General features: G+C 32.0%; 4 protein-coding genes across 6 annotated transcripts in view; all 4 read right to left on the minus strand.

The window, feature by feature from the left end:
• Window positions 1-1,099: 1,099 nt before the first annotated feature.
• Window positions 1,100-8,535, minus strand: LOC131844462 (inosine-uridine preferring nucleoside hydrolase-like). Its single transcript, XM_059193362.1, has 8 exons — window positions 8,340-8,535; window positions 6,478-6,585; window positions 5,431-5,530; window positions 4,417-4,585; window positions 4,053-4,169; window positions 2,586-2,722; window positions 1,442-1,628; window positions 1,100-1,307 (listed from the first exon to the last, which is right to left on the minus strand). The coding sequence occupies exons 1-8, from the start codon at window positions 8,438-8,440 to the stop codon at window positions 1,168-1,170; spliced, it is 1,059 nt and encodes a 352-aa protein (XP_059049345.1). The 5' UTR covers window positions 8,441-8,535; the 3' UTR covers window positions 1,100-1,167.
• A 5,710-nt stretch (window positions 8,536-14,245) lies between these two features.
• LOC131844562 (uncharacterized) lies at window positions 14,246-24,052 on the minus strand. The gene is made up of 8 exons (XM_059193475.1): window positions 24,017-24,052; window positions 23,490-23,543; window positions 22,480-22,521; window positions 22,103-22,308; window positions 20,837-20,912; window positions 15,526-15,729; window positions 14,763-14,867; window positions 14,246-14,275 (listed from the first exon to the last, which is right to left on the minus strand). The coding sequence occupies exons 1-8, from the start codon at window positions 24,050-24,052 to the stop codon at window positions 14,246-14,248; spliced, it is 753 nt and encodes a 250-aa protein (XP_059049458.1).
• Window positions 24,053-28,983: 4,931 nt separating this feature from the next.
• LOC131844593 (uncharacterized) lies at window positions 28,984-32,584 on the minus strand. The gene is made up of 5 exons (XM_059193518.1): window positions 32,548-32,584; window positions 31,948-31,972; window positions 30,745-30,951; window positions 29,504-29,611; window positions 28,984-29,039 (listed from the first exon to the last, which is right to left on the minus strand). Exons 2-5 carry the CDS (start codon window positions 31,948-31,950, stop codon window positions 29,016-29,018), a joined length of 342 nt encoding a protein of 113 aa, XP_059049501.1. The 5' UTR covers window positions 31,951-31,972; window positions 32,548-32,584; the 3' UTR covers window positions 28,984-29,015.
• A 28,064-nt stretch (window positions 32,585-60,648) lies between these two features.
• LOC131844322 (uncharacterized) overlaps window positions 60,649-72,089 on the minus strand; it is a 23,057-nt gene continuing 11,616 nt past the window's right edge. For 2 of the 3 annotated variants that reach the window (XM_059193176.1, XM_059193177.1), the window contains exon 2: window positions 60,649-61,798. In XM_059193176.1, the coding sequence (XP_059049159.1) occupies window positions 60,728-61,798 (1,071 nt within the window). In that variant the 3' untranslated portion in view covers window positions 60,649-60,727. Of the gene's footprint in view, window positions 61,799-71,826; window positions 71,919-72,089 lie in introns of those variants that run through there. The other variant, XM_059193178.1, reaches the window with a different exon arrangement.

Below are 72,089 nucleotides of genomic sequence, written 5' to 3' on the forward strand. Positions count from 1 at the left end.
ATTCAATTAATTTTATTTTTATTAATTTTCAAATATAAATCGAATATTAATTTCTATGGAAATTCATTTTGATACTCATAGAAGTTAAAATTAATAGACGAAAACAAATAACAAATAAATTGCACAAAAATTCAAATTTCGAAAGTCGTGTCGTGGACGACGATGAATATTATCAATCTTCATTTGAATGTAAAACATGATAGTTTAGTTATTGATGATAAAAACTATTGCTTATTATATACATCTGAATTACACTATTTATGTGTGTATTTAGTATAATGTATAATATATTGGAAAATTCGGGTCTTAAATCAGTCCCGTTTTCTTATACGCATCAAAAATATATTTTATAAGACCAATCTTTGAGATTTTTTTCTCTCCTACAAAAAGTTAATGAATCATGTAACGATAATTGTAAACATGATGTCAAAGATCTGAAAAATTAAATACCTAAATATCAGCCCCGAAGGATTTGTAATTGCTGAGAAAAATTAAGGTTTCTGAGGTCAATATTTCCGATGCGTCGCCTTAAAAGTTAGTTATTCTTTTCAGTATATATTATGAAATGTACTCACAAATTAGCACCACACACCGTCATTATATTGACTGACTTGATGCAAGGAATTTGGGTATACTCATGTACCCAAATTCTGTGACTTCAACTTCGACATTGATCTACTCGTACATTAACCTTCCCAGAGTCACGACACGCTTCTTACTTTGAAATGGGAATCTAGACAATACTACGTCCCGCTACCTAGTGCAATGTAGCGAGTGGCATTACTTCAAAATCTATCAGACGACCTGAATGGCTAATTCACAATGTTCATATCCGCTTCCTAAAGGAACTGCTGCCTTTACACTGAAACCCGGAAATATCCTTTACGACGCGTTCCTATCCGCTTCCTAAAGGCTGCCTTTAGATGACACTTAAGTTTGAGTTTAATGGCAATAAAATCTTTCTTTATCACTAAAAATATGTGATTTTCCCACCATACTTGATTAAAAATTAAAAAGTAACGTATTTTCTTTTTTTTATAATTAAATGGCAAAAGGATTGTCATATACAGCTTAAACATTTGTTATCATTATGAAATAAAAATAAAATTTAACTTTATCACTCTGTTTACTTTTATTTTCTAGGTATGAGTAAAATATAAATTTATATTATCTTGTATTAAGTTCAGCTGAGAAAACGTCGACTAGAAATGCTTGGTATACTTCTTTATTGGATGAATACACTAACTGGATAGTCCCGTTAACCGAAGTTGTATGATATTCATTAGTATTAATTCCTCTGTCTTTACCTGAAAGCAACAAAAATAGTTATATTTTTTAATTGTTTGGCTTAAATAGGAGCAAGTGAGGCAAAAAATATTAAGAATGTATGTATAAAGTGTTTGCTTATTATAAAATCACATAAGAAATATATGATACTTACCACATAATACAATACTGTTGTTCGAGTATTTAATTTCTTCTACTAAGCTGCTGTTCAATGCAATCGCCATGACGGCAGGATCCAACATGGCCCAGTAAGTACTCTGCTCTAAAGCTATTGTCTCGTACCGATTAAGTATTTGAATGGTCTTGGTTGGAATTGCACCTAATACTTTTTCACGCCATTCCTAAACAAAGCCTATAATTCAGTCTCAATTATATTTTTATAATTTTGTATTAATTATTATAAGAGTGTCACGGCAAAAAACTCAGATCACAAAGATCACGTGTTGAAATCTAACCAAATATAATTATATAATAAATTTAAATTTCTGACTAATTCTCCTGTTGCAGAAAATATAATCAACATATTATTATCAATTTTTTTTATATGGTCATGTTTTCCATAAAATTTTTCATTCCTAATTTGCCGAAAAGATACTGTTGTGCATTTTTATACATATGTATAACAATTGACATATATATTTATATGTAATTAATATTATGATATTATATATCTCTTTTTTAAGTTTTGTACGATGTAGTTCGCGTGGGTCTCTGTCTACCCTATTTCACACGCCAAGGGAAGGAAAATGAAATTATACAGCATGGAGGCATGGTGTATAAATCCTCACGAAAGGCAACTCAACTCATGAGTGGTATAATGAACATCACATGATAACGTAACTTTCATGATACTTTTCCTGTATATTACCACATAGGATCAGGTGTTGGTCCATCTGATACTAAGTGGTAATAGTTAATGATTTAGTTATTACATATAACATTGAAGATACAGGTAGAAAATTTATATAAATATAATATATTATAGTGGCGAATGTACGTACAGATATTTTAAAATATATTTATCATAGTTACTTTTAAACTTTCGTGTTTAATATACATTATTTAAATTATTAACCGGGTTTTAACACGAATAATTTTATGGCAAATAAAGGTATTTACCTCTCTCGACGTTTCGACTTCGACTAGGTTGCACTAGCTACATTGACATCGCTGTCACTCCAGTCAGCTCGTGACCACGGCTGTTGTCGCAGTCGAAACGTCGAGAGGGGTAAATACCTTTATTTGCCATAAAATTATTCGTGTTAAAACCCGGTTAATAATTTAAATAATATATTTACCATACTCGTTGCAAGCGATGTTAGTATTTCTGAGAATGGTACTACAGTGACCTTCTCTGGATCAGGATTATCTGTTATAATATAATAAGATTCCGGATCCATTGCTGCGTTAAACTCTGCTTCGGTTTCATTTTCACCTGTTAAATCATCAATGTATTTTAATTAGTTTATACCATTACTTTAACAAAGTGGTTTATATATCTCTGTCACGCCTGTTTTTGCCGCTATGCAATTTGCATTGAAAGAGGAAAACCTGTTGGAAGGTCGAAATGTGGCAAAGATATTATAACTTGTGGAGGCATGATATATTATTAGTCCTGAATAATAATAACACATGATGGATACAACAAACATGATAAAGTGGTATGTCAGGTACATGTGTCAGTGACAGTGGCCTAATCGTCAGAACTGGCCCGTGCCAGTTCTGACGATTAGGCCTCCGTATCGTATCGTATCGTGAATAACGTATCGGTATCATGAATAACGTATGTCACGTAACGATGAGAAGTCTATGGTACTGTTCAAGGTAGTTCACATTCAAGCTTTACATCAGGTGGGTCGCCATCTTGTTTGCAATTCTATTTGCTAAATTTTACTTACTATAAATTTAATACTAAATTTTATATACGTAATTGATCTCGGTGTAAATAGCTAACTGAGATAAATAATCTTACTATACCCTAATGTGTTTCCTGGAATGTTTTATGTGTTTTGAATAAAAAAACATACTTGTCAGTATGTGTTTTGCAGAATTTGTGTTATCGCACATCGATATCTGCTAATATACAATTATCATATGATACCCATGATACCACTCAAGTACCTAGGTCCGTTCTAGAACACTACAATGCTATACTTCTTATCCTAATTTCACTGTCTAATCGGACTCTACATACAAAATACAGCTTACAAAGTCTGCTGCTTGGCGGCTGAAATAGGTGAGATTGGGGTACCTAAGCAGCGATTTTTACAGTCCACATCTGGTAATTATGAACATTACTCACTTTCATTATTATATTTTAAGACCCATAAACATATATAATGTATACGTACATGATATTATAAATTAATAAGTGATTACAGCAACTTATAAGCGCTTGCTGCATCATAGGCATTATAGGTATATTAATAATAATAATCTCAGGACAATTCACACAGCGCCATCTAGACCCAAGTTAGGCTAGCTAAAGCTTGTGTTATGGGTACTAGATAACTGATAAAAATACATAGATATTTTTTTTTGGAAATACATACATAATATACATAAAAACACCCAGACCGACACAAACAATCATATTCATGAATACAAATGTTTGAGCCGTGCGAGGAATCGAACCCGCGACCATCGGACGTAAAGCGGTGTGCTAAACCGCTAGACCACCGAGGTCGTCAAATATATTGTCACACATTTCTTAAGTTATATGATCTTTTCTTTTTTAATTTCTTTCATTTATATGGTTTACTTACTATAAACATTTCCAGCACCGACATAGAGATGAGACAGTCTGCCAATGAAACCAGGGTCTACTTTGATTGCTAGAGCTATATTTGTCATAGAACCGATAGCTACAACTGTGAGATCACCTTAAACAGAATAAGAATATAAAAGAATAAAATATGGTGGTGTAGCGGTTTAACATACATGTCTTTCATTACTTCATCTTCATCATCATCGCAGCTCACAAGACGTCCACTGTTTTTGTTTCTTTTTTTTTCTTTCATTAATTAATAGACTTATTTTATTTTGTTTAATTCTGCTACCATTATCATGTGAGAGACCACATACATTTCGTGCGAAAATCTGATTAGATATAATTATTATTATTATTACCTTCATATAATTTCGACAGTTCAATAAGTGCTGATACAGCGTGTTCTCTTTGAGAGTTTATTTCTGTAAAATATTCATGTTCAATATCCCCTAAGCCGTCGTTACCAAAGTAATAATCACTCTGTATACCAGAAATCAATGGATGGATCGATCCTCTATATATTGGCACCTGAAATCTTATTAATATCATAAACGCGAAACTATGTGAGTACGGATGGATGTTTGTTACTCTTTCACGCAAAAATTACTGAACTGATTTTAGGGAAACGTTATAGTAATATAGCTTATACGCAAGAATAACGTATAGGCTATGAATTTCACGCGAATGAAACTGCGGGCACAGCTAGTATATAATATAACATACACTCCGTGAAAACGAAATTACTATCAGACCCATACAGGTGTACAAAAAAATATCAACATATTTTGATTATTTTTATTTCACGAAGCAAAATCTGGCTATTATTACTAACTATATTATTATTATAACGGGTGCAAGTGACATACCACTTTAAATAAAAAAATATCAAAATATTTTGATTATTTTTAGTTCACGAAGCAATTTCTAACTCGATGATTAATTAATTTATAAACAATATGACTAATTAATTTATAAACAATATGACTTCCATAGATAACTTTTATATAATACACAATAATACAGTGTATGCGCTGTATAATAAATGTACTATTGTTCATCATGATTTATCACTGGCAACTTAAAACCATTTTTTTACTTTAAAAAGATGTATATAATTTCAATTGCTATTTTGTGACATAAGAAAAATATACCATTTATTTACCTTTTTGCATCTGTTTAATTTATATAGTTACTGAGTAGATGCAATAGCTTTCTGCACATAAAGAACCGACATATAAACATATATGTCCATACTAATATATAAACTACAAATATAAATATTTTATGTACAAATAATATAATAATATATAGACATAAATTTTGCCTGTGTGGAAACGGGCATAGTTAGTAAATAATTGAATTATTGTACTTACATCTATTCTATTAATAATATTTAATATCCTTTGACTATTAATAAAAGATTGAGTTTCGTTGACGTTGCCGAAAGTGGTGGTCAACGCGACCACAGCAGGCCTGTAATGTGAATATATTTTTTTTTTATAAATTTCATATTTTTTTTCTCTACAGAAACATACATAATATAAAGGGATGCAGAGCCTTTGAGGCATGTATAATTCCATTATAATAGTACAGCATTCGTATGTATTATGTATATGTGTTCTCTATCTTATCTACTTCTACAGCTTGCCTTGAAATCTGTGAAATTACAGGATATATAGGCATTGATATATTGCATTTTTATATATTACCAGCTACCCACCCCGCTTTCGCATGGGTGTACATGTATTATACATACATATATAAACCTTTTTCTTGAATCACTCTATCTATTAAAAAAGCGACAGCGACTTCGTCTAATACTATGTAATGATTTTGAGCTGTTACTCTTACCATTCTAAAGTACTCTTTCTAAAGATTGTCTGAAATAGATTGCTTAGCTATGATACTACCTTTTGTACTATATCTTTTTTTTATTTAATGCTATTCTTTATCTGGTGCATTAATAACAAAAATATTTTAGGATATTTACACAGTGAGTCATTTATTCCCAAGCCAAGCAGAGCATATGTTATAGGGAATAGACAATTAATAAAATACTTAAATACATTCTTTTGGAAATGTATACTCATGTATACATGTATACTCGTAATATACATAGAAAATATTCAAATCGATATAAATAATCATATAACATCAATGAATACAAATGTTTGTACCATGCGAGGAATCGAGTGCGACTATCGGTAGTGAATCGGTATCGGTGTGCTCAACCACCAGATCACCGAGGCCTTTAAATAAAAATATTCCTTAATCTCGTGCAAAAAAAACCTTAAAACCTCATATAAATTCGTACAAAGATGAAACTATCCTACCAAAGGCTAATAATGTCGTATTTGTACGAAGATCCTCGTACGATTTGGGTTGGAATTCTACATAAAAATCTTAAAACTCATACATACCCATCAAAGTATTGTTCGTATAATAGTGCAATAAATATGGCCATGGCATCATCAGCTCCACCGTCGTGATCTATTAATATTTTAGGTCCTCCTTTAATTTTATTATCGCTGAAAATAAAATGTAATTCATTACAATGTCTCCCTCTAATAGTATTAAACAAAGGTGTAGTTTACATGCTTTCCATGCAACAGAATTTGATTCAGTTCTTATTTAGTCAATTGAAAAGAATACGAGCTGAGTTTCTTGTCAGTTATTGTCATCTCGAAATCTTCTCTATATTGAATCTATTTTGAATTTGAATTGGAGAGAAACTTATTTAAGTTTTTTATTTACAATACATGCACAACATTTATAATATATTTTTCACCCATGCGAGGCAAGGATTGGTCTCTATAAGATAAGAAGGGTACTAAGGAGAATTATATATGGACCACAAATATTGGACTTAGCGTGTCCAACGTGCTTACTAGTTGTTTTTACACGTATGTTCTATCACAGGGAAATCGGCTTTCACGCAAGAAAGATTGTGTATGTAAATGTAGACATAGAACGAGAAAGACTGCGCACTCGATTTTCAATCGTGAGTACTTTAGCATTATTTAAATAATTAATTATTATTGCAAAATTGAGGATCTGACTAGAGTACAAACATAATTATGGAGTTACTGATAATTTAGAAAACGTGTCTCTGGAAAATAAAATCTGTGGAATAAAAAATACATTTTACAAGAAAGTGAATTGAATTGAAACATTCGGGCTGTCAAGAGCGAAAGAGTGATCACAATAAATAATAAAATGCACACAAGACATAATAAAATGTATTCACACACGATTGCGCGCGCTGGCTTTCCCGCGCTAAATCAGCGCTTCTGATTGCGTGTGAAACAATATCTTGAGTAAAGGCAGATACTATTGTTTTTGTTTTTCATTTTCCCTTTGAAACTATATTGGTATTTATTTATATTTCCATTTTAAATATGCAATCGCGTGGACAGTTACAGCTGGTATGCAAAGATGAACATCCCGATTATCTTTTCTCAAAAATCAATTCTTCATCACATGACAAATATAGAAATGGAAATTGCAAATGGACCGAACTATAGCATTCACAGGCAGTTTCAGCCAAACAACAAAATGTTAGAACAAAATCCGCTGTTATCTAGACACTTAACACACACTTAGTACACGGTTTTAAAAAATAACTAAACCTATTACAAAAACAAATAATAGGCATTCCTTATATTACATATTTTTGTTCTATTCACTCGATAATTCTTTGCTACTTAATTTAAATTACACTAAATTAAACTCCGATTTTAAGTTTCTATTCAATTATTAAACACTTCCCATGAAACACCACACATGCAGTGGTTATTTTTATTGCTCTTTTTTATTATTATCACGTACCCTCTATTGGGTTGAAGCTAAAAATCAGTTTTTGTTCTCTTATAACAATCTTCCACGCTGAGCTTATGATTTTTTTATATTGCTGCGGATCGCTACTACTATGTATTGTTCATATTTATAAAAGAGTCTATAATAAAATTAAAGTAACAGATTATATTTATTATAACATAAAATTAATGTATCCCTATAATATTAAAGTGTAAAATAATTTGTCTCAATTACTATGTGAATAGGTACGTAATTTCATAATATTTGATTTAGTCGTTTTAGCGCCATGAGATAACAATCAAACTAGCTTTAACATTTATCAATATGTATATATTTGCAAAGTAAAATATACTTTACTGTATCAACATTATTTTAATATTATATTAAGTAAAAATTTCACTAATCTAATTTACAATAAAACAGGAAAATATCACAAAATAAGTAAAACAACTATAAAACCATATACCTGTTTAAATGCACAGTCAAAAAAACTGCCACAAAAATTACAGTTGCTATCAATAATACCGTCAAAATCCCAACACAAATATTATTATACTTATTCTTCATTTTATAATAATTACTGGGGTTTGTATCGTTATATTATATATGATATATATTGTTAATTCTAACTCAATTAACTAAAGAAACGTTCGAAGATATCAGACATTTTGTACAAACTGATGGCACCAAAGGATACCCTATGTAGACTGTAGATACAAACAGATTATTTATTTATTAAACGATGTATCACGCAATACAAAATCCTCCTTATCTACCGCTTTAATTGCCTACTCTGTCAATGTCGAGTAGCGTGCGAAAATGTATTCAAATGTTTAGGCATAGAGAATGTTTTCCGTCATAACTTTACATGATTCCTGAGCATATAAATATATAGACTGAAAATTTATTATATTTTTCTATATCGTATTCTTATGTCAATTATATTTCAATGATAACATAAACAAAATATGACTTAGACGTAAAACTGTGCTAGTTGCCAAGTTTCTTAACAGTTGTTGCTTGTGTTTAGTGAAAAATTCAGAGGTAAGAGATGAGATAAAAAAGAACAATACTAGACTATAAGGTACACCTTTATACAACATGTTTTTTCACGCAGTGCGCGCATTTAGCGCGGGAAAAACAACGCGTAATCGTGAATGATTGCATTTAACTACATTTTTTCACTCTTTACCGTGTGTTTGCATATATGAATAATGTCATTTCCCTTTTAAATTGTATGTTTTATTCTACTGCTTTTATTTTCTAAAGACAAAGACCTCATAGTTAGATCTCTGCAATTTTGCAACGTTAATTAACTCAAATAACTTTAGCAGCTGCGAATTCTCGGTGATGATTATTATTTTAATTTTAATGATCCTAATGATTTTAAAAAGTGAACTTTTACAGTTTTGGTGAGATTTCAAACTAATGTAATCACTTAGTGTAACACTGCTTTCACATTACGCTTATAATCAGAAATAAAGTTTATAATCTGTTTTATTTATCTACTCTATGGCCCGAGTTTCTCTGTATCCTTATTTACTCATGTGTCTGCCAGGCATAATCTGTTGAGGAGTGACTATAATTGTATTAATATCGACACTTGAAATGGTTGGTTGTGTTATTATTTCGCAAGTAGTATTAATGGTTATTTGAATCTAAAAGATTACATCGTATTGGTCTATAATGTGTTACGTATCTGTAATAATCATAAAAACGATGAAATGTAATATTTTATCAGACTTTATAATGGTATCTTTAATATCATTAACTTAAGATAATATTAATAATACAAACATTTTAATATTTTTTCCATTTGAAAGACGGAATATCATGTACCTATTACTTGAGTAGCTGTGATATATATAAATACGTATATCTATATATAGTGAGTAAACATTGAATATCATAGTAATATGTTTTATCGAACTCTTATAATCCTATTTGCTGTACCTGACCTCTTTCCTCCATTGAACAGCTTCACTGGGGTAATGGGGACAAAAATGGGGGAGAGTGCCCTTTAAATCCTTAAGAGGGCTTATATTACGAAGTCAGGGCAGCACTAAGGTTCTAACCTCAATTTATGCCATTCATAATTTTGATCACCGTTAGAATGAGTCTTAGGACAGATTAATATCATAAACAGGGAGGTTAGTAGTGGGGATTTTGATCCCGTTGTTAGCAATTACCATGAAAGGTTAATCTTCTCGCGGTCCTTCCAGGAAGTCATCGTGGTTATTTCTTGGTGGTTAATCATTGATGGGATAATAGACCTAAATGTATCGACGCTTATCCGGTCATACTCTACTGGTTAACCGCTACCGTTCTATTATTTTCAATTATAATTCAATATACATTAAAAATAAGAAATAAAACCGTAAGTAACGTGTAAGTCAATCGATATTTTATTTATTTATTTATAATGTAAATACCTTATTATTATTATATTATATATATTATTATTGTGCCCTATTTGTAAATACCTTAGAGACTAACATATATATGTAACTAGCTGTCCCGGCAAACGTTGTTTTGCCTTAAAATAAAATAAAATAATTTATGGGTGGAATACCCCTAACATTTAGGTGGATGAAAAACAGATGTTGGCCGATTCTCAGACCTACTCAATACGCTCACAAAATTTCATGAGAATCGGTCAAGCCGTTTCGGAGGAGTCTGGGAACGAAAACTGTGACACGAGAATTTTATATATAAGATAATATTATAAATAAATATATATATATAATAAATCGTGAACATGGCACTGATGACGGCAATTTTTGCCAATGTAGCACCTTTACACCACTCCTTTCAGCAAGTACCTAGTTGTTCACGATGGTGGACAACATGTTAGTGGGGACTAGGGTTCATTCCCGGGAATTCTCGGGTCGAGAATTCCCGGGAAATCCTTGGGTTCTGTTCCCGGGAAATCAAGCTCGAGAAAAGTCGAGAACTCGAGAAATCAATATAGAAATTAAATTGACGTTTGTTGTATTGCGTGGCGGCACAATAATACAAGATATTAAGGTTTTCTTTCATGTATTTTTTTTTTGTTTTACAGAAACTATTTTTGTTTACAAGTTTAAGGTAGATTTTTTCTAAATAACCAGCCAAAAATGGTGCTGTCATTATAAATATAAGTCTGAATAATATTAGGTCCTAAAATATGAATGTGGTGTTTTGTAAGGGAAGTATTTGTTTTCAAAATATAACATGTTTATTTAATCAAACTATGTACCATTGCTATTTATGCACTTTTGCCATCTCATAGGTACTTCATTGATCCCTTTACTGAAAAAAACATTTGAACGGGAACATTTGGACATATCAATAAAATCTTTGTACTTTGGACTGCCTCATCGGATTTGAATTTTTTCCCAATCAGTTATCCAAATTTTGAAAAAAATGGTAATCTGTTGGAGCAAGATCCGGGGAGCAATTGTAAAGTCTTAGACATTACAATTGAATCTCTTCTAATTTGGTAAATGTCAGTTGTGCAGTGTGTGGTCTAGCGTTGTACTGAAGCTGCAGTAGCCTACGGCGATTGACCAGCCTCGGTTGTTTAGCAGCTAGCTTTTCCATTATGGTTTCTCAATTGCTGACAACACACATCTGCCGTAATCATCTGGCCAGATTTAAGAAAGCTGAAGTGAACAACACCGGAACTAGTCCACTAAACGCTCGCAAGTAACTTTTTTTGGGTCAATTTTCGCTTGGGGCAGGATTTGGTTGGTTTGCCAGGGTTCAGCCATTGCGATGAGCATTTCCAATTATAATACAAGATCCACATCATCACAGGTTCGATTTAAAATCCCTTTATTATTATGCCGGTTGACTAATGTAACGCAGCAGTCTACGCGAGTTTGTCGATCGAAACGCGAATTGTCTACTCAATCCTAGAGGGACCCACCTTTTAAGCTTTTTCACCCTCCCAATTTGCTACAAGTGGATTAATACAGTTTTGTCACTAACACCCTAACTCTGACGTGGTTTGCGATGGATCTGCTATCATAGTTACCAACCTTGGACTCCAGCCGCCCACGGGGATTGTTTTGCAGGTCGAAATTTCCAGAACGAAAACGTTGCAACCAACAATGCATTGTGTTTTCTTTTGCGACACCACCACCATATACATCATTAATCCTTCGAGCCGTTTCTGCAGCATTAGTGCCATGGCGGAACTCGTACTTGTACTTGTAAATGACGCGATATTTTAAGTTTTCCATTTTGTAAGCTGAGTGACCCAAAGAAAAAACCAAGCACATGTATTACGGTTTTCGAAAAACAAATGCATGAGTGAATAGCCGTATAAATTTGAAATTGAAATTTCTAACCAAAGAGGAGATATTTAAGATCAAAGTGGCCAGTACGACAAAACGCTAATTTCATATTTAAGAACCTAATATATTTCAGTATTTAAAAAAAAATGGCTTATTCATAATATGTATAATGTTTTTAAATATACCTACTCAATAAAAGTTTTATAATTAATTTTATAGTTAAATTTTATAATTAATATTTAACAAAAAATGCAGTGGTTTTCGTCTCAAATGAAACCACTGAGTTTTTTGACGTTATTGGAATAAAAAATAAACCAAACGTACGTAAATGTAAATTTCTCGACAACCCGAGAAGACCCGAGAAATTAACCTCGAGAATTCTCGAGACCCGAGAAATTGAAAAGCTCGAGAAATCATGAACCCTGGGGACCCGGGCCATAAACGTTTTGAAGTTCATGTTGTGACTCGATTTTAGCTGCGTCACCCTCATTTTTAGATTATTCTTGGACTAGATATAGTCGACAATGTCCTTGTTCCTTGCTGCTTTAAAACCCGCGCTACCGGTTTATGCTAGGGTAAAAGTAAACGCACCAATGAAGAATGATAAGATGAGCATGAAGTAATGTTTATCACGTTGATTTTCAGGGGTATAAAAACTTAATTTTTCAGTTTTTCCGTACTTATATATTGAAACAATATATTCAGCGCCATCTATAAACATGCAGACCAAACTTTTCCTACCTTCATCTCGTAGTGTATAAGCTAACTTTAAGTGTTTATTAGTATACGCTCACTGGATAGATGGCGCTATGAGGCACGCATGAATCATGGCTAGAAAATTTCTACTCCGTTTTCACATGTTCTTGTTTACTTTTCAGTGAAACCTATAATTACCTATGTATTCAGGGATAAAATGTTAAAAGTCTCTTGAATGTAGGTCTTTCTAACTATGATGCCGTCCATTGACGTTCTTAGATAGTATTGTGTTTTACATTTTTTTTATATTCAGACCGTTGTAGGTAGTAAGTACAAATCTAGCCGACATAAAAAAAAATATTTTAATTAATTTTCCTGACTAACTCTCCGCTTATGTAAACATCAATAATCTGATAGTAGTAGGCTCGCCCCTGCCACATTAGACTGGAAAATATCAATAATTTTTAGGATTTTTAAAATTCCTGCATCCATTAATATGTTTATTTATTAAAAAACAATATCTTACAATCCAATAGGTACATAAGATCCAATACAAGGTTTCAGAGATTTAACAAAAGATTTTTTTTAACCTGAAATAAAATCTATATCCCATACAAAATTAACTAAATTTTCAATCTAGTAGATAATGTAGGTTCGTAAGATTTCATAATAGTCAGTAATCTGGTGTCGTCATTCATGTAAAATAAGAATTAACTTGTAAACAGATTTGATAAGATAAAAAACTAGGCTATTGTTACAATCTACCTACAAGTATAGGTTTACATATATAAGGACAGTCATATAATATTAGTGTGAACTAATTTAATTAAACTAATAAACGAATGAACTAAAATGGCTGATTAAATTTGCGGTCGAGGTAGGAGCAATAGTTATATCAGCGAAATCTCTCTACAATCTTCTACAACTGCAGTAAGTTCTAGACTAGAATATACAGCTACAATAGTACAGCTGAATAGACAGGCTTCTTTCAAATTTAGTTAGGCAGGGAGAGATACACGAGTTCAACACACGTCAACTTATGTCAACAAGGGCCCCCTACACACGGGTGTAACCATTCCCGGGAACTGCTCGGAGTTTCCCTCTTTGTCACACGTTGGACCCAGCTTCCGCGTGATGAATCCATAATCCATGGAATTCTAAGAAGTTCCTTTCTCTTTAAGTCCCTTCCCCGTTATTATCATAGCTGGTCACATTTGTGAGACTAACCCTCACCTTCACGTGACTTGACGTCGCACCAGGAAAGTACTATTTTACAACTAGAGGCTATGAGTTCATACATTATAAACAGAATGTTTACTCTTTATAAAAGTTCTGATAAATAAAAAAACAACAATATAATAAATTATTTTAATACTACTGTTGACAATAGCAGTAATCAGTCTTCAGCAAATGGCTTATAATCTTCCTGCAAGAAGAAAATATCTACTTTATTGATGATTACGTTATGGAGAATAAAAATAAATTACATTAACTTAAAGTGATCCGTCAGCTTGTGGGCCATTTTATACCTTGTAATTATATTATTATTACTTAGTATAACAAAACAAAGTCGCTATCGCTGTCTGTCCCTATGTATGCTTAAATCTTTAAAACTACGCAACCCATCTTGAAGCGGGGTTTTTTATTATATAGAGTGATTCAAGAGAAAGGTTTATATATATAATACATGTACAACCGCGCGAAGCCCAATTATTTTATACTTCGTGGAGAAAAAAGTGAATAGTCAGTTTGACCTTGATTACGTTTCGAAATAATAGTTTAAAATCGACTTTGATATTAAACTCATTGCTACTTAGATCTCACGATCCCTGAGGTCTATAATGCTGGTCGATTAACCACTGAATCACGATGATCTCTGTTTATTTATTTGATAATATCCAGATTATGATTACCTGATGATAAAACCACCACTGTCGTAATTTTTGGGTTGTATTAGGCGGGATCAACTCGGATAGTTCAGGAGCGTCTTGGTTAATTTTAATGTTTGTGAATGCGTCCTGAAATTATCAATCAGCTAGGTGTTAATCGCGATATCGTCTCCTTTTTTGAGATAAAAGATCATTGTCGTCCTAATACAATCTGTGTTCTAAAAATTTTCTTAAGATCCAGTCAGCCGAGAGACAAACAGAGAGACCCAGTTTTGAATTCATAATATTAGTATGGATTGCAAATATTTAAACTAATTTAATGGGTAAATAATTGAAATGAATAATCAAGTTTCACGTAAAAATGATTGAAAAAAATTGTATGATATTTATCCTTACGTATTCTATATAATAATATTGTAAATCGTGACATTGCGTAAACTACCTGTTCAGGTTTAACGTAAAACGAAATAAAAAACTAGGATAAGACACTTAGAATATGTTGTTTAATATGGGTCAATATGTAGACTAAAAGTAAAGCGGAGAAAATTTATATACTTTATTAAATATATATAAATATATAATGATATATATTGCCAAATAATTAATAATTTCGAATATTTTCTAGATATCACCTACTATTTTATTTATTAATACAATAGTACTAGTTGTGTAGTTGTTGTCCTTTGATTCTCACCGATAGCGTTTATACATCACATGGCCGAAGTCGGCAGATATAACTAGTTAAGAAGAAGGTTATACTCTTATTCTTTAATATAATTGTAGGTACCTTAGAATTCCAGAACCATTGCTGTTTGTTCTCCTTTCCATCCGAATTAATTTCACCCAACAACCCTTCGTTCAATTCCAGAGGTTTTTCGATCGATTTCAATTCCCTACTTTCAGTTCTTAACATTATATTTTCCTTCGCGTTTTTTTCGCGATTCATTAATAATATTTCTTTGAACAAATTATTCCAGTTCGAGGAACGGCTCTGTAATTATATTGTATATTATTATGTAACTAATATTATTTTAAAACTAACAACCCGTCCGGGTCGTACGATCAGAAGCGTTGTAGGTTTCTCTAATTAAAAAAAAACCGTGTTACTCGCCGAACATGCATATTTCTATATAGGTAAAATATTTTATATAGATTATATGAAATATATTACCTTAAACATATTAACATATTATAAAAAAATTGACACATTATATAGATTGTTAAGACAGTTTTCGTTACAGAAGAATCAGTTCGAAATCATCACTACATAAAGTAAAGTATAAAATAAAGCCGCAGTCGCGGTCTGTCCGTTCCTATATATGCTTAAATTTTTAAAACTACGCAACGAATTTTGAAGCGTTTTTATTTTAATAGATCGAGTGATTCAAGAGGAAGGTTTATATGTATAATAAATGTACACCCGTGCAAAGCCGGAGCGAGTAGCTAGTGTAAATATAAACACAAAAATTCTTGTGGTGAAGGTTTTTCTGAACGGATTAAAATTTTCATGACAGCCCAATTAGCAAGAAATATACATCGATACAATGTTTATGTTGTCAGTAAGAATTGAACTTACGATCTCTATGTTCAATATGTCGGATTAGTAAACTTCTAAATCACTATGACATTTTTATTTCATTATTACCAGCAGATATTTTAATATAGGTTCTATACTTACACCTTCATTAGGAGATCTGAAAACGAATACTTTAAATTTGATAAACCTTTGTGATTTATAAATTTAAATATCACATAACTAGAATAGAATAGAAAATCATTTATTCAAATAAACTTAATTTAAGCACTTTTGAATAGTCATAACATTTTTTTTAATCTACCGCTCATTTTGAAAGCTGTTTCATCACAAGAAGAATTAGCAATAAACTTGTGTGTTCTTTTAAATAATCCTTGTAAGTTTATATTTTATAAGTCGAAACGTGTGGATACAAGCTACCAACATGCACTAATTTATTAGGGTCAAATACAAAAACACAATAAGATTAAATCAGTCATAGTGATAAGAGCAGACCAGTTCCTATAAGCAGCACCCGTTTACGAGTATAACGGATGAGCCAGTCATCACTGCGCTCGACCATATTTTAGGGACTAGGACTTGGGTCTCCTAATAGTGATATAATAAAAAAAATGACTAGGTATTTTAAATGAAGAATAAATTTTTTTTTAAATTAGAATTTAATTTTCCAAAGTTAAATATAAAGATGTATTAATTATATTTGAAACTATTTAATACCTAGTTCTAATTTGATAATTTAAGTAGATATCGTTTAAAAAAGCTTATTAAAACTTTCAAAGGAGTGAGCATAAAGTTTAATTATTGTTCAATGAATTACTTTTTGAAGAAACGTTAAAATTCACTGAATAAAGCCTATTAGGGAGGACAGTGACCGGCTTTAGTAGAAATTTGAAGTCTTTTCACTGTATTTAATATGTTAGAATGAAATTAAAAACAAAAACTATAAAAATATGAAAGAAGGAATGTTACAAATTAATATTTTATCATTTTTATATGATAAATGTTGAGGACCAAGAATACTGGGTCTAATTGTGATTTTATACCATCTAGTAACCCCATTATATACAAATGTAAATTTTATTTTTTTGTCACTTGATGGTAAGTGGTAACCGTCGCTTATATACATGAACTGTACTACGGATATCACGTTATTATGTAAAACTAGTGATAGCACTCATGCGTTGACATTCCAGACAAAGTCATGTCACCTAACCTGTAACTTTACTGCCTAACTGTACCTTGTAACCGATATATAGCTTACAAAGCAAGCTGCTTGGCGGGCAAGCTGTTTGGCGGCTGAAATAGGTGAGACTGAGGCAGACAACGTTATATAAAGCGTAAATATAGAGATATAAAATGATATAATAAAGTATATATCACATTCATTAAATACATATTTTCTTATTTAAATAAAAATCTGATAATGGTCCGGTTTTCGCTGGCGGGGCATCAGTGGAGGATGATAAAAAAAGCATGAAGTCAGTCAGTCAGCCATCATGACAAATTTACCGGGAATTTAACATGGTGTTTTCCAGAGGAACCGCGTGGAGATCAACCTGACGTGGTACATAGCTAATGTGGATATTAATCTACATTACTAACAATCCCATTTCCCTTTATAAAAATCAGTTCTATCTATATATAAATACGTGAAGCAGTTTTACAGTCTACCTCTAGTATGAAAGCTGACTAAACTTCTAAGGCACTACTGGTAAAGAATAAAATATAAATTACAAGTTGATAATTTGGTTTTTGACTAGAGTTTGTGCTTTGCATACAAAGAAACTCACACACAAAAATCCATATTTCGCTTTTTATAACAATATTAATATATCCTTATAAATTTCACAAAGTTTTTCCTCTATATTATCTTTTTGTGTTATAAAATCTAAACAATAATACTAAGTACGCATATTTACCTAAAAAACTGACTTATGCCATAATATTTATTGGAACTCTGAAAATTTTACACATTATTCTAAATTTAATTCTATAATAAAAATAAAAGTTATAGAGTTTTTTTATTTAAAAATATAATTTAATTAACATATAGTGTTATAGAAAGTATAAAAAATGTGAAATAGGTTAGAATAAACCATATATCAACTTACGTAAGGTTTATTTACGGGTATGGATGAAAAAGCCTTCACTTTTCTGTAAATTAACAAATAATTAATATTTTACATGCATATTTATTAGTACTTGAAATCCTAAAAGAGGAGAATTAAATGAGGATTAAATTTGATTGAACCGACTATTAGGTGTAATGCCTTTCTTACCTTGTGTTAGTAGAGGTAATAACAGTCTGGTTGATGTATTAGGTTAATATGTATTAAAAGTAACATACATAATATTAAATACATATTTTGTTATGTTGAAGAACACAACAAAATAGTATGATTGCAGAAGAATTCATTAAATAGTCAATTTTATTTTCCCGCGCATAAGTAAAGCACCACAGATGCACAATATACCACGGCGCGGGGCACAGTCGCAGTAGCATGACGAGTGCATTATAGCTGTATGTGGTGTCAGTATTAACGTCCTATAATTATATGCTCCAAATAGCAGCTAAGTATTGCTAATGAGTTACTAGAAATAGGAATACAATAGAAAAGAGAATTCCTATCTCTAATAGGAATTCTCTTTTCTATTATATTAAGCAGTGTTAAATAGCTATTATGATATTCAAATTGAATATAAAATACATTATTATACCGTTTATTTTTATGTGTCTTCGTCAACTTATTTTTTGACGGCCTTCGGCCATTTTGTTCCTGGAACGAGAATTTTTACTGTAGATACGAGTATGAAATACATTAATCAATTTCCCGTCAAATATCACTCTTTAAATCTTCTTTGTATTTGGAACGAATTGAAAATGCTATGCTTACATGTATCAAAATTATTTACTTATTTCCTTAACAATATTATGAATGTAGAACATAAGTTTGTTATATAATATAATAATTGTATACTTACAAATATAACCGGTAGTAAAATAATCCTGTAATTAAATAATACTATTAGTATATTTGTATGTTGTTATACTGTGAATGTTGTTTTCTATACTAATATTAACAGTGGAAAGATTTGTAATTTTGTAACAAACATAAAGAATGAAGCGAATTACAAAATTCTTGCATTTCCATTAGTCATTATCAAAAATACAAATGTCACATAATCTTTGAATAACATGGCTATATTTAATAGTAGAAGAAAATGAGGGATCTCTTCTAAAACTTCAGTAATATAATTCAAGGTGTAAAATAGTCCACCTGTGCGAAACTGGAACATGACGCCAGTCATAGATGTTTTGATTATATTTATTGTTTCATTTATATATTTACTATAGAATAGAATATTGTAAGTTGATGATTATGTAATAATATTTATAAATAACATGCAAATTCGTACCCGTATAACAATTTTGTTCATTAATCGACTGGAATACAACAAAAACTCAATTTGAAACCCGCATTCATGTTTGTTAAGAAGTTTCTGAAATTAACGTGCACAAACGCACAGAGAAATAGACATAAATTCTAACAAACGATGCAGTTCCAAAGACAAGGTAATAATAATAAAAAATGTTTTGGTGATGCTATGGAATGTACTAGAAGAGTATGTATCTAGTTTATAAAAAAAAAAAACAAAACAATATCATATCAATAACTTATGTTCGACGTTCCAATTTCAAACTGATGCATTTTATTTTTAAGAAATATCTAATGGCTATTCACAATCGCAAATAAAATTGTTTTTGGTTCTACTAAGTTTATAAAGTCTATTGAATCATTTTATCCGAGATAAAAACTCATTTAGTGTTACCCATTTACTAACGAAGTCTATATAACATCACACTACGTCCAATAGAGTGGAACTGCAATGAAAAATGTTGCAAAAACGGGGAAAATATCACACTAGCAAGTTCAAAATAAAAATATAGAGTAAACAATACCCACTCAGGTCTCGATGGCTGTATCCGCTCTGTATCTGTTCTTAGGATTATCTAAAAAAATATTAATTTACCTATTTTATTTTTTGATGGATTAAACAAATAGAATACGGAACGTAGACTTGTTAATTATTATTAATTCATAACTTTATTGTGTTTATATTGTTACTTCTTAGTTTTTATTTAAGTATCTACATATTATGAATAAAGCAGTTGTTATCCAGATTTCGTAGGTTCAATACACAACAATCATAATTATTAAATATATGTAGTTATAGTCACTTCTCAGGACGAAAAATCTTGAGAATTTCGGCCGGTTTTTTTAAAATGTTTTAAAATTTACGATTTACTTACAGAGTAATTTGTATTTTAGAATAAGTATGTAGGTACATACTGTATATGTGTAATGTTTAGTGACAAATCCTCAATCATTGTAGATAATAAATAACAATAATAATAAAAAAGGATAAGCTTATTTAGAAATTACGCATGAGTGTTACTATGGATATGGATACATGTTAAAGTTATCTTACCATCAGGCGGGCCATCAGTTTGTTTGCCATTCAATTTACATAAAAAAACAATAAATACTGTGTTCAAACAAACCATAATATAATCTGGAGTTGGATCTGGAGTTCTTCGGAAACCTGAGTATAAAACTCTTTCATTTTTTCCATCGTACCTAGAAATAAAGAACTTTTCTTACAAGTTATCGGTGTTGTATAGCGGTGTTATGATTAAAAATCAGTGGTACTACATGCAAACTATTTATATGTACTGGTCTGGATGTTTTCTATATATATTACGTATGTATGGTATTTACAAAATGTATCTATGTATTTATATAAGTTGTCCAGTACCACAACACAAGCTCTGCTTAACTTAGGATTAAATGACGCGGTGCGCTGTTCAGAGATATTATTATTATGACAGTTTAAACGAACATCCGAAGTAAAACGGTATGCCATACCCACGGATCACCGAGGCAGTCAAATGACGGGTGTTTGTTTGATTATTTCACGCTACTACTGAACCAATTTGGTTGAAATTTTATAGTATACTCGTAGCTTATACATCAGAATAACACATAGGCTACAAATGTCACGAGCACAGCTAGTTTAAAATATATTAATGCATATTGTAATTTCACAATTACCATTGCTGTATTTCTAGGAATTGATAAAAGAATTGTAAAAAATATTTTATTATAACTTTGTGAAACGTTTAATAAAAAAGTTTTTTTTCCTCCAATGTCACTAAGCCAACAGAAAAAAAATATATAACAATTTTCCTGTTTCACAAAGACTTCGGTTTTTTGATTTAAGGAAAATAAGATTATATAACGCAGTAAATAAAATATGAAGTAAAGTAATTCAGTTTTATCATAGAGACAACAAAAACATGAAATAAGGCTATAATAAATTCAGCGCGAGTAGTTTCTTCAAGAAACATCGTCTGAATGTGTATATATTTTTCATATCCTGACCTCAGTGATGTAGTGGTTCATCATAACTCTTTACTTATCGTGGTCTTGAGTTCTATCCTTGTATTGTGCAAATATTATGAATCTAGACCAGTTGACTCGGTCAAGGTCCCTTGATGTGGGTCTCTGTAGTATTTTAAGTTTGCAAAATTTGATTAAGTAGATTTGAAGTTTGAGCCTTGTTTCTACGTATATTATATAAAAAATCTATGCATTATACACATAGTTTTTTTATATAATATATATATAATAATGAAAATGAATACAAATATACAAGTACATATATTATAAATTGCCGGTTTTCTACAAGCTCAGCTTTGCTTGGGATCAGTAATATCGGACTCATTGTCCGATGTTATTGATTTTTAATATAATTATTTTAGACTTACCTGATTCCTAAATTATTGATATTTCCATATACGCCTGCTCCATTATCAGAATCTTTATGAGGGAACTTGACAGATGATTTCAACATTCCAAGAGCTGGTCTTATGAGTGTGTGACCAGGTAGTATTGGTTCCGCTTCTGGTAGGTGATTTGGTCTCGATGGTGCTCCGATTATGCCGGATACATCTTTACCATAATTGAATCTCCTCTAGTTATAAAAAGGTTTCCAAAGAAAAAGTATTGAATAAAATTAAAATGGAATGGTATAACTTTTTTTGTTTATTTATACTCTTTATTGTACCAGTTACAGAACAAAAAAATTAAAATTGTAAATATACATTAAGTGATACAAGGCGATCTTATCGCTTATGGTACTTACTAGGTTATTGTCGGATATTCCTACGCTTTCTTGACGTCTATTCTAAAAAAAAATATGCGGGTAAGTGAATTGGAACATACAACTATATTAACAAACTAAAAAAAACACGCCGTTGCTTTGCACTGATCTACAGTATATGTAATGGATGTCGCATATCCATATATATGAAATATAAATATAAACCTTCCGAAAGAAATTCTCTAGGTAAATGTAAAAATAGTACGTTGCGTAGATATGAAAACGTAAGGAAGAAATAGACAGACGAAAACAATGACCTTGTTTTATACTAATTAAGACTATAAAGTATAGTCATGTTGTACGTACAGATTATACCTATTTTAGACACCGCATATCCATCTAAATATATATAACTCAAAGGTGACTGACATAGTGATTTATCAACGCTAAGAAAGGATTTTGATTAATTATATTAAGGGGATAAAATAGGGGATGAAAATTGTATGAAATTTTGTTAATTTTAAACCGATCGGGCTGAGACTTTGCATGCATAAAGCACTACTATGACGTAGGCATCCCCTAAGAAAGGATTTTGATAAATTCCACCCCTAAGGGGATAAATTAATGCGAGCGAAGCCGCGGGCAAATGCTAGTTGTAATAATACATTTAAGCATTGTGTTATAAGAAATACATTTATTATTGTCATCCATGTTTGTGAGGAGAAATAAATAAATTGTAAATTATGTTATTATCTGTTAATATCAAAATTATTAGTGATCTCTCCTTAAATACGAGTATAAGAAAAATTAAAATGACATCTTAATTTGATTCTAAATAAGATTGGAGTTAGGATTTCATATTTGATCTTAATACTGCTTTTACAGGTCATTAAAAATACTGTTTCATTAGTCTACCTTAATCGTACAATGTACGGTATACTTACATATATGATAATTTTATATGTGAAACTAGGACTTTATTACTCAATAAAATTTATGCTTTATAATTGAAATATTACAATCTAGTAGGTAATACAATTTCTTCTAATTACCGCAATATGTTCTAATTGTTCCATGAAAGTTGCCGCATCACAGTAAAATATAATCTGTAACAAAATATTAAATTCAATTTATAAAATACTTATATTTTTTATTGATGATAAAAGAATGGTACATCTGCCTGCACTGGCGGTTTACGCTGGCGGGGCACCAGTGGAGGAAGATAAGATGAGCATAAGATCAGTTAGGTCATCGTGACAAATTCACCAGGAACTTATTACGATGGTTTCCAGATGGTTACAATCATATGTAGATCAACCTAACATAGTGCATTGATAGCAATGGGTTCATTAGTCTACATTACTACCAATTCCCTTCCCCCTCAAAGACGTATATTCGCGGTCTACACGTCTAGAACAAGGTGTCTGAAGGTATATATAATGGGTGAAAACCCCAGGACTCTACCACTTACCTCTGCGGGTAGACTTTGTTGGTACAGTTAATTTTCCGCAAGGTGAAAAAGTAAAAGCAACGAATACAGATTTATGTGATTAAATAATCAGCAAAAAAAATATCTTACGGTCACGCTAATAAAATATTTAATGCAGTCAGCCATCTCTTCAGCTTCATAGCTTTTTATAATAATACTACGAAGTTGGAGCAATCAAACTTTTTCCATCAAATTTTAGTGCTATTACAAAGTATAAAACCATGAAAACAATTAATATGAATCGAAATTATTCCAAAACGAATATTGTTTCTGATTACAAATTCTTCTTTTTAATTTCTTTGACTGCTTATAAGTTTAATTAAAAAAAACGTATGTAAATTAAAACATGAAACATTTATTAAACTATGTTCAATATTAATTTAAATTTCATTGAATATCTAAAATACCAATAATTACAGGATCAAATTATAGAATGTATAATAGAATGTACTCGGAATTTTAGACTTGTAATTAAATGAAATTTAGCATATTTTGCAAACATTCATAATTATACCACTACTAGCCGTGCCCTCGACTACGTCCGCGTGGAATAGTGAGCTTAGATAGCATTTTTAATTATTTAGGCTAATTATAAAAAGCCAAAGAAAAAAGTTTCATTATTCTAGCTTCAAAAATGATGAATGTGCATACAAACTTTCATCCTCTATTTTATTTTACCCTCTTAAGGTTTTACAAACTTTGTGTATGTCATATTTATTTATATTTAAACAACAGCCTAAAACAAATATCAAGCTTCTAGCGAATAAATGAAATTGCTTCCGTACAATCTTTCATCTCCCTTTCTCAACCCCTTACAACCTTTTTTCAATTAAAGAGTATTGTAAGTCCTTTCTCAGGGTTTAGAATATCTGTGTACCAAATTTTATTTAAATCGGTTCAGTGGTTTTGGTGTGAAAACGAGACGGACAGACCGACAGACATAGTTATTTTTTGCATTTGTAATATTAGTAAGGATTTTAATGGTATCATTTTACATTTTAAAGCAAAATCCCCCGTTGCAACTTTATTATTATATTTATATCATGGCCCTTGTGAATAGAAGACATTGTAATTACAATTTTATATTTTGAAAGATAATGAAAAAACGTCTTCTACTATTTCCTTGCTTTTATTGATACAGTGAGACTTTTTAAAAAATATATACTATTTTACTATTAAATTTCTCTATTTATTTACACGTATAAACGCAAAAGTTTGTGTTTATGGAGGGATAGATAGAACGATGGATGCTTTCACGTAAAAAATACTGAACGGATTTCAATGAAACTTTAAAGCTTTTAATAGAGCATATACTTACTTACTTATCAGAATTACACATAGACTATAAGTTTTATGTGCGTAAATCAGCGTTCAAAGTTAGTTCAGACTATAAAAATCTTAAAATAAATATTTTATATAAATAAAAATTTTTAGATTTATAATAATTAAAAATTTTTATTGAATTTAATACCATTTCAATAGCATAGGAAATGTTATCATACGTATACCATATTCTTCAAGTAGGAATGTTCAATGCATTTCAATTGTAAACGCGATATCTTTTTCAATATTTGGCCGGGTTCAGGAAATGAATTTCTGGGACGGTCGTACGAAAGTTTTAGATAACTAAAATACTATTCCTTTACGGTTAGAACTTTGAACAAACTCCATTCAACTATTGTCTTAAGGACTCGGTGTATAGAGTTTGAAATATAATTGCTGAGACTACTTTATATTCATGTGGTTAGTATATTTTACAAGATATACTTGTATATTAGCTATGTATATACCTACGTACTTGCGCATGTACATTCATCATTTTCATTAATAATAATAAGAGATTGTACCCGCTTAAATTTATCAAACGATTGGAATAAACACAATTAAATTAGAATGAAGTTTACCACATTATAACTAAAAACTGCACTCAATTTTGTTAAGTCGTTTCTGAGATTAGCACATAAAAATACAGACAAAAATCGACCTCCACGTAGTCTCCTTTGGAAATCACAGTGGTTAATGCCTGCTGAAATATTCACGAATTTGATTAACTGACTTTTAACTTATAGCTCTTTGTAACATCCTCCACTAGTGCTCAGCCGGCGTATATCGTTAGCGTAGGTGGATCCACCGTTCCATTCATTCTCTATATTCGGTCCCTTATTCTTTAAGATCGTGATTACAACCTAAATTCTTCAGAGTTCGAGAGAATAAAGACAGATGGTAAACCATCTTTTTTCATTCTCCCAGCCGGTAAAAGTCGTGGTGATCTAGCAGTTTAGCATAACCCTTTAGTTCGGTTCGATTTCTTGCACTCAAACATTTGTATTCATGAGTATGATTAATTAGTATCGGCCTGTGGTTTATATGTATATTATATATATATTTAAGTATTTATAATCATGAGTACCCATGATTAGATGGCGTTATATGAATTGTGCTTATTTTGCACGATTCTGTGAGAAGCAGATATGCACCATTCCATTGTCATCCACTAAAAATACACCCAATCTATTCTCCTTGCCATCAATATATACATTATCAGGTCAAGGTTCCTGCAGTCTCCCTTTAAAAACAACCAGTCCTTGTAAGATTCGAAAAGATAAGTCAAGCAATCTGATATCATTTACATCTTTCGTATTACTAAGTAATCATCAAAAATCATTACTTTGGAATGAACTACCTACCGAAGTTTCTAGAGCATAGGATTCTTCAAGGACACCCCTCGTGTATCAGGTGTCTATAGGCTACCGTAACCATTTATCGTCATACGGGTCAAATGCTTGATTGCCACCATAGCTATATAAAAAATCATAATATTTAAATATGAAGCTTTATTAAAATCTAAGTACATATATTCAAGAAGTCGTCGTCATAGTGAAGTCAGATAAAATCCGATGACGGGAATTGTCAAACACAAGCGATAACTTGACCTAAATATACTAACAAGTTACATAAAAGTTTGTAATAACAAAGTTCACGGTCAGCCGAATTCAATTATTATGACACGATTTTTCGCCCTCCAAATATTCGATATGAAATCGAATGACGAGTAACGATCAACTAACGAGGATTATCGAATACACCCGATTAAGTTGTTTACATTTTCGTCGATCTCGGTATAATGTAAATAAACATACAGCCAATATTTTCGATTACTTTTAAAAGCAGATTTAAATTTGCTTACGGATTCTAATTTCGTTCTATTGTCTTATGTTCTGTTATACTTCACGACGGTAATTCTTGATGGAGTAGTCAGAGTAATTGTTTACTTTCGAGGTCGTGGTGCAAGTCCAACAGTAATCCAATACAACAATAATAAATGTGAGCATAGTGCCGTGTATATGATTAATTTGGTTTGTTTGATTTGCTTTCTATCATCATAGAAATAGTCAGAAGTTAAATTAACACATTTTTTGAGGACTTAAGTGGGAATAATAAACTCTTAGTCCATGATGCTCTCCTGCGACCCCCTCCGATTCGAAGGGAAATCGAAATTATGGTCGCATGAGCCGGTGCAGGTTCAGGTTCCGACTCCTTGCGGTGCCCTCAGTCTAAAGTCGTATCCGTCAGGTAGGAGTTGGCCTTCAACCGCTCCATAAGTCTTTCCGTGGATCTTATTGTATACTATCTCATACTCGTTACTTTGATTGCACAAACCTTCAACTCCTATTTTCCACCTAGTACATATTTTTAGGAGATAAAGGATAGATAGGCCTTGTCTGTCTTCGTGTTATATGAAGATAGATTTATTTTCATGTCTGTCGGGTACAAGCAGCAACACAAAGGGAGCGTTCTGATTGGAGCGCACACCCATCCAATTTAAATAATGTAATTTTAATAAGCAACGTATCGTACAGACTTAAAAATACCAACCGATCAATCTAACGTACAATTTGTTCACTCATCCTAATTTGTAATTTATAATAGTATTTACCAATTAAATTCAAGAAATCAAGCGAAATCTATCATTCGAGCCGCAACATCACCTACCATCTGAGCATTCGAGCCGCATCAACACGTACCAATGTCAATTATCATTAAAATTCGTTTAATCGTAAATAGACAATATATAGACAGATACAATTTCGAATTTTTAATATTAATATGTATTATATATAACATGACTGTCATATATGCTGAAATCAACCCTGTTAGTTTCGGAATCAATAGGCCAAAAAATGCCAAATGTCGAGCTCTGACCGTGACGGTTGACATTTGTAATTGTGTCTAGTAATAAACACGAAAATAGCGTAGTTTGTTTATATATGTATTAACTTACTAATATTATAAACGGAAAGTTTGTATGCGTTGATGGATGGATGTTTCTTAATATTTAAAAATTTACAATAATATAGTTTACTAGTTGCCCCATTAGTTTCATCTGTATGAAATTTATAGCCTATATGATATTCTGGTGTATAGACTATATTATCGGTTCAATAGTTTTTGCATGAAAGAGTAAAAGACATCCATCGATCCATCTATCTATCCATATTCATAAACTTTCGCGTTTATATTATTAATTATTAAGATATAGAATGACATATAGGCTATTAATTTCACGGGGGCAAAACCGCGCTCAAAGCTTGTTTATTGTAAATGGATGGAATTAATCGGCACATTCTTTCTATACTTTATTCCAGATCATATTCATCTGCGTTAGTATTTGCTTTGCAACTTGAAATGAAATTTGAAATGCAGCAGTTAAATTAAAAAGTATGAAGACATGACAAGCCACAGGAATGACATCTATGAGAGGATTAGTATCAGTAGATGGCAGCTAGTGGATCAGCTTATTACTGTAGTCGAAATATAACATTAAGAGACTGTTTCATATTCGCTTAGTTGTGGTTAACTTAATATATTCCACTTAAGTTTTATTCTCGAAGATTCTATGGAATTCATTACCTATTATTCACGAAGCATATTTTAAAATTGGTCTGACTCCTTAAATGAGAAATATCACTAAACAAATATAATAAAAAAGTTAAGCGGCAAGCTTAATGTCTATTTTAATAAAAACATTTTTTGATGAAATAAAATATACGTATAACTAAAAATATTATTTATTCAATACCACTTGTTGTTATCTCATTGGTTTATAGTCGTCCTGAAATAAGAAACGAGTAAAAATATAATAACAACGAATCATAGTGATCTATTTTAAATTGTTCTTGAAAAAATATAATAACAAAAAGGACCAATTCGTTTATAGACTGAAATACTTCTTTAATAATTTTATAAGGCATATTGGTGGCCACTGTAAAATATTATAATTTCGTCTACTTTTACGACATATAATTAACTTTAGATATTTATACTTTACCCCCTCTGATCGATCCCCCGTCCAATCCAAACGGGAATCGAAATTAGGATGGCCTGAGCCGAGGTTCGAACCCCTAGTTGTAGAAAAAAGTCGTATCCGCCAGGCGAGAGTTGGCCTTCAGCCGCTCCATAAGTCCTTTCACGAGTTTGTATTGCTATCTGAACTCGCCCTCTATCGTCCGGTGAAGCTGTAAAGGCCAGCAGCTGCCAACAGTGTTAAGGTATTTCGAAAAAAATTATATACTTTACCTGATTATAATACCACCATTTTCTGTTAAAGAATAAATCCGCTCCAGAAGGACCAACACTGTTAAATTCAGGCGCAAAAGGATTTACATTCATATGATCACCGTCCATCTAAAAAGGTACATGTAACATTATTACGACAAATCAGTCAACAAATATTTGTTGTTACATTACATCATGAGACGCTATACAACAAACATTTGCAGTCTTGATATCTTGTTAAAAAAACCGGACAACAAGCATTTGCTGTAAAATGATGTATCATAATTGTTATATCATAAGACACATGTTGTATTATAAGATGTTGGACACCAAAAAATGTTATATGTCTTATGAAAAATCTGAATATTAATATTAAAATATGTAATATAGAATTTCTAAATCCAAACCAATGTTCCATAACAGTTGGTTTTACAAATTGGATCGGTCGAGAATCTCACTTGAGACTTCATTTATCATGAAAATATAGCACATTTCTCTTGCAAGCTACATGGGTATGAAATTTATTCATCTAAGTGTAAATCTGTACGGTATATAGTGATGAAAATATTTATATTACAAACCACCTATCAAGAAATATTATAGCCTTTTTTGTGACTCAAAATATCTTATTTTCGTTATTCCTATTTCCTATTTTCGACGAATTCAGTGGTCTAGCGGTTTAACCACATGTTTAACAACACAACACCACCCTACTTTTAATGGTCGTGGGTTTGATTCCTTGCACCTTTTTTACTGGGTACAAATATTTGTATTGATGAAAATGATTGTTTGTGTTAGTTTGGTTGTTTACTATGTATATATTTTTTTCTAATGTATGATAATGGAATAGTTCACCCGCCTGCGCTAACGGTTTACGTGCGTAAGGCACCAGTGGAGGATAATAAGATGAGTATGAGATCAGGTTAGTTAGCCCATCGTGGAAAATTCATAATTAATTTATCACGATGGTTTCCAGGGGGAACCGCGTGGCGGTCATCCTGACCTGGGACATTACTAGCAATTTCGTTCCGTACCTATATAAAAATGTATTCATTTATTTCTCCGTTACCTACCTACCTCATAACCCAAGCTGCTTGGCTCGGGACTAGGTGGCATTGTGAATATTTTCCACGGTTATTATTATTATTATTATTTAAAATAGTTTTTTTTCCGGAATGTCGACATTCTCTGACCACTGGAAACCACCCCTGGAAACTGCTATAGATATATATACATATCAAGATATTATTCTTTAAACTTACTTTATGATTCCATAGCCAATTTTGCTTATACTTCTCCTTGTGTATCGTGAAAGGATTACCGGGGTTCTTCTCGAAGTCAGACGATTCGGATGACATCGATTCACTGGCGCTACTGGCACTAGATGTACCACTCGATGTGCCATATTTAGTCAATCTATTTCTATCTGTTTTCTTATGTTTTCTATTTCTTCTTCTTAAATCGCCACCCTTTTTAATAGAGATTAGTGAGATAGCACTTTAGCTGATGATAAAATTATGAGTATTACGGCCCTTTGAAATAAAAGCAGCTATACTCCGCTCATGACAAACCAAAGATAAGGTAATGAACAAAATGAGTTATCAATTTTTATTCACACATTTTAACGTAAAGTTACAACTATTATTTAAAAGAGCAACACGCAAGTTTCTTGATCGTTCTTCTTATAATGTGACAGCTTTCCAAATAAATGATGAACTACGATACGAACGATGACTAAATTTAAATGCTTTAATAAAAATGCTTAAATTTAAATATATGTGAATAAAGAATTTTCTAATCGACTTGAAATTATATTATATTTTATGAACTATCTACTCTCAGTTGGAACAAGTGTTCGCATTAAGGGATAGAAAATATACATATATCGAAATAAACTTTGTTTAAATATTAACTAATTTTTATTATTAAAAATATACTTTAGTAAACCTGCTTTAGCATAAAAAATGGACAAGATTTCTGGTTGGAGCTTATACAAAAACAAAACTTAAAAACAAAGAAAATAAGTGGCATTGGTTGGACTAGGTCGATGGGAACCGTGCCGGTGGTCGTGGTGTTGGAGAAGCCCGCGCTGTTCACGGTTGAATGTTTCGATAACCCCGGCACTATGGCAAGGGGTTTTCCAGTCCGGCGATATGTTCGAGGCTTGGGAGAATAGTCGGTGGTATCTATTCCCGGCACGTCTTTTAACCGTGCCGGTGGTCTTGGAGAATGCATGTGCGATCCTATGGCTCCAGCGATATGTTCGAGGAAGAATTGTCGTCAGGTTTTTAGCCTGTAGGAATCCGGCAGTCCCTAAGCCCGGCCCTTAAGCCGGTGAGCTTTTATGAAGATTTTCCTGACGTTAAAAAAAAGGTGCAATAGTAGCTGCTTTACTATCGATCGTCGCTGGTTCGATTGCTCTTAAGATACTTTTGAAGCAAAAAAAAAACATTTTAATAACAAACCATAAGTTCTTCAAGAGATGAAGAGCTGTAAAGGAACAAAATAATTATAAGTCATGCTAATATTTAATAAATTCATTACATAAGGTTTACTACCCTACTTAGACGTATCGGGCCGTAAAAGGTTCAAACCTGATCGATAAAAAAATATTTTTATGTGAATCTATATTTTTTGCTGCCTTTTAGGTGTCGGAAACATATAACAAACCCAATTAATAGAGGTGGTGTTAAGTTCATTATTCCATGTTGGATTCATATATACAGTGAAATGTGGCCATGTCAAGTGTTGTGTTTATCATAATGTTCATAGTGGACAATACCTTATACTACTGAGATCTCATACATTGTTTAAACGCAAACTCAAAAATTAGCTGTCGCCTAATAATTTCTACAGTGCAGTGTCCAAAAACATTAGACATAAATTAATACTGTCATATACTGTAGGTAATGCTGATCAATAATATTATTACGTAACAACTTATCTAATGCTTTAATATTTCGCATATAAATAATTTTATTTCATTCATTTCATACCTCAACTACATGAGACAATAAACATTTTAGATAAATCCTACAATAAAAAGATCTTTTCAGTATACTTACTGATGTAATATTTCATTCGCATTATTTTCCTCTTCTGATGTCTGGAATATTAAAAAGGTTTATTTTAGTAAATTCGTTCGGTGCAGCTGTAAAAAGAGTCGCTTTTTAAGACCATTAGAAAGACGAAAAAAAATGTAATTGATGACTCCCTTCAACACTAATAGTGTAAGATGCATAAATACAAAAATAAAAAAAGTACGATAACATAAGCATAAAATAAACATTTTCATATTTTAATTTAATTTTAAGAACATAATGATAAAAAGTCATGAAATAAATAGTTCTGTTTATTAAAATATATAATTATACTTATATATCTGATACATAATGTTTAATATAAAGAAATAGAAAGTTAATGAGCATTAAAATTATTGTAGATATTAAAACAATGTAGATTGTCATAAGTATATTATAGTTAGTACAAATTGATAAATTACATCAAAATTACCAACTGGCAAAAATTTACTGCAAAATATTGTTATCCATATTATGCAAATATATAAAGTAATTTATTTATCTACATTTTATAATAATGACTGATTATGCTTATTAAAATATATAATTATACTTACATGTCTAATACAGAATGTTTAATATAAAGAAATAAAAAGTTAATGAGCACTAAAATTACTCTAGAAATAAAAATGTACATTGTTAGAAGTACATTATAGTTAGTACAAATTGATAAATTACATCAAAATTACCAACTGGCAAAAATTTACTTCAAAATATTGTTATCCATATTATGCAAATATATAAAGTAATTAATTTATCTACCATTTATAATAATGACTGCTTAAATAAATAAATTTACAACTATCGAATGTTCAAAATATGTATTTCTGTTTATCCGTATAAGTGCAATATTCATATACAAACCATAACCAACTTGAATATTTATTAGAATACTACTAGTAGATATAATAAAGAAAAGAACAAATATTATGTCAAAACAATAAAATTACCAACCCATGATTAATGATTATAATAATAATGACTGTATCTAACAATGATTTCCCGCGGGAGCCAATGGAGGCGTATTATGAAATATAAGTATAAGATAGTGTTTTTAGGGCATCTGAAACACAACGACTTTTTCATCACTAAATGTTTATTATTCGCTATACTACTTATTGTGCCTAGTAAATTGTTTCATGTTACTAGAATGACAAAGAAGATTATGGTTCCACCTAATGGTAAGTGGTAACCGTCGCTTATTGAGGGGCAGGGAATTGTTATTAATGTGGAGCAATTAACCCAATACTAGCAAGGTACCATGTCAGTTTGACCTCCACGCTGTTCCCCTTGGAAATCATCGTGATAAATTTATGGTGAATTTGCCACGTTGTACTAACTTAACTGACTTTATACCCACTGGTGTTCCGCTAGCGTATATGTTTAGCATAGGCGGTTGTTTAATTATCATCTTTAAAACTACAGCTGCTTAAATATTTGGGTATAAGGATAGATAATAGAGATATAAAAATATGTGGAAAAATTAATTTCTACGTTAAAAAATCATAACGTGTACATATACTGTTATTAGGTTGTAGGTGCAATGCAAATATTAGTTTAGTAAATAATATACTTCTTTTAAGATTAGTAGTCGTAAGTAAAGGTCTACCCACTACACAATATATCGCTTCATTGATCAAACTTATTTGTAGGATCTTCACAAATAAATGGTTTAGTTAGTATGTAAATAAAGTACTTTACACTAGTTTTTTTTATACTATGATGGTGGCAAACAAGCATACGGTCCATCTGATGGTAAATGGTTACTGTAGCCTATGGACACCTGAACACCAGGGGTATCACGTGCGTGTTGCCGACCCATAAGAAACCTTAATATACCCTTCTTGAAATTAATCTAATTATTCCTAGTTGAATTTTTGTGGTTTAAGAAAAATACAGATGTCAATATATATTACTTTATACAATTCTGAAACGTATATCTATGCTTACCAATATATTCTTAGTAGATTCTACTATACTATAAAAAAAAAACAAATCGGTAAAATTTTATCCAAAAACTGTTTTGACAGCAGTCTGCCGTTAGTCGCAAGTCGGACTATTTCTATCCTATATTACGATTCGCGTAAAGAGATATTTTTAGACCTTTAGAACTTGATATTAACGAACTCGTGGGTGTGAACTGTGAGGGTAGTGTGAACAGTGATATTTTTATTTAGAATCGTCAGGCATCCTATTTCGATCCTCGTAAAATACGAGATTTTTAGTGTTCGATACGAGAACAATTTTATTTTTGTTCAAGAGATTTTAACAACAATAAAGGTCAAAGTAGGATGATGAACGAGAGTATGTATGGAAGTCAAATTAAGTGAATACACGACATTTTGTTTTGTTGCAGATTTTTACTGTTTGTTATGAACGATTAATAATTTATTGTTTCATATTTAAAAACATGTACTTAACTGTATAATGAGACGGGTTCCGAAGGGATTAGGTTATGCATCCTTTTGTTTTGATAGTACTTAATTAGTCTTCAGCTTGTTTGGCATTTTAAATGACAGACCTTAACGTCTGTTACCAGAGATTATTTAAGAAATATTTATTCTGTACTAGAAATAAGCATATTTATCGTTAGAAACTTACTATTCATTCTCAAATACAGGTTCTATTTCAATCACTGTCTGTAAAAGAAATATTTATTATTTATTAGCAAAAAAAACAGCTTAAAGTCAAATATATAAAATCACCTGTACATTTCTAATAAGCCACTTACATCGACTTAGAAAAATAAAAAGCAATATTTTATGGTAAACAAATCCAACAGAAGAGGTTTTAATAGGTACAAAATTATAAATGTGTAAATTTCAAAATACGAACTTTGTTTTAAAATAATTGTTTATTAATGAGCTCAAAGACACGTTAAGCGCCTCAACATATTTTATTTCCGATAAAAGTCGGACAAAACGAGCCGACGACGTTTTTGAGTGACCACAATTCGTTGCCACTACGGGGATAAGCGTCAATAGAAATTCGTTGAAACGGGCTGTCCGGCCTGAACCCAATATTGTGAGCACTGGTTATAAACTGGAGGTTAATATATTATAAAACATTATAGTCGTAGAATAAACGTAAAATAATCCATTTACATTCGTAAATGGATCTCATCTCATCATTGTCCTTCTTTATAAATCTGCAGAAAATGATATAGAAAGATGCTGCAAGATGTTATAAATGTAACATTTCTAACTTTTAGATCATAATAAGATCATGACTTCACGTTTATCTTTCTTCACTGATGGTCAGATTATATCGTTAACACTGGTAGGTGGATCATTCCAAGTTCATAAATGCAAATATTTTGCTCGATGGATAACGTAAAACGTTACAATTCGTATTTTTTTTTAATTAATAATAATCTGCATATAGACTTACCACAGGAGAATTACTGTAATACATACATTTGTTTTTATTTTAATTACTTAAAAACAATTTAGGGAAAAATATCAATTGTCCAATTTTTAAAATACCTTTTATCGTTATTGCTTTCTTTAATATTCCTTAATGCTTGTAGTAATATGTCTTCCTGCAAATAGCATTTGTTGTTAGTATTTACTACAAGGGCACATATTTATTATAGTTTGCACTAGCTAAGCACACGACTTTATGCTTATTACATTACAACCATAAGATGTATTGTGATTTGCGATATATCTTCACATAATGCAACGTCGATCGGATAGGACCACCCAACGTGTGACGCAAAAAAGATGGTTATTGGGAAAAATACCTGCATCAAGTCAGTAATCAATCTAAATCTAATGCGTAGTAGTAATATCTCTCATTACATTTACTTTGAAAGTGATATAGAAACACTTCTTGATCGAACAAGGATCAGAATACACACAGTTATATATAAGTAATTTTAAAATGAACGTAGTTATATTTATAAATTGGTTTCTTTTGGGTCTTCGACCGGCATAAGTTTGTGTTGTTTGTAAACTGATTGAAATAAAACAAACAGAAAATTTAAGTGTAGCCTATTACAGTATTAGTGTGTAATGTATGTTATCAGTGGTATTAGTAAAAAGAATAACCAAATCGGTTAAGGTTTTGTGATATCGCGCATACACGCAGAGACTGACTGACAAAAATTCTAACAATGTTTATTATATAGTAATAATCTGTTATTTTAATAAAGCTTACAATAACTATATTTATTGTACAGCTTTATATAACAATATTCAAGGACCAAAGTCATCATATAATAACAAACAATCTATATTTAGTATAGTAGTTAAGTAAAATAAGTTTATTAAAAGAATCGAACCATTATATTATTGTTTTTCCTGAAGTCTGTATACATTATTCTCTCGTTCTTCCCGTATCTGGGGAAGAAAAAAACCATATTTCAATTCATGACCATAAAAATATTTTAGTTATACATCCAAACGGCCTCGGTGCTCTAGCGATTTAGTTCAGAGCTTTGCTTTTGATAGTCATGGGTTCGATTCCGCGCACGGTAGTAACCTTTGTATTCATAAGTATAACTGTTTGTATTGATCGGTGTTTTCTATGTAAATGTATTTACTAAAAATATATCTTATATCTATAAGTTGTCCAGTACTCATAGCACAAGTTCTGCTTAGCTTAACTCATTTAGTACTGAGCCAAAACAGTCTATAAAAAAAATCTTCCTTGGGTTATTATTATTTTTTACATCACTAAATAAATAAATATTGTATACATGGATATTGTACAAGGTCTCATGTTTATGAAACATGCAGTGTTCAGCTGGAAGGTTTCACATGTCATACTGTTAGACACGTTCAATATAATATTCAAGTTATTTCTCTCGTAGTTTTCTGAGAGATAAAGTAAATTTAAATACCAACTTACCTACATATCCGCAGTTCCTATTTTTAACTGAAATAGCTAACAGGGTTATGTAATAGAGATAGAATGTGTTGCCAAGATTAATGTTTCTTTGTTGTTGTGAATGAAATGTTAAATTCTAGGATTAATGTTATATAATAATAACATTCTTGGATAATTCACACAGAGCCATGTAGACACAAGTTAAGCTAGCTAAAGCATAGATATATGTTTTTCGTAAATACAAAGAAAACATCCAGACCGGTATAAACAATCATACTCTCTGGGGGGAAGGGGATTGTTAGTAATGTGGACTCATGACCTCATTACTAGCAATGTAACATGTCAGGTTGACCTCCACGCGGTTCCCCCTGGAAACCATCGTGATAATTCACCAGGAAGTTTCCTGGTGAATTTGTCATGATGGGCTAACTGATCTGACCTCATGCTCATCTTGTCATCCTCCACTGGTGCCCCGCCAGCGTAAACCGTTAGCGCAGGCGGATGCACCATTCTATTATCATCTATAAAAAAAACAATCATACTCTCTCTCTCTTCCTAGCAATGTATTCCACATGGTGGTGGGATCAGCTTTCCTTGTTTTTCTCCGCCACTTTTCCCTGTCCCAGACATCGTCTTCAGAAACCTCGCACTCCACCATGTCTCCAGCAATTACATCTTTACACCCCTTCCTTGGTCTGCCTCTGCCTCTTTTACCGGGGATGGAAAGCTGTCAGGTAGTCTTCATTTCACGTGCGCGTGATATCGCCGCCTACTTTCCTGCATTTTTCGGCGATGTCGCGAACTGCCAGGCTTCCTCGTACGTACTCCTTGCGAATTTTATCGAGTTTGGTAATGCCGCACATCATACTTATAAATACAAATGAACGCGGCACAACCGCGCGAGGATCGAACCCGCGACCATCGGACGTAAGGCGATGTGTGAAACCACTAGACCACCGAGGCCGTCGTGAATAGTTTTGAGGCAATAAAATATTAGTCAATACTTACGTGATACCCAAGTTTTTTAAATTGCCATAAACGGCGCCACCGACATCTCTGTGTGGAAATTTCACTGATGATTTCAACATTCCAAATGATGGTCTCAGTAGAGTGTGACCGGGTAGTATCGGTTCGGCTTCAGGCAAATGCTCCGGGTATCTTGCTGCACCAAATATTGGTAAACGATCTGAATGTCTTCTCTGAAAGGTTTATAACAAACAATTATCTACTTTTACCAAACGAACGATCTAAAATTATAAATTATTCATACAGATATATGAATACGAATAAATAAAAAGCGTCTGTTTGTAATTTCAAATTAACAGCTTTTCGCTAAATGCGGTAAAGTATATACGGTACGTACATAAAAAAAAAGTCTATCTGAGGGTTTGTTTGTTATTGCCAATCTCTGAAAAGGCAGGAACGATTTTGACGGGACTGTTCAGTCGCAGATAGTTAATGTTATAAGGAGTAAGTTAGGCACTTTTAGTTTAGAAATGAAATGAATTTTAATTAAAAAATCCACGCGAACGAAGTTCGGGAAACAGTAAAGAGATAAAGTTTGGATGGCAGTTATGGATTTGGATCGGTGTAATATCCGACACTACATAACCGATTTTGAAAATATTGTGTTAGATAAACCATTTATCGCGGAATGTTATAACCATATAATATCACGCTACGACCAACAGGAGTGGGGCTGGAATGAAAAATATTGTAACAATGGAGAAAATGTGATGAAGTTACGCGGATCAGCTCGTAAACATTAAAACATTGTTAAGCATGTCTATATGAAAGTATTGAAAATTATATAATAGCTTACAAGGTACATAAAACTACTGAATTTGCAGCATTTTTAGGTTAGTTGAAAATGAGTTGTCATTTATAATAAATAATGTATAATAAAATAAGTAATATAAAATATTAGAATTCATAGTAATATGTGCATTTAATCGGTTATTCTTCATTTGTTGGTAGATTTAAAAATTTTATGAAGCTTTATATTCGTATATTTACTGTATCTTATCCCCTATGTGTGCATAAAGCTGTTTTTTAACACACTGTCATAATAAAATTTATTCGTCAATGATTGTTGTGTTTCATAATAATAAATAATTTTTTTTAGTTGTCATTGTTTGGTGATTTTCACCCGCAAACCTTAAATCCACTGAAGAACGTCAATAATATGGAAATATGCATTATCAAATTAAATTCTAGAAACTTCGAGTGCCTTTCCATTGAGGAACGACTTTATGCTAATGAAACAAAGAAGCCCACACGTCCTTACTCTCGACAGTTGTAATTTAGTTTATAAAATATAGGGGAATAGTGTCTTGAGAACATACATTGTTGCAGTTTACTCGGAGCGCAATATTTTATTAATGCAGAGGAGTCACGTTTTAATAGACTATTCTGCAATTTCTTTATGTAAATGGAATGACATTTAAGGTACAAGACTACCCACCTGACGGAAAATGGCAAAGCGTCGCCAATATACATAAACAGCATCAGAAACACTGTTATTCTGTAAGCATTTTATCAACGCATTTCACGCATTTACTCAAGGCACTCGATAGCATTTGCAAATATAAAGTACTGAGCTATCGATATTTCTAAAAACATCACTAATAGCCACTTTCGAACATGTGGCGCTGCAGTCGCTTTCGAGTTTTACAGAATGCCAATGTACAATCTCACCGCGAATTCAGCTTACGAATTCGTAAGTGCTTACAGAATAGGTCTACAGGTCTTTAGTACTCCTTTCATTGTCATTCCTGGAACTAAGACCATGTATCGGATAATTTGACTACTTTATCTTTACACAGGTGTGTATTTCTTTCTGTCTTTATCTTTACACATTACACTGGTTCGATAAAAAAAAGTATAATACTACTAGGTTTATTACCGGTGTGTTGTTTAAACATCAGGTCACATTTTGAGCGTAACGCGTTTATTCTAAAAAATTCGACTTTGACCGAGAGCATTTTTGAGCAGTATATATTGGAGACCCGATGGTCGACCTTCGATGAAATTTTGGTCTCGATCGGTCAAGTCATTTCAGAGGAGTAAGGAGTAAGGAGCAAAGAGTGTAAGTCTGATCTATAAGATCGCACCGAACTTCGCGCTCTATTGAAAAAACTACTGGGGAAAAGGGGATTGCTAATAACTGGTGGTGGACTGATGCTAGTAATGTACAATGTCAGGTTGACAGGTTGCAGTTCCCCTTGGAAACCATCAGGAGAAATTCTTGGTTAGGTGACCAGTTAGTTTTTCACGATGGACTAACTGGTCTGACCTTATACTTATCTTGACATCTTCACTTCATGACATTATCATCCATTAAAAAAATTACTACACGAACCTACTCTAATTAAATTTGAAAACTTAATTTAGAGCATTCGGTGCAATGTAGTACGTACAGTAAAGGCACATTATCAAGTACCCGTTTAGAATATATATTAAAGCGTATTCTATGCATATAGAGCTTTATTCTGAGGCAATATAGTTCACTGTTTATTGTGCCTTAAGACAATATTGTGGATATACTATAGCGATGCAAGGGAAACAGGTCATGTTTGCAAAATTCTGAAGCTAATTTGCATACACTTAGGTACCTACTTTACAGGCATACTGAATACGTATTATATCTACTTTATATAATATACTAATGGTATGGATAGGTCAAGATAGGTTTCAATCGGTTTCTACAAGTTTCCGTCATATTGGAAAGTCCTTTTCTTGCACTACTTCTACTATGTTACTTAACATCTGTTCATTACAATAACTTTCAGTGATCATTTCTTTATATACCTACTACAAATATACACTATCTCTATCTACTATATCTACACATATAATTATATATCTACGACATCCAGTTTCGGGAATATATTCCATGTATTAATGTTCTATTGGATTACGTTTATTATTTAATTACATACGCATCACATCGAAGCAGTGTACTCAAGATATTGGCAGCGTTGCCCCTTTGAATAGCCTGGACAAAGTAGCTACCAGGTCTCGGGTCACAAGTAACCTCGATGGGCCGCATTAAAATTTTTATTGTTTCTCTCTGATACCGATTTCTATGATAATTGTAGTCGATTCTATAAAAAACAACGACAGAAATACAAATGAATGCTAGAAAAAGAAATATCGATTCGTTATTATGAGTTTCTGTGATAATTTGTAAAAATCTTTTAGTTTCATTAAATATATGTAATTTCTTTAGATCTCTTTATACCTCGTCATACTTGTCAGAGTTTCTTAGATAATTTTGGGAAATCCTTATTAATTGCATTTCCACCTACGCCATATGAGAAAATTTAAACAGAATTAACCAATATTTTTCCAAACATTTCATTAATTTATGAACCTTCTAAACGTGACCACAATTTGCTTTAATACTAATATATATGTGTTGTAATTTTCAGAGTTAATTAATTATTCTCTGTAACTTAACTCTCAACTTTCACCTTATTACAAACAGCTATGATGTCTTTAACAATACCATTACAAAAAAGATTTAATGTCGTAATTCTTGACTAATCTATTTTTGTCTACGATTGTAGTAAACATGTCTACAATTTTGTACATATTGGATACATTTATAGAATGTCAATAAGATGAAATCAAATAATATGTCCCGAAGATTGCTAGTTGCTTTCAAGTTCTCAGTCTGATCAAATATACCATTCGGAAACATATATAAATTTCTATAGTCTGCGAGATTCTATACGACCTATTTCTATGGTGCATCAGTCTTAGGCTAGGTTTAGAAACTCGCTCGCTATTGATTTTGGAGGTGTACTAGCTAACTCCGCAAACGTTGTTATGCCCTACTAATTATTTTGCAATTATAACTACTCCCTTATGAACTGAGATTAGTTTTGGATTAGACGTTGCTTTGTACATTGTTATGGATTACTTTCTAGATAATAGAGCAGGGGTATATGGAAATGTCAATAAGGAATGAGGTAAGACTAAAATAAGCTATATTGTTTGTTTAGTAGTTTTTTTTTATTACTTGAATTTATTAAAGAATACATTCAATTAATAAAAAAAACATTACACGCACTGTCATGTATACTACATGCACTAGCATTTGACAAAAGAATACACAGTCTTTGACAATAGAACCTTATTAATATTGAAATTTACAATATAAATAATTATGGTCTGAATTTGGACCACTGAGCGATTATTAGTTATAATAATTTAGATAATAATAATATTATCAAAATGATTCTCTGATTCATTAAAAAAGATCGAATCCGTTTCTGAATATGTCTGTATATACTGCATACTTCGCTGTACTATTTCGTAAGCTTATGTGAGTATATGGGATATTAGGGTTAGATATAAGTGGACTTTATTGTTCAAGCTGTTTCGTAAATATAACAGCCATACGGTGGCCTACTCAAATATTTTGAACTTCTCTAGAAATTGCGTACTCATAATATGTACTATTAGTAGTCTGAAATTAGATGGCTCGTTATCGGCTGTCGCTTTTTCTAGTACTATATATATATATATCATCATCATATCATATCATCATCATTAACACTCCACCATTACTACACATACAAAGAGCATACACCAACTACGCAAGGAACGCACCACGAATACGACTACCGAAGCTGTATAACGATGTTTTTAGTGAAATCGATATATTCAGCTTAAAAAAGGTAACATTTAAATCTAATGCTACAAAGTTATTACTTCGTAGTAAGAAACTAGTAAAATTTGCATAAATTAGATGGTATAAGCATTATATTGTATAAATTAGACTTGTGGATAAACAGAAAAATAATATGTTAATACTTTAGTGTTGTAATACTGAATATTGTAATTATGAGAAAACCTTTAATTGGCCTTATATTTAAGTACATATTATTTGTTATTATTTGTATTTCGCTGTTGGTTTTCAAAATAAATAAAAAATAAATAAAAATAAATAAAAAAAAATCATCATCATCTCAGCTCGGAAGACGTCCACTGCTGAACTAAGCCCTCCCCCAAAGATCTCCCGACGATCGTCCTGCGCCGCTCGCATTCAATGCCTTCCAGCGATTTTGACCAGATCGTCGGTCCACCTTGCCTGCTGACCTGGCCACCTGGCCTGGCTGAGCCCTTCGCACTTCGTGATCGCCACTCGGGGACGGCCATCTGTCCTACGAGCTATGTAATATGTATATATACTAGGGTCTAATTATGTAACAGTGTTACTAGTCATTCTTACTTGAAACAGATGAAAATCTACAATTTTGCAAATACGTACAGAATATTAGCTTCAATTTTTCATTTGACGGACTCTGTGTTCTAGTAAATGCTTACTTTCAATTGTCGCTGGTGCTCGAACCATACAAACATTTAAAATCATGAATATAATTTTGGTATGTGTTGTATTGACCTGGAGGTATATTTTACTAATACATAATATATATTATGTATTATTAAAATATGTATATCAGTTGTATAGTACGCAAAACATACACTCTGCCTAGCTTTTTTTTTGAGGCTTGATAATGGAATGGTGCTCCCGCCTGCGCTAACGATTTACGCTGGCTGGGCACCAGTGGAGGATGATAAGATGAGCATGAGGTCAGGTCAGTTAGCCCATCGTGACAAATTCACCAAGAATTTATCACGATGGTTTCCAAGGGGAACCGCGTGGAGGTTGACCTGACATGGTACATTGCTAGCAATGGGGTCATTAGTCCACATTACTAACAATCCCCTTTCCCCCCCATGGCGCTGTGTTAATGGTCCTCGTTTATTGTCCTTGCTATATTTACAAACAAGAACGGAAGAATAAGATACGAAAAGGATACGAAGTCACAGGGTAAGCTAGTATTCGATAAATTACGTACGGTCGTGCTAAATTCTCGATCCAGTGCTTGCACGTAACAAATTTAATATGAAATCGATTTATCGTTAACTTCACGTACATTGTATCGTGTTGGATACCAATTATCTGGTAAAATATTGTCTCACAGTATACCACAGACATAGACAGACGACTCCAGTACCTCAATTTATATGAAAACTAAGTATGATACTATAATATTAATAGTGGTTTTTTTTTTAGTACAGCATAGTTAAAGTTAGTTAGCTAGATAATCAAATGGTAGAAAGTTGCGCAATACAAAATGAGGACTCTGATAGCGTAAACTAGGCATTACACCTGTGGTATCAGTGCTCTCTTGTAACATGTACGTACTATAAATTACATTTATTAGACACAGATTATATTATTAACCTACTGGACTTTATAATACACAAGCTATATATTTATTGATATTGAACTCTACTGTCTTATGAAATTTAGTGTATAGCCAAAGTTCACAGATAGAATTTGCATTATTAACCAAAATTACATGTACGAGACAGTACATAACTATATAATACTAGCTGACCCACGCGACTTCGTCTGCGACAGACACACTTACTTGACATTTTTTAAATTTTCGTGTTTAATATACATTATTTAAATTCTATCGGGTATCGGGTTTCATTATATAAAAATCGTGTTAAGACCCTGTTAATAATTTAAATAATATACTTGAAATTTATCATTATATTCTAATTTACATAATATCTTTTTAGAGCTATAGCCTATGTGTTATTCTTAAGTATAAGCTGGACTGTAAAGTTTCACTAAAATCGGTTCAGTGTTATAATCGCTTAGTTTTGCGTGAAAGAGTAATAAACATCCATTCATCAATCAATCCATACTCACAAACTTTTACGCTTATAATATTAGTAATATGTATAGTAAGACATTATATAAGGTAGACTTTAAACAAAGTAATATTTTTATATATGTAGCCAAAAAAAATTATGCAATTATTACTACGATTGCGTCGGGAGATGAATACGGATGTTACAAAAACTTTCTACACTATACTACTTCTACAAGAGATGAATATTGATTCCATTGCTAATCAGATCAATCTCTATGTGCCTGGAAGTGGTTAATTCCTGGTGCATAGGTTAACTCACTTGACTTCTTCCTATCATCCTCCACTTGTTCCCTGTCAGCGTATACCGTTGACGCGGGCGGGTACATCATTCTACTCATCATTGCCTTGCCTTTATCCAATTATTTGGGGTCGGCGCAGTATGGTATCCTCTCCCGCTATTCGCTGTCATATTTGATCTCACTCTCCTTTACATATCACAGTCACAAAATCCATTCATCTTTTTTTCGTTTAATGACTACGTTCGACTTAATCTAACACATATGATAATGCTACGATGTAGTTCTAATATTATTAAGACGTGTTATTGTTCTAAGTCTAAAAAAATATAATGAAGTTAACTTAGATATACATCAAAATACTTATATAATTATAATGTTATATAATATAGTTTCTGTTTAAAAATATATTCAACATATTTTTTAAAAGTAAAAGAGCAATTTTAACACAGTATTATTAACGAAAGAATTTTTTGTTTGACATTAAATTATTATTTATTACAACATCCCACATAATATAATTTTATATTCACAAAAGGTATAAATTTGTTCTAAAAGTTTCATCTTAACTTTTAAATTCTATAAAAAAATTAAACATATTAAAAACTATTTCAAAATTTTGTTATTATAAAGCGTGTCTCTCTAACATTAAAAAAAAAAACAGTCTACACATGTCTGTATCCAAAAGTCTAAAATTCTAGATTAATTAGATTGAAATTTATTACATAACGTTGCCTTTAAAAACACTCACATTTTTATAGTAAAATGAGATTGTATTCATTTATCCATATTTCGTATTCATATACGCGTGAGAGCTATTATTGGTAAAAATAGCAAAAAATCTCCTTCGCTGAATGATCTACATGTACATTTGCATTTCAATGAGAAAAAGCAATTAATTTTCTTGGAAATCCTGCTTCCACGGATTCCGTATTTGTCAAAGTTATCTTTAACATTTTCAGCTGTAATTTTATTATCTTTACAACGCGAGATGGTAATTATGATGTTAGAACCGCCCTTGTTAGGAATTATCATGTTTTATTAAACCCACAAAATCTTAGATATTTATTGTAGGGAGAATATGGCATCAAAGATGTATAACATATTGTTGACATTGATCAACAATGCCAATTAGATAACGCGTCGCAAACTAAAATAAAAAATTATATAAAATTTTCTATAAAGAAAAATTTTTCTAGATATTCACGCGAATGTAATCTTAGATTGGTTATTAGATTCGTCATTTTCAGATTAACATTGTTTGGTTTAGTCATTTGCATCACTATTAGAAATTTATGTGCACAACGTTTTTCTAAATATCCAACTTAATAAATCTTCGGCATTTGCTTTCCATGTAGTAAACAATTAGATTGCAATTCCCTCTTCAACATTACATGCACTCACCGTGTTAAAGCGAGTGTCCATCATGGAGCAGAGAGGGAAACTCCGAGAACTTCTTGCAACTTGCGGCCCGGGTGTGGTTTTAAGGAACGTTTATAAAATATCAATGTAAAATAACATAAATTGTAATCGTAAATAATTAAAAATAAAAATAAAAAAGAAACGAATTAATTAAAAATAAGAGCTCAAACTGCGAGGCGATATTCTATCGGCCTTTTTAGTCGCGTTGTCTTGTTATCTGATTGGTATTGTTGATCAATATTCACAATATGAGATTCCTCATACACTCCCACACCGACACTCCCACGTCTAGAAATATATCTCGTCACCCCTCCTCTCCCCAATAAAACTCATAAACACCCACGCAACTTAAAACGAACTGCAAGTATTCGAGATCTTCATAAAGCCTAATTAATCCATATAAGAATTTAGATACGAAGTTTTTCTAAAACATGTATAATTAAAATAATTATACTACTTAACACGGCAAACGTAATAACCCTTAGCATCTAGGAGTAAAAAAATAGCTTACGACCTATTCTCAGACTCACCAAATATATTGTAAAAAAATAAAAAATTGTCAAGCTATTTTGAATGAGTTTTATAACAGGCACTGGGATAAGAGAATTATTTTTTTTATAATAGAGGATCTCAGAAAATACATGAGATAATTTTGTTAAAAAACCTATCACATATACAAAGCTGTTATAGTGAGCGGCTGTATTCCAGCGTATTTAAAAAATATATCAAATAAAAAAAATATTTTCCGTGGAATGTGAACAGATATGGGGAGAGCGGAAAATTTTTATATAAGTGTTGGGTCAGCGCGTTCTAGATTGGATACAAACGCTGTTCCAGGTCGAATCAGTGTTGCCACTTTAATGGTTTCACCACTAAAGTTAAGAGATTTGGTAACCTATGACCGACATGATTTGGAAAAATAAATAATATTTCACAGGATAAGTTAAATTTTAGGTATCTTTAAAAATATTTTAATAACAATAAATAATTTAATATTTCTGTAAATTTAAATATTTATTTATATACAGAATAATACATTCAATTATATTGACTCCAAAAAAGAAGGTTATACAAATTGAAGTAAATATCTAATGACTGATTTCTAATGTCGTTTTCCAATTTTCCGTTTATTATCACAGATGTTGTTGTTGTTATTGTTTATTGTTGTATTTAAAGAAAAATTCTATTCCATTCACGGAAAATTATGATTTAGTATCTCCTTAAATTTTGCTGGTAACACCAGCTGTGTCTGACTCAAAGGATTTCTTTAGCAATCCAACCCGGAAATGCTGCTAGTAATATGAGAACCTTAGGGACAGGTAACTTTCAAACGGGTTACAAGTTTTCTGTAAGGTTTTTCTTTTATTATTTTTTGTTATTTGTTATAGATTTTATTTAAATATATGATTATTTATATTGTACAGTTACAATACATAAGATTCAATGTGACTCTCATTCAGGGTAAACTGCAGTGTACGTTGTAAATAATAGTTAAAATATAATGTTAAAAGATTTTTATTCAATTTTGTACTATTCATTTTATGAGTTCTGTAGTAGCACCTAATATATGCTTGTCTCTTATACCTTACTGCAATGTTTTCAATTATATACATTTTTATTTTGCTATTACTTTAATAATAGCAAAAAATATATTTTTTTTATCAAGAATACTTTCTGTAATTGTGTTCACCGGTGCCACTAAAAGCCAGTGGGATCTTCCCATACAACAATTCAATTGATTATAACATTTTCAGTATTTAGTTTAGTGTGTGTGAGTGTTTTTAATGAATTATTTTATCACAACATATACTAATTTCAATGGTAACCTATTAAATTTAAAGTACACCTACTTTCTAATGAATATTTATGAAAATTTTAATACTTACGTGTATAAGACTAATAATTCTGTTCAGAGTAAGCCCATCTCGATTCTGTGCTTGTGAGCTGAAGTTATTCTAAAATAAAAAAAAAATATTTTTATTGCTTCGTGGTCTTAATATTATAAATTCCAGTAATAATGGCTGTATAATCTTAATATGACAAATTCTAGTAGAACGACATAATACGGGAAACGATTTATTTTGTTCAGTTTTTGATATACGTTTTGCTCAACAATTAGTTGTCAAATATTGTTTGTAGTATAATAGGTCTGTGTAAAAATAGTTAAGTGTGTTGTGTACACATCTTTTTAGTAGCTCGTAAGATCAAAGGTACAGGTCTGACCTAATTTAGGGTCTATTGATAATACAGTTCAATCAAATTCAAATGTAGAAGAAAATGTAAAACTATAAGCAACGAAATCATCATTACATACGCTATTCTATAAAATAAAGTTGCTGTCGCTGTCTGTCCGTCCTTATGTATGCTTAAATCTTTAAAACTACGCAACGGATTTTTTTAAATAGATAGTTTGTTCTAGAGGAAGATTTATATATATAATACATGTACGCCCGTGCGAAGCCGAGGTGAGTAGCTAGTTAAGTATAAATTATTAAAAATTATTCATGTGATCTGATAACTAGTGGTTTTTAAATATCAAGTAAAGTCTGTTATGTCATTAATTAGTCATTTCAGGTTAGACTATTCTTTATAGCCTAATCTGAAATGAGAGGTTAGACTAAATAAGAGACATGACGTAGGTACAATTCTGATAAACAGTTGTTTTAGATAGCAAGTAAGGTCTGTTGGTTTTAAGGAGACGTGAATAATTAGTCATTTTAGTTTAGACTATGAAGTGGCTGAGATGATGTATAATATGTTATCTGCTGCTAAGCTTCATTAGCGAGGTAGATTTTGTCTGCTAAAATACGGCGAGACAGAGGTGCTCTACTTCTTCCTACCCGTTCTTTTTTATCCCAGCATCTTGCTTTGTAAGCTGTGTTCTAAAGGCACAATATTGCAATAGAATTATTAGTCTAGTACTAATCTGGGATATTAGGTGCTTTTTTTGACATAAAAGTATTTATTTATGTATCCACTAGCTACGTGCAAGTGTACTTGTATTATACATGTAAACCTTCCTCCTGAAACACTCTATCTCTTGCTTAAAACTGTATTAAAATCCATTGCGTGGTTTACAAGATCTAAGAGAACAGATGGATGGATAGCGGAAGCGACTTCTTTTTATACTATGTAAATATTTACGTAATTATGTGTTGTAGGTATATAATCTATGTCAAATATCTTACATATGATAGTAAAAGTGAGTACACGAACCCTTTTAGGGTGTTGTAAGGGTTTATTCTCGATAAATAAATAATCTCAGAACAATTCACACGGCGCCATCTAGACCCAAGTTAAGCTGGCTAAAGCTTGTGTTATGCGTACCTACTAGATAACTGATAAAAATATATAGATCATTTTTTGTAAATACATAAGTACATACATAATAATATACATAGGAAACACTCAGACTGATACAAACAATCGTATACTTTCGAATCAAAATGTTTGTACCGTGCGAGAAATCGAACCCGCGACCATCGGAAGCATGGCGCTGTGCTAAACCGCTAGACCACCGAGACCACCGATAAATGTCTTTAATTTTACTTATTACTTGAATAAATACGTACTTACCATAAAAACAACGAATAGGAGTAAAATCCAATTCATTATTTTCACTTTTTAAATTATAACTCTGTCAGTGCTATACAATAATAAATTTTATAACTATGTTCATATTAGAAACTTTATTGTCTATCTCGTAAAGGAACTGGTGTGATCCTTATTGATATTATAAATGTGATATTGATTGTTTGTTGCTATAGTGCCTTTACTGCTGAACCGATTGTTATGAAATTTGTGTATACAGATAATATTTGAGTCGGAGCTGATTGTCTGTCAACCAAGTTATTCCGATTATATTTACATATACAAATGTTTTAGAAATATATAGTTGTATGTCTTGTATACAAAATTATCTTCCAACAATTAAATGCAAACCATGAAATAGAAACTATTAAATAGCAAAATTTTATTACCTTGCATTTCTTAAACAATAAATATTAAATTTTTGTACTTGTCTGTCTATGTTGTGGACTATATCTTATGAAGTACAGCCTATGTCTATTTCGTTATACAGTATCTTTATATCAAATGTCACTAGAATCCGTTTTTCGTCGGAGATTAGTCGGAACAGGCAGACAGATAGACAGACCAAAATCTTAAAAATTATTTTGGTTTATTATTTCAATATTACAAACAGACACTCCAATATTATTTATATGTATAGATTGTCGGATAAGAGGCATGATATAATACAACGTATGAGTGATTTCATGAGCATCACATGATAACGTGATGTCTCTAGTGCTGTACATGTATATAAACGACGGTTACAACTCTGGCTGTCAGTGTGTGCCTTTCCAATTTCATAAAAAAACTATACATTTTTTAAATTATACGCGGTTTTATAAATAATATGTTGAATCAATTATATACTCTTTTCAATTTAACTTTCTTATTATTTGTAGGTAAAATTAAGAAAGAGCACGGGTGATTTCCACTGTTTATTTATTTTAATTTTAGATGTAATTTTTTACTAAAATCTTTTAACTTTACTAAAATGCAATTATATTATGTACGCACACACATAAAGCACTTATAGAACTGTAATGTACTGCAAAGATCAGTTACATATGATTAGATATATATATAGATGGGATTACTATATCGGTCAGATTAACAGATTCCGGGATTAGAGTGGGAATAATTATGTATTTAACTGCAGTGTGAACACAAAGCTGACCTTGTTTTACGGTAACTACCTAAACTGGGTTTAGAATATATTCCAAATTCAAATCGGATTCATGGTGTCCCGTTGTTATGACGGCTTCGGCGGTCGCGGGTTCGATTCTCTGCATAGTACAAACATTTATATCCATGAGTATATTTATTTGTAATGCTATGGGTATATTCTATGTATATTAGTTACGTATGTATTTATAAAAAAATATATATATAATTATTTATCACGGTTCTCAAGTATCTATAACACGAACTCTGCTGTGTTATGGTATAAAATACATACTAAAATAAAACATAAATAGGCCAAGACAATATACACATCTGCCATCGCCATCTGGTCCTGTGTACTGTGTGAATTGTCCTGGGTTATTATTATCTTTAAAATATTAAAACTAGTTCAATAGAACTAGCTTTATTCAATACTTTAGTTTTAATGGAGTTATCAAGACCTGTCTTTATTATCTTTTCATCTCTGTGTAGTACACCTTGAAGTGGGTGGACTCTACACAATTCTATAAGACTTCAATACAAACAAACTAAAGCATCAAACAAAGCAATTCTCTTGAAAGCCCTTTAAAACAGCGTGCGACAAAGTGGAAAGTTTTCAGTAGTCGATACCATCATGTCTTTGTGGGAGTTGACTATTCAATTATAACTTCCTAAATGGACTTAGTTAATTAATATATTATTTATTAAATATAATCGATTGTTCACTAAACTGTGTATGATATTGTTTTGCAGAGTTATTGTCTGTTATGATTATTACATCTGTTCCGTATTACGAACACTTTCGATACAATCTAATTCAAACGAGGATAAATTACGACGGCCTGAGCCGAGATTCGAATCCCTAGCGGTGCCCATAGACTAAAGTCGTATCCATCAGGCGGGTACTGGCTTTTAGCCGCTCCATTTGTTCTTTCGCGGGTTTGGAGAACCATCTGTACTCATCCCCTACCGGTGAAGCTGTATAGGCCAGCTGCGGCAAACAGTTTGTATCACCGGCTTGCTTACTAGAGCAAAGGGCTTTGTATATATATTATATATAACATATATATACTGGCCGCTAATAAAAAAACATGTGGCCATTTAAATTTAGAAGAATAATTTTAAATTGAAAAGAAATTGGTCGCTTAGATATTTTGCTATTTTAAATTTATAATTAGTGGAGTAATTGAGTTAATATAATTGTTTATAATACAATATATACTCCCTAGAATGTGGCCATTAAACTGACCACCCTTTTTGGGGTTAATTTTATTATTAACACATTATAAGGGTGAGAAATGTAAATTACAATAGATTTTATAACATTTTTTTGTTAACCTAAAATACATATTCACTGATATTTAAATAATATTACAGTCATTCTTCGTTGCTATATGAAAGTACAATTGATTAATGATTCAATTATATGAATCATATAACTCGGATATTGGGGTAAGGGGATTGATAGTAATGAGAAACAGAAACCCGATTGCTCTATACAGTATTTTTTATTGGAATGTTTGGGCTATTGTTAGATGCTTGGATCTGTAGCACTGCGACCTACATAGATCCATGTATTCGTCCTTTTTCAGAGTTTTCTACCTAGACCCATCAGGGATAAGAATTGAAGTATATTCTTAGGAGCGATAGTTTTTACTTCCTCAGGATAGTGTAAACTTTCCAAAGGAACATTATATCACGTTGAGCTGCACGTGGTCCTCTCTGAAAGTCCTTGTCGTTCCAAGTGAATAAACCATGATGGAGCTACTGAACTGCCATTATAATCATTCTGTAGTCAGGTGCACATTTTCATTCGTATTATCAATAAAAATTTGATTATGACCGTAGATACACAATTTTAACTTTTTAATTTTTACGTACTTGTCGCTGGAAGAAATTAGTATCTGTTATTCTGGCAGATTGTCTTAAATGTATGCTATGTTTTTAATAAAAAAAATTTTTTTTTTATATAAATAAAAAAAAATTTTTGGTGCAACAAAAATTATAAATAATTAAAGATCAAACGAACTTACCAAGTGAAGTTCGATCATAATTATGTGACAGCTTCATTCTTAGCGATTTGTGTTTACATATTGTAGTAGTATTCCCAAACACCAGCCTCGCACGGTAGTTTATAGTTTTTTTTTTTTATTTTATAAAAATAAAAATTAGTTGTTGTATTGACTATTCCCTTACTACCTCCCACTACTTACCCGATAAGGTGGGATATTCTTGTTACTGCACTCATTTTGTTTAAAGTAAAGTTTTCATTTCAAATTTTATGTAGTTTTTATGTTATTTTTCGCTTCACACTTCTCACTTTATTGTCCGGGTTTGGGATATTAGAAAGGACCTCAGCTAAATTATTCCATTTTTACAATACGCACATAAGTATATATGAATGCATCAAGTGGGTGGGTGTGAATAAATCGCTAAGAATGAAGCTGTCACATAATTATGATCGAACTTCACTTGGTAAGTTCGTTTGATCTTTAATTATGTTTCCAGCTTCATTCTTAGCGATTTGTGTTTACATATTGTAGGATGTTCAGAGAATTGTCAATAAAGTGTGCGGAAAATGTAGTGAAATGTAAATAGGTAAGGTAACATGCATATTATAACACAATAATTTTAATATGTTATAGTATGCATGCATAACACATTGTTCTGTTAATTACAGTAGTCATGAAGATAGAATGTATCTCGCCTGTAGTTTTTCTAATTACATCTACGTTGACTATTGGCTATCTAAGTATCTATCTAAGTCTATTGGCCGCCGACGTGGAACGTACACGTCATGGTGTACTATGCGCGATGAATACAGCGGTAACCATGCTACTATGTAGCAGACAATCCTTAACCCATTGACTCATCCGTTAACAAGAAACATTGTTATGAGGTTTTTTATGACTAATGAATAAATTATTACAATTAGATTTTCATTAACTGTGTGTTTTGTTTAGATATGCACTCAAACACATCTTGCAGGATAAATTTCGACCTTTTCATTGTAGAAACACGATTTTAACTAGGTTGAAACTGTTAGGCTTTGAGGTCCTTATGTGTTTTCTTGCAAGCGTTATCTTTACATATCTTGATGATAAGGACCTTTTAATTAAACCTTCATGACATTCTCGCGGCTACCACTTACAGACTGCAGCGTAGATTATGGGATCGTTTGAAAGGAGATTTGTGACATGTAAACCATGGCTCCAGTATATTATTATCTAGTATTATAGTACGACTACTAAATCTTCTGCTTTGGCATTTATTATTTCTAGAATCAGTTTCCGAATTAATACAAATGGTGGAAAATAAAAATAGTAAAAAAAGTGAGTATTTTTACAAAGAAATTGAAAATGCATCAACTGCAAATGCTTCTGGATTTTCTTTTATTTTTTTTTTTTTTTTCATATGACTTTACATCCATGCTTCACTTTGTGACAACTTGCAAATCAATAAAATCACTAATTTATCCTGTATTTCTAAAAGCAAGAATCGGCTAACTTCTACTCAGTTCAAAAATTGTAGTGTTAATATAAATAATTATTTTACGCTTCTCATGCAATTGGAAGATTTGTTTTGTATTTGTAATTTAAGACACACCAAACACCCTCAGGTGTTGCACATTTTACATTATCTATTCTAAGTAATACCTCACAATTGGATAAATCCGATGCATATAATTTTAAACCAAATAATAAATTTCTTATTTTATAATGTGTAGTAAACGTTTGTTATCTTTCGAATACCCATTCGATTTTTTATTGCCACAGAACACTCCCCAACCGGTACCTGACGTGTCAGAAAGTATGTCTACACTAAATTATTTTGCAATTAGAGATCAGAAAATTATTGAATCGAAGTGGAAGTTTATCGTGGATGAAACATTCATCCACCAATTTTAACTCTGTTTGCATTTATGAGAAATTGATATCTTGTTTTCATTAATTGTATTTTTCGTCTTAAGTCAAAAATAAATTCAAGGAATTCACACGGAGTGATGGGTAGGTATAATATATATATATATATATATATTTTTTTTATTAGTATTATTATATATATATTTTTATTTTTTCTCAACTTTCGCCGGTAATCTTGGTATGTACGGGCCTAAGCCAAGTACATAACAATGTTCTATTTCAGGTGGATATACCATAATACAAATGTAGGCCTAATCTGTCTGTAGAAACTTTCTAACCATGCGGCATGTGTTCGACTGACATGCATATTAGGGTATTTTTCAATAAACTTTAGATGTAAAGGTTCCAAGTAGTTTTTTGTGTCAGTGTCTAATGCAGTGAGTTGAAGGTAAGTTCGCAATATGAACAAATTCATTTCAAGTGTCCATCGTTTGCGTTTTTGAAGAGCGCCAGAGATGGGTGCAAGCTCATTGTATTATTATTATTATTATTTCTTAATTTTATTATTATTAATATTATTTATTCTGTTATTATTATTATTATTAAATAAGTAGTGATTGGAAAATACAAGTGGTATCATTGACATTAGAATAACATTCAGCATATAAACGGCCAAAACAAGTAAATAAATATTACATAACTGGTATTATATTACATAACAAAATCTCTGTAAATATGTATGGGGCTGTACACAGGCCAAATAGTAATCAATTGAATTGATAGATAGATAGATAATTTATTTGCTTCAACATTTACAACAACAGTATAAATGTTCGCCTCATATTCAGGGGGCATGCAAATTACAATTCATAACAATTACTTTTACAATTAAATTACATTATAAATAATAATATCAGATGTCAGGTCAATTCCCGCAAAGAGTAACAGCATTTTTTTTTTAACGAGCCATTGCTGTAATTCTTTTTTAAATCTCTCGAATTACCTGTGGTATTTTATTATATATTTGTATGGAGCTGAACTGTGAGTTAATTTTATGCAAGTTAGTTCTACACGGTGGCATATAATTTATCGGCATATTTGAAGCGTAAATACTTTCTTCGTGATTGTACAATATTAATTGAAAGCAGATACTTATATCAACGGATGCTATGATATCATACGGATGCCATCACTAATTTTAAGGAAATTCTATAGTCTTCCAACTAAAAGTGTGTGGTTGTTATAAATCTCTTTAATGTTTTTAAATTTAGAATAAATCTGTTTTTATGATATAACTACGCTGGATATAAATTAGTTTGGTTCATGCCAGCACTCTGAGATTACATTATTTTATAAAAGGTCCTGTATATAGCATCACTGAAATCTATCGATTCTTCTAGTGTTTTTGGGTAGACACTTGGAGGTTTGTCGGTACGGAGTATAACGTTATTGTATAGCCGGCACACCAGACAAGCAATGTCTCGTTTTAACTGTTCTCACTCCACCGTGGCACGAAATATTTCAAACGGGATGCATAGTGTACCTCGTAAGGATCCTGCGCCTGCGCCTGCGCCTGCTGGCTACGGATCGCGGTGGTGGCTTCGGTTGCATTGCATAAGCCCTGTTGGATGTCTTCAGATGCAGGGCTCTGAAGTTTAACTTGTTTTTGGATCGAGTTTTTCATACTAAAACGTTTATTTAGATTTTTTCTCTCATGGCCGATTGATTGTTTGAGGTACCTTCAAAAAAAATTTTTTTTTTTTTGTGATGTTCTCTCCAGACACGTAAATATTAGCAGAAGTATCATCAATGTATCTTTATTAATATGTAGCCCACTATTAACAGATGCAATTACAACGGATTTTTGTTTCTAAATTGTAGCTGTCGCATAACAAACGATTCTCATTGTTTATAGGTTTTAATATATATATTTTTTTTTTTTTTGAGAGAGGTTTCTTTAGATGTTAGACTGCAATTAGCAGGTATCAAGTATTTTTTAGAATATCGTCACTAGCTTCCTTTGGGAGGCCATTTTAATATTTCCTTTCATCTCGATGCAACATTCTTTATCGGATGTTTTTACCAAAATTAGTCTTTGATTTGGCGCGTTCTCGAGAATGGCGAGTATGTCTGCGGCATGGATAACCTCATCTTCTGTACCTATATTTTCTTGTGGTGGTGCAGATGGTCCTGACTGTGGTGATGAAGACATCGTTGTCATGACAGGATTGGAGTGCAACGGTAATAACAGGCTCGAATGACCGATGCTCTGGTTTATATAGCCGTTCTGAACTAACGCTTTGTGGATTAAAGTCGATCTCGTCGTTTTGCACATCCTGAAGACCTAGAGAATATAAAACATTGAATTTAGATAATGACAGAATAACCAATGTGGTAAGCTTACATCACACTTTTACTTGACGCAGAATACCCAGTATGGTAAACTCGCATCACATTTTTACTTGACGGAGAATAGCCAGTGTGGTAAGCTCGCATCACATTTTTGGTTGACAGAGAATACCCAGTATGGTAAGCTCGCATCACATTTTTGGTTGACAGAGAATACCCAGTATGGTAAGCTCGCATCACATTTTTGGTTGACAGAGAATACCCAGTATGGTAAGCTCGCATCACATTTTTGGTTGACAGAGAATACCCAGTATGGTAAGCTCGCATCACATTTTTGGTTGACAGAGAATACCCAGTATGGTAAGCTCGCATCACATTTTTGGTTGACAGAGAATACCCAGTATGGTAAGCTCGCATCACATTTTTGGTTGACAGAGAATACCCAGTATGGTAAGCTCGCATCACCTTTTTGGTTGACAGAGAATACCCAGTATGGTAAGCTCGCATCAAATTTATAATTTTCTACCTTCAGATTCACTCTCCGATGAATAAATTACACGAAGATTTTTCTTTTTTCAGAGTCTCTTGTAATTTTCTTGTTTGAATGTTTTCTTCGCTGTCTTCGTTCCTTCGTCTTCTCCCCATGTTGATAGTAGCTTCGTATATTGTAGACGTGCGGAGGCTTCGGCACGGAAACACAGAATGAGTGCAGTAACAAGAATATCCCACCTTATCGGGTAAGTAGTGGGAGGTAGTAAGGGAATAGTCAATACAACAACTAATTTTTATTTTTATAAAAAAAAAAAAAAAAACTATAAACTACCGTGCGAGGCTGGTGCTTGGGAATACTACTACAATATGTAAACACAAATCGCTAAGAATGAAGCTGGAAACATAATTATAATCTTTGTTGCACCAAAAAAAATAGTAAATTTACGTTATCTTGACGTGATTTTCTTTTGTTGTGTGTTCAGTTGTATTTATGGGAATGACTGGAAAGTAAATTTGTTGTGGATAAAAATTATTATTAATTAATGTATGTGTTATTTTCTTTGTTAATCACGTATCGATCACTTCTACCATAGTTTTCAAATATCAATCTAATAAGTAATATCTGATAACCAAATGCTTGCAAAGTTTTCCCAGATTAACAAAACTACTACATTCAACATTCAACTTTATAAAATCCACTTAACAACTTTAAAATCAATTGTATTCAATTAATCTAAAACCGATTCCGAGTAAATATCCGAAAAGTTCTGTAAAATGAAGCTAGAATTTCACTCAATTTAACTTCAACTTTAAATAAGTCAAACTTAGGCAGTCCCTTACTAAATTGCTTTTCAAAACTAATGATAATAACCCAAACGTTTACAGTTACCAAAATGATTTTGCTCCTGTAGAAAGAGGATCATTTGAAACACGACCTTCTTGCGTTAGTAATAGAGGTAAATATACAAAGGGATGTATTTGTACGGGGGTGGAATTTGTTAAATGCATACTTACGGACCCTTTTGCACCCATCCATGCCTTATCTCTATCAGTCTTGTGGTGAGACCACTCGTGGACTGAGCAATTGAAGGGCGAGTATCACTTGCCCTTTTCATGGTTAGAAATGTAGATAGTCCATACCATAGTTATGGAATTAAGCAAGCGTATCAATATTGACACTCGCAAATACCTACTTGAAGGAGTGTATTTCTCTGTTATTGTACTATTTATAAAAATTTACAGTAAATAATCATTATATAGTATAAAACAAAGTCGCTGTCGCTGTCTGTCCGTCTCTATGTATGACTAAATCTTTAAAAGTACGCAACGGATTTTGAAGCGTTTTTTTAATAGATAGAGTGATTAAAGAAGGTTTATATATATATGTGTATATATATAATATATGTGCACCCGTGCGAAGCCGAGGCAAGTAGCTAGTTATAAATAAATCTATTATTTATAATTATTTTACTTTTTCCAGATTTAGTTAGCTGTGTATCTGTATTTCAATTCATATTGACTTTTAAACTTGCATGCTGTATGGTAGTTCGTATTCAGACAAATACTTAAAACTGTAAAGTACAACGTTTGTTTGAAAAGAGCGATAGTCAGTATCTTGATTATCCTTTTCGAATCAATCTGCTTTCCCAATGTAGTGGTAGAATAAAAATGACTATACAATAGTGCTTTTACTAAATTCTCTATCTTTTGTTTTACTTTTATTAAATATATAATAAATATTTATGAATAATGAGAAGATTGAAGTATAGTATAATATTATATATTATACTATATAGTAAGTGTTGTAACATCAAACAAAATAATGTATTATTGCAGGCATCTAAGGAGACTTTTTGTTTATATAAATAGAGGCACTTAACTTACTCGTCTAACTTTGTTTCACACATGCACTTTAAAGACTGGTTTTAAAGTACTTAAGTATACCTAAAAGTAGTAATAAAAAAGTTGACGTACATAAGTGGCTTAAAACGTTGTATTGCTTTTAAATCCTTGGCACAAGTAAGATAGTAGTATAATAATCATATTAGCACATAGTAATACGAAAAGGATTAATACAATTTATAATATGGTGAGTAATGAAATTCTGAATAATGGGGATCTGTCAAAATCAATATGGGCAATAAATATAGCAAATATTAATTTTGGCAAATACCCATTTTTTTTAATTTGCGCATAGTGAAACTCAAACTTTCTAATGAACTTTTGAATTAAGATTTATAAAAGAAAATGTAAAGGCCGGTTATTTTTTTTTCGTATATTTAGAGATATATTTACAGGTAAATATTTAGTTATTACATAATAATGCAAATAAAACGTAAAGTTGTAAAAATTATATAACTTATATTTATTCTTATAATATAATTTACAAAACAAATAAATAAATGCGTAAAAAATAGGAAGTAACTATTTGGAATGTATCTTTGGCTATTGAAAAAATATTCATAAATATCTAATAGAACTGGAAGAAAGTTTAATTAAGAGGCGGACGTACTTTCTGTGCAAAACTGCCGACAACATTGCCGGGGGGGAAATAATTTCCTACAACGTAGATATGGCCATCTTTGGACCTCGCCATACCCACACCTAGCTCTTGCGTATCCTCCCAAATGACTTGAGTAAAGTGTCCTGTTCCTAAATTAGTAGGCTCTTTGCCAAATTTGTGATCTTTTATTTCACTATACCATTTTTCTACTGGATCCTTGCCGGTTATTTCGAAATTTGGATTAGAGGACCATGCATAAAATATATTTTCACCGTAATCGTCTTGGTCTCTGTGCTCCATTTTACCTTTCTTGACCAATACTTTAGCCCACTCGTCTGCGTATTTACATAACTTTTTATTCAACTTTAAAGGCGCTACTCCGTGATTTCTTCTGTAGTCGTTATGGGCTTTCAAAAATTCTTCCTCAAAGTTATCACCAGAAACTGACGTCGATTTCAGTTTACTTACCAAATCTGTCGCTAATTCGCCAATCTTACTATTACGCTGAGTAGGAGTTGAAGTTGATATATTGTTGTTTGATCCTTTTGGCAGTTCAGAATTTTTCGTACCCGAATTCGATTTGAATTGTAGAGCTCCAGGTGGGGGTACATTTTTTACAAATTGTTTACTAAAATTACCAGGTGGATAATAATGAGCTACAACATAAAGCTTTCCAGATTTACTCTTAGCGCTACCTATACCTATTTCTCTTGTAGTTTTCCATATTAATTGTGTGAAGTGACCGCATTTTAATACTTCTGGTTCTCTACCAAATGAGTATTGATTGATTTCACCATACCATCTGTCTACACAATCTCTGGCTTTTATTTTTGTGTTTGTATCTGTAGTCCAGCCGCAATAAATGTTTTCACCGTAGTTTTTGTTGTGGCTGTATTCCATTTCGTCGCGTTTTGCTAGGTCCTCTGCCCATTTTTGGCTGACCTTACTGATTTCTTTGTTTAAAATCAGGGGTTCCGTACCATGTTCTCTTCTGTACTCATTGTGAACTTCAAGAGCTTCGTTCTCGAAGTCACTCGATTTTGAACTGAAGAGCTTACTCTGGAATACAAAAAGAAATATATATATATATATATTTAAAACAATATATTTGTTAAAAATATATCAAAATACTGAAATTGTACGTCGAGTCTCTCTAACATATAATTTTCGAAGAAAAAAACTCATGCAACATTTTAATTAAATAGGTACTTAAAATATTCTCTCTTCTTTATTATTGATAAATTGGCGTTAGCTAGTTATTGATATAATAAAATAACTTGTAAATCATTATGAATAATGATTTACAAGTCAGATTAAAAACTCAACGTAATCGGTGTATTTTGAGTTGGTCATACTGTAAGTACATCAATAAAACCAACTTCCTTTGTCATATACTGATTACATAATGATTCATACAAATTTTACAGTCATTATTTTATCAACGTTATATTTGTCGCAGTACAGTCAAAACTATTTACATGAATATCGAAAATGATTTGTAAAATCTTTTGTAATAATAGATCGCAAAGAAAATAGTACTCAATAATTAAGAATTTACTACTTAAATGTACTGGACATAGAGATAAGGAAGAAACCCATTGACTTGACATTCCATTATCAATGATTTGAAGACTAATGTAAAAATTTGATGACCCAGGATAGAAACGCCTGGCAAGGTATGACTGGTAGATATGGATGAGAAGAAGACAGGTTGAATAAATATAATAATAAAAATAGACATTCCATTTATTGTCATTAAAAAAGACTGTTTTAAAGTACCGCAAATTATCCAAAATATCTTTATTAATGAAGTATGTATGTAGTATGAAGCAAAACTTTGTACTCCTCGTAACGAAAATTGCGCTGGCGAAGAAACATGAAATTTCGCACTTAAGGTTTATATAAAAAAGGATTGAAGAATACTAATATATATTTTTAATTGTGCCGAAAAAATACATTAAATTAATTAATAAAACATTAGACACTACCGTGTATTTGACACACACACACACACATACTCGTTTGTTTATTGTTAAAGTCTGTGGTCAAATTGATAATAGATTAATATTGTTTGTTTTAATATTTAATTATAGTCTTACTTAATGTTAATACTTAATGTTCTTACTTAATGGTCGAATTTTGACCACAAGGTGACGACTTTTGAATAAAAATTACAAATTCATTTTTCTGCTAAATATTTGCCTTATCATTGTGTATCACAAACTGAACCGATCAATCATTTGTAACCGACAAATGATTCAATGTTTACTTAGAAACCGCGTTTAATAAATAATGTTTCCAGCGTGGGGCGTCCCATAGACTAAATGTCAAGTAAGATTTATTCGATGTTATCTGAATAACTTGGTTTAATATTTAACATTTATAAAACTACCTTTTACACGTGCAAGTTTTATGAAGCTTATTAACATCGTTTAGTAAATTACAGTTAGATTGGACGCACGGGTTACAATAGTAGTAACACTAGAACCACGCCCTATGCCCATATATATATGAGTTATAGTATATTATCCTAATATATAGCCTTTGTCATGCAAAAATAATATATCATTCTAACATTTAAATCATTTCTTAAGCCGGTGCACTGGTTCCGGCGTTTATTTTCCTTATAATAAAATCCGCTCTCTTTTTGTGACATCAGTTTAGATAATAATGACGGATTTAAAAAAAGCTAGAACCAAACTATCTCTCTGACAGCTGTGAGAAAGTAATCTTCACAACTAAACTACTATGACCATTTTTCCTTAACTTACGGCGCATAAATTTCATGATTTCTAGTGTGTCATAAAATATTTTATAATTTTACAGACCTAGAAGACCGCGTATAAAATTGCCAACAAAACAATTTAAAGCTTATGTCCATACCGATAAAGTTAGCTATATTTTTATGCATCTTGATATTCACTTGTATATTAGTATATTTGATTTTAAATTGTGATGACACAAAATTTAGGATCAATCTTTGTCATCACATTATGTCACACAAGGACACATTTTAGTGACCCTGCTCCTCTTCTCCCTATATGTCAATTTTATCGTCCTTTTTGTGACCTTGCTCCTTTTCTACCTATGTATATAATTTTTGAAAGCCACCGCAACTAAAATCGTCTATAAATTTAAATTGTTTAAAACTCGTAAGAACACAGATGTTCTTATTCTGAGTATTATTATTGCTATATTATTGACGCCAGTGTTTGATGTGAACACTCAATATGATTGTGACAATTGAGACTAGACTTTCCCATGGCCGGCAGGTCATTAAGCCAATTGTGTCAGGGCACAATTTATTACAACGAGTCATGTGTGTCCATGTCGTGTTTACGTTATATGCGAATAACCATACTAATCTTATAAATAATTTTATAAAAGGCGAAAGTTTGTGAGTATGGAAAGCGTAAATAGATAATATATGTACCTATACTACTACTTTAATAAAATAAATTTAGTAATAAAATATTGTCTATAAATACGATACGTGTTATAAATGCGATAGTTTTTGAGTATGGATGGATGCTTGTTACAATTTTAAGCCAAATCTACTGAATGGATTTAAATTAAACTTTACAATAATATAACTTATACATCAGAAAAACACAGATTATTAATTTCGTGTGGATGAAATCGCCGGTACAGTATACTTGTAGAACTGAATAGTTAAATTGATTGTTTCGTCGCCTAATTCGAATTGTCTCCACCACTACATTCCGACTGGATGGTAGGATCACTAAATAATTTAAATAAATAATATTTTTAACCTATTTTTTAATGCATAGCTCCGGCTTGGCCCTGGTGCTTATAACTTTGTGATTTCTGTATATATTTATATATAGCCTATGTTAAATTCTTAAAAAAAGGAAAAATATCTCAATTCTGTGCAGTACTTCCGAAATTTACTTTCGTCATAAAAATATCCGCTCTTTCATCGCGCAACTTATTCTGCGCCCTTTATTTCCAGTTTTGCAGCATTTTTCATTTCATTTATTTATTCTCTATTCACAATAGAACTAATTTATTATTATAATGAAACTGTTTCACAAAATAAATTATAGTAGGTACTAATATTGGTCGTTAAATGGGAACATTTATTTTTCCTAATCCGCTTAAACGTAACAAACATAATTTCATGAATTCGTGAGTCCCTAAGGTATGGAATCTGCCCGTTTCCTCAGTCTTTTTTTATGTACGCTATTACTACTACTGGATTATATATATAATATTATATACATATGTGTATATATATTATAATTATATCTTACTAATTGTGACTGGAGCGGGAACACAATGACTATTTTATTGAAAATCAAGTAATTGTAATGAATGTGTATATTTCCCAAAAGGCCTCACAGCGAAGAAATAACAACAGTAAAAATGATATATAAAAAACATATATCAAAAATACAAAGTTTATTAATAGACACGAAAATTTGTGAGGAAGAATGAATAGATCGGTGGATGTTTGTTAGGTACTCTTTCACGAAAAAACAACTGAACATATTTTGATGAAACTTTACAGTAATATAGCTATACATCAGAATGACACATCATGAGGGTGAAACCGCGAGCACAGCTAGTGCATATGTACATAAAACTATCATAAATTATATGTATTGATATTGATCAGTAATTAACTTAATAACCTTATAAATATTCATGGAATTCAATCATTATTTGTGACACTTTCTTGTCAATTCTATTTTTTCCTAAATTATATATATAATTTATCTATGTCACTTTAATGGTACTATTATTATTGTTGTAGTTTTTTATAATAATAGGACACAATCATGATGGTACAATCAGCTAATTAAGTAAGAAACAGGCAACAAACCAACTCCCAAAGTTATCCATACTAATATCATAATCATAATAATTTGTCAGTCTATCAGTTATTCAATTATTATAACGTACCTCTATCTTACTTTAAAGTTAAAACATGATACAATAATTATAACAAAAATTCCATTATTCCTTCCGTATAGTCGCTAAAAATATTTTTAAATATCAGATTTTTCGACAATATCGATGTGAACCCTAACAATTGACAGACACGGTGGTCTATCGGTTTAGCAAACCGTCATATATTTGTATAGGTCCAGTTATTTTATATGTACATACATGTATATATCAGTTGTCAAACCAGAGCTTATCTAGTCCAAATCTAAGCAGAGATTGTGTTATGGGTTAGTACCCATAACACAATCTCTGCTTAGATTTGGACTAGATGGCACTGTGGGAATTTTCCTGAGAAATAAAAAATAAGAAAGAGAAAAAGGAATCCCCAGGACACAGCTACATATATCAAGCCAGTTAAAGAAAAAGTTGGAGTCGTGTCGTATCAACAACTATGAAGATTGATAGAAGATCGTGGAAGGTGGCGGGAGCTCCACCGACAAGAGCATAGCTCTTAAACTATGAATGAAAGAATAGAAAATGTAACAAACGAACGGACACACTTACACTATTATAATTTTTTTTAATTTATAAAAAACAAGTACGGATAAATAAATTGATGTACACGTACTAAATTGCGACTAAAATCTAAATAATGTGGGCAGCCAATTTCAAACATTTATTTACTTGGGCAAGGTTACTATTCCACGCGGTCGAAGTCACAGGTACAGCTAGTATATAAATCAGAGATATTAAAGCGAGATTACCTCTAAATAGAGACATTTTCTGCAAACCTCGAAACATTATAGATTGTTAATAAAAAAAGAGACATTGTACTATTTTCATTATTATATTTAAAATTATAAAAATTAATGTACATACACAAATACATGAAACGGCCATCGCATGAGGGGTTCAGTTGGCGTCACAAATGTGTACTGTGACGTCCATGTGACGTCAGCACCACGTCACATGTCGACGAGGCAATAGGTCAACTTTTCCTCGGGTGAGTGTGGGTTAGTTTACAATACTTTACTATATTTAATCTTATTTCCGCATGTTATTTGTGTATGTTGAGGAAAATCGTATATTCTAAACATAGAATAATAAAGGAACACGTGGGAGATATACGTATAAAAAAAACTATCATTGGGTACTTATCAATGTAATAGAACCCAAAGCGAGAATTTATAGTATTTCTGTCTATTTGTCTGTACATTTGTTAGTGCTAAACAGCAGATTAATCGTTTTGGGTGCGGATCACTATTGTATTTTGGTTAGGTTTTTTTTTATTTAGCATAGAAATTTATTTATATATCATAAAACATTTACGCGTACGACGTCGCGTTTTGAGATTGTATAGAATAATCAATAATTATTGTTATATCTCGAACAGACTTAAGTCTAATCACTCCTTTCCATCCTAAGGTTGTCTGGAAGAAGTTGTTATTAGCAATAAGGGCGCCCATTGTTACCTCTCTCTTGTTATATTTATACATTTCATATTTGTATTAGCTTATATAATTATTTCTTTTTTCTGTGACAGGAAATATAAAGAGCTTTTAAATTAAATGAAGATTTAACAAACTGTGTGAAAGATGATATTATAAGAAAGGGAGAAAAAATCGAGATGACTGAGAACAGTGATGAATGGAAGAGAAAAACAAATTACGCCGACCACAAATAAATGGGATAAGGAAGAAGCAGACGATGATAATGATGAAAATTTTACTTATTTAAAAAAAATCGCATTGAGTACATATTATTCCGTGCTAAAATCCGTTACATTAATAATAATCTAACTTTATTTACATTTTTTACAGTAGTATAATTGGTTATGATAAGTTATATTTTGTACTCACTTCCGATAACGATAAGTCGTGATAATGAAATAACAAATACCTATTATATATAAATACATATACATTACGTGCCAGTACACGGGTAATATGTAGTATATGTTAATTTTCAAAAGTTAGAAAAAGAAGAACGTTCTCAATTCGCCTCCATCAAGACCTGACAAGTCATTTTTCAGTTTTCCTTTATTATGCGATTAAAGTGGGTCTTGAAATGAAAATTGTTTGTTACTAGCTGTACCCGCTACAACATCCGCGTGGAAATTAACTTTATTTTTCTAAAATAAAAATAGCCTAAGTTACTTCTTATTACATCAGCTATCCAATAAAAATCCCGTCAAAATCGGTCCAGCCTTTTCACAGATTAACCGGAATAAACAGACAGAGAGATAGACAAAGATAGTAAAAAATGTTATTTTGATGTATGTACCGTATTTATATTCATATGCAAGTAGTAAAAAACGGTTATTTAAGTATTACAAACAGACACTGCCATTTTATTTATATGTATAGATAAAAGTTTACGCCACTTTAACACAAATTGTGTAAAGGAGGCTATTGAGAGAAACAAGGGCTCAAAAGTCTTTAACAGGGATCTGGCTGCCGGACAGAGCCAGCTGACGCGACTTAAGACGGATATATATATATGGACAGTTATACACGACAACACGGGCACCTGTTAACAACACGGCGAAAGACCCTAGAGCCAAATTAACCCGACACTATACCGAAGATATCCCGGACGTCAGCCTGTACGAGATTGGTATGGCTCTTAAACAACTTAAAAACAACAAGGCGCCGGGCGATGATGGAGTTACTGCTGAGCTTCTGAGGGCTGGAGGTAGACCTGTTCTACGAATCCTCCAGAAACTATTCAACTCCGTCATCCTCGAGGGCAAAACGCCTCAAGCATGGCAAAGGGGTGTGGTGGTTCTGTTCTTCAAGAAGGGAGACAAATCGCTTCTGAAGAATTTCAGACCCGTAACACTGCTGAGCCATGTTTATAAGTTGTTTTCGAGAGTCATCACGAATCGTCTCGCGCGCAGGTTTGACGACTTCCAGCCTCCCGAACAAGCCGGGTTTTTCAGTACCATAGACCACATTCATACGCTGCGGCAGGTAATTCAGAAGACCGAAGAATACAACCTGCCACTTTGCTTGGCGTTTGTGGACTATGAAAAAGCCTTTGATTCGATCGAGACGTGGGCTGTGCTACAGTCTCTCCAGCGGTGCCAAATTGACTATCGATATATCGAAGCGTTGAAATGTTTGTATGAAAACGCCACTATGTCAGTTCGCCTCCACGACCAGAATTCGAAGCCTATCCAACTGCAGCGAGGTGTCAGACAAGGCGATGTCATATCGCCAAAGCTGTTTACCGCTGCATTGGAAGATGTCTTCAAGCTTCTGGACTGGAGCGGGCTGGGCATCAACATTAACGGCGAGTACATCAATCACCTTCGATTTGCCGACGATATCGTGGTCATGGCTGAGACCCTGGAAGACCTTAGCAAAATGCTCGAAGACCTCAGTAGAGTCTCACAAGGAGTAGGTCTTAAAATGAACATGGACAAGACGAAAATTATGTCAAACGTCCATGTCGTACCTGCTCCCGTAAAAATCGGAGATTCTACACTCGAAATTGTCGATCACTACGTATACTTAGGGCAAACTATCCAGCTAGGTAGATCCAATTTCGAGAAAGAGGTCAATCGTCGAATCCAACTCGGATGGGCAGCGTTCGGGAAGCTCCGATATATCTTTTCGTCCAAATTTCCGCAATGTCTCAAGACGAAGGTTTACGACCAATGTGTGTTGCCAGTGATGACTTACGGAACAGAGACGTGGTCGCTAACTATGGGCCCCATCAACAAGCTCAGAGTCACTCAGAGGGCAATGGAGAGGGCTATGCTCGGAGTTTCTCTGCGTGATCGAATCAGAAATGAGGAGATCCGCAGAAGAACCAGAGTGACCGACATAGCCCAAAGAATTGCGACTTTGAAGTGGCAATGGGCAGGGCACATAGCTCGTAGGACAGATGGCCGTTGGGGCAGTAAAGTCCTCGAGTGGCGACCACGGACCGGAAGACGCAGCGTGGGAAGGCCTCCAGCAAGGTGGACCGACGATCTGGTCAAGATCGCGGGAAGGCATTGGATGCGAGCAGCGCAGGACCGATCGTCGTGGAGATCTTTGGGGGAGGCCTATGTCCAGCAGTGGACGTCTTCCGGGCTGCGATGATGATGATGATGATAGATAAAAGTGGTACGTAGCAGGTGGTATTATTATTTAAATTATATAGTTTCACTTTTAGTCTTTACAGACATGCATTCTTTCTATGGTCTGAACATGTGCTTGGAATCGAACCTGTAACATCGGAAGTTAGGCAGTGTGCTAAATCCCTAGACCATGACCAAGATGTATAACACATATATTATATGTATACTGTATTAAATACTAATTCAAGGCGATGCAATATCTACGGAATGCGTGATTAAGGTTAGTTAATCTATTTATCAAATAACAATAGTAAAATCTTATCTACTATTATCTACTGATGAAATAATGGCAGTAATAAACTGTTAACGAAGGTGACACAGTACTGTTTTATAATATAAAATAAGAAGTATTTAAACGACCAATATTTTTACAGGATTATAAAAAAAGTATAGTTCTTATGCATTATAGAACAGATTCTTCTATTATTTATTGGATCTATATACTGAATTGGACGGTATAAAAAAAATATAATATAAAAAAATTGACGTACATAAGCGGTTAAAATATCCTACATGAATAAATTATTTTTTAATTTGAATTTGTACATAGGAAAATTACCAAATTTAAATAGTAAATCTTTATATAGTATAAAACAAAGTCGCCGCCGTTGTGTCTTCGCTTATATTTTTTAAATTACGCAGATTATTCAGAAATAGATAGAGTGATTCAAGAGGAAGTTTTATATGTATAATTCATGCGTATTACAATATACTATAGAACAAGCTGAGAAATTCATACTTCATACATTATATATATAAATGAGATGTTCCATTAAAGAGGGTTATGAAAAAATAGGGGTTATTTATATACTTAATACTAAGAAATGATATTCAAAGTTATAAGAATGAATATACATACATAAATAACGTATGCATAACTTAAGTTAATATATAATTGTAGTACATATATAAATAAATAAGTTTATATAATACGTCAATATGTTGAAAGATAATAATTCTTAAATATTTTTTAAATATTTCTATGCTGATCACATAGTTAATATTTTAAAAGAAGAAGTATAAAAACAACCATCATCAGTTAAGTTCCTTATCGGTATTTCTCAACTGCAAGCGATATTCAATGTCAAAGTCAAAATTATTTATTTATTTTAATTTCATAATTATTTACTCACTTTCGGCGCATTTAATACGCTTTGTAATTAATTTGATATTCTCGTATTAAACTCCGAAAGTTTTCAACACACAGAAGCCGAGGCAGGCCACTAGCGATAAATATTTAGTTAATTTTTTTTCTTTGTTATTAATACCATATTTGGTGCTGGCATCGTAGGAATAGTGAATTCGAAAAAAGAACATATATTTTAAATTATAAAGCGAACTAAGCAGCTGTTTTATTTTGAGTGCATATTATTCAACATTGTCGTAGATTTATAGAGTAAGTCGTAGGTATTTAAAAGTATATTTAATTTAAAAAAAAACTCCATATTGGTATTATATAATTTTTTTTCAAGAACAATATTATAAATATTTTTAATTATTCTTTGGACAATATATACATACAACGATTGTAATTTAGTTAATGTTTCAAGCACTTCTAGTCGACGGTTTGATGGACTATGTCAGTTTTTGATTAATCGTTTTTTTTTATGGAAAAGGTTTCCTGTCAATCGAGCACCATTCTAAATTTGAAATACACTACATGTTATTTTATTACTAATGCATCGAATAATAATTAAATCTGATTTTTATATTTTTTTGCTATACGTCTAGAATTGTAACCGTCGATTAAATATATCTATACACCAACACCACGGCTTCATAAAATACACTCTAATACAGTAGTAATACGATTGCTATTACTGAAGACTAACATATGCCGTGTTACCCTGTAATTTCACTGCCACGTCTACCATTCAAAACACCGTTCACGAAACAACTCGATGTCAGAATTGAAAATAAAATACAAAATTAAACGCATCACATTCAAACCAGCACTTTTCACATTTCGTTTCCATTTTCATGTTTACTTTTTTTATACGACCAGAGATAAAATAATCACTAATGTAGTTTGTATATGCATATTTACCATTATTTCTACGTCTCCCCTCGTCGTCTCCAATGAAAATTTAGTACACGTCCCTTAGTAAACGTGTCACTTGTGATCCTGACCAATTTATGTGTCCCACTTGTTTATTATCCTCGCATTTGTGCGAATGTAACTGATATACGGTTATGTTATCTGTAAATCTGTCTGTCTCACTCGGATTCGTAGTGAGAAACCGAGTGCGATAACGAATTCGATAGGAATTGTTAGTTTTGATAAAGCGGTAGCTAGATTAGACAGGTAAC

Source organism: Achroia grisella, unplaced genomic scaffold (genome assembly GCF_030625045.1).
Source record: "Achroia grisella isolate CSIRO2021 unplaced genomic scaffold, CSIRO_AGI_Agris_v1 utg402, whole genome shotgun sequence".
NCBI lineage: Eukaryota > Metazoa > Arthropoda > Insecta > Lepidoptera > Pyralidae > Achroia > Achroia grisella.

Excerpts from the sequence above, each read along its gene's own strand:
- LOC131844462 (XM_059193362.1), bottom strand. The coding sequence starts at position 8,440 with ATGAAGAATAAGTATAATAATATTTGTGTTGGGATTTTGACGGTATTA. Across the intron at positions 4,586-5,430 it reads ATATTATTAATAGAATAGAT|GTGCCAATATATAGAGGATC; the intron begins GTAAGTACAATA and ends ATAAGATTTCAG. Across the intron at positions 2,723-4,052 it reads CGGTGCTGGAAATGTTTATA|GTGAAAATGAAACCGAAGCA; the intron begins GTAAGTAAACCA and ends ATGATTTAACAG.
- LOC131844562 (XM_059193475.1), bottom strand. The coding sequence starts at position 24,052 with ATGGCTGACTGCATTAAATATTTTATTAGCGTGACC. Across the intron at positions 22,522-23,489 it reads AACAATTAGAACATATTGCG|AATAGACGTCAAGAAAGCGT; the intron begins GTAATTAGAAGA and ends ATTTTTTTTTAG. Across the intron at positions 15,730-20,836 it reads CAACTCCAGATTATATTATG|AGCCGTTCCTCGAACTGGAA; the intron begins GTTTGTTTGAAC and ends ATATAATTACAG.
- LOC131844593 (XM_059193518.1), bottom strand. Across the intron at positions 29,612-30,744 it reads ATTGGCTATGGAATCATAAA|ATGGACGGTGATCATATGAA; the intron begins GTAAGTTTAAAG and ends GTACCTTTTTAG. Across the intron at positions 29,040-29,503 it reads AATGGTGGTATTATAATCAG|GACGACTATAAACCAATGAG; the intron begins GTAAAGTATATA and ends TTCTTATTTCAG.